Raw genomic sequence first — 72,089 nt, 5'->3', positions numbered from 1 at the left:
AATTTAAAGTGTTTCAGTACTAATTTAAATTGTTTCTAACAATTAGGTTCAATAATTAAATTTATTTAATACTATTACTTTCATTAGTCAACCTATAATGTTGACCTTTGATGCATTCAAGGGGAATAAATTTTAATGTTACCAATATATCACATTTTATAGTCCTTTAGTGTTGGTATATGTTACTAATTTCATTTTCAAGTGTATTGCATTTTATTGCAATTTATCAGATTTTGGTATGTTATTTGGACTTAGTCAGATGACCTAGTTCCCTTAGTTTTTAGGTTCTGCTCAGAATTACAAACTTGTAGGTCTACATCTTATTGAACTTTTGTCACAAATTTTAGGTCATTTGGAGTAGACTAGACCAAGTTATGGTCATTTTACCAATGCTGAACAGGTTGCACTAAAATGGCAAACTTAGGTCATTTTTAGGTCATTTCTGATTCTGGTAGTTTTTATACCCGAATTTGTGCAAGCATTTTGACTTGCTTATGGTCATTTCTGGGTTTGGTGGTCTTAACCAAAAATGTAGCCCTATGTCTAAGCTTTCCAACCATATAAATTTTAGGTCATTTGGACCTATTTTGAGTGAGTTATGACCAAAATACTGACTGTTGTTCAAATGGTCAATTTTCAAGTTTGTAATGTCACCAATCCGAATTTGGTCAATTTTCATGTCACTTTCTGGAAAGAATTTAGGTAGGCTTCCAACATGAAAGTTGGCACATTTTGTGCCTATTTTTACCTCCAATTGGCCTCATACTAATTGGAGTTACACACTTAGGGTTATAGGCTCATTTGCATACTGCCCTTTACATATTTTTCAAACACCAATCCAAATACACATTAACCTTGTTATAAGTCCACTTCTCTACCAATTTCTGAATTGGTACTAACCATAACCACTCAACACATCACATTTAGGTCAACTTGGACAGAATATAACAATTCACAATACATCAATTACAACTCAGAATTTCAAAGTCCAATTTCAACAATACATACACATGAATACTTCTCATTAACATATCTAATTTCACATCAATAATTTCATACAAATTCTGCCATCCTTGGTACCATAATTCACTAAACTATTTCATGAATTTAAACACTCTACCATGCATCACAAGGCTACCCAATTGCTCATATACATCAAGCTTCCCAATTTTAATACATAATCTCACTTTACATTCATAATTCACACATGTACATAAAATACATTGGCTAAAACATCTTATGACATTAATCAACATGATTTCCCATCAATTACATGTAAAAGCAAGCTAAATACTTTGAACTTCCATGGCTGCTGAAAATGGAACACCACCCTAACTCATCAAAACCTCAACATTTCTTCCATAAATCAACTCACCACAACACCCACACAAACTTTAATGAAAAAAGGGAGAGGAAATGAGCACTTACTTAATTTGAAGCTTGTTAAAAACTTAACAAAACTTTTCTTTCTTTCTCCCTAAATGCCGCCCAAGGTGTGGTGATCACTTTTAATGAAGAAACCTTAATAAATGGAAGCTTGGATCATAGATGCATGGAGGTCCTTCAAGTTTGGCCATGAAGGAACTTCTTGGGAGGTTTTCGGCTGGTTTATTTGTGAGGATGAAGATGATAGATTTTTTTGTTATATGTCCACTAATTCCCCTTAGTGGAGCACTAACTTAGTTTTAAGGTTTAATTAATTAAAGTTTCACAATTTTGTAATTTTTCCACCGCATTTTCACTATTTATAATATGTACCACACTTTTAATTTTCATGACATTTTCAAAGTTTACTATCATTTATTTTTAATGGAAATTTAGGTCAAAAGGCAACTCGCTTTTTCAATTGACCAAAATGCCCCTATTCGGGTTGTATTCCCGATTTTTCGATAACACCGATTTTTGTCGGTTTCTCGATTTCTTGTTTTTCTTTGTACTAATTAATTAATTTTTCTTTGACATTTTCAATGTTATTTATACTTCAATAGATGTTTATTTAAGTCTTAAAAATATTTTCCAGGGTTTCCCGCGGTCCAGGACTAGTCAACGGTCTACGCCGCAACTTCCCAGTGCGGTCACCCATCGCTACGGTTTTTTGCTCATTTAACTTAGTCACATTTCATTGCTCTTATTTTTCCTTTGTTCTTCTTGCATTTTCCTCTATTGTATTTTATTATTTTATGTCTCCTCACTAATATTTAAGTGTAGTTCCAGGTATTCTAACTATCCGGATAAACACTGGTTACCGGAACAGTAAAACGCACTGCCGAATATAGGGGTGTTATGTGGCTTTAATTTATAAAAGATTTTTTTTTTAATTTGAGTCTAAGAAAATTATAGTAAGGAAAAATTTTCAGTAATAGCAATAAGATTATGAGAAGAAAGCCACTAAATTTTAAATTGATGAAAAAAAATGACAAAACAAATGTACTAGAATTTCATTTGATAATTTAGATTTAAAAGAAAAGAAATTAGTGATTGCGGTAAAATAAAATTGATGGTAATGAATAAGTCAAGAAATAATTGTCTTAAATTCTATTACAAAAAAATTTGCATTTTGCTATTAATATCATTCAATTAAAATTTAGAGTTTTATTTTTTATAAAATTAGTAATACTCCTAAAATTTTTTAAAATATTGAGACAACAATTTATTTTTTAGAAACTACTACTATATTATAGCCCTAAAAGATTTTAAAATACTTATTAAAATTTTATGAGGCCTAGTACCTGATACACTTATATTATATAAATATTTTTAAGCACATTTATGTACTATTTCATAGCATGTAGGCAAGCAATCTCATGCATAGTCATTAATTTCATTAACTTTTGTGATTTCATTGACAGACTCTAAATTCCATGTTTTCTGCATCATTTTCAGGTGTTTGGATGAAGTTCCAAGGTATAGGAGTACAAAAGAAAACTTGGAAAAACACAAAGAGAAGAGAAGTATTGCTGATACACTTTACATGGGTCATGTAAGCAAATACACACACCCGTGTAACCTGCTGCCAAGGGAAAGCTAAAGAGGACAAGGAAGAAACGTAGTACATGGGCGGTGTACTTAGACCCGTGTAAATCTTAGAAACTCATGTAAGTCTCCGCCTGGCTAGGTTTAAAGAATTCTCTGAAGAACAAAAGTACACGGGTCGTGTACTTGGACCCGAGTAACCAGTTGTGTCCCGTGTAATCTTTTGTGACATCGCGAGATGCAAACCATTAGAACTCCAGTTAGTTACACAGGCCTGGGCCGTGTAGTGATATATGGGTCATGTATTAATCGACAGCCAGTTTCCAGATTTCGCTCCAGCTTCAGTTTTTTACAGAGAGAAAATACTCCTAATGCTTTTGGGGACTCTAAAAAAAAAAAAAGGGAAGAAAACCTAATCCCAGGCCAACTATTATAAATAGAGGCTACAAAAGAGAAAAGAAAAAAGAAAGAAAGGGGAAATCCCAAAGCTGTGTAATCAGTTTCTCACAGCAGTTTAGAGGAGCAGGACATCAGTATCAAAGAGAAGCCTTCAGCCGAAGTTCCACAAGATCAAAGCTGCAGATCCTCTTTGATTCTTTCGTTCTCTTTCTTTTAGAGGATTTTTATTATCCCTTACTTTATTTTTATCATGTTTGCTGAACTCACCATGAGTGAGTAATTTTCATATTTTGGAATTAGGAGAGTAATGCTTGTAATCATTATTATGGACAAACATTAAGTTTTGTTTATTGGATTTGAGATTTGTTCCTTGATTTAATTTCTTGTGATCTTAATGCATGCTATGTGTTGGTACCCACTTAGTATTGATTACAGATATTAATTGAAGGACTGAAAGGTGAAGATTAATATTAGAAAATCAAGATTTTGAACCTAGGAAATTTGACCTAGAGATAGGCTGATGACCTTTGTGGAGTTCCAAAATTAGTCAAAGATCTTAAAGGGTTTTAATTAATTTAATTGTCACGAAAGTAGGGTTTAGGTTAATTAAAATACACCTTAGGTTCCTTGAGAGAGGACTTAGGATATCTTAGGATTAATTTTCATCAAGGCAAATGATTCTCAATCTAGTAAATAGACAAATTACATCTATAGTAAGATTAAAGTGTTAAATCTTAATTCTGGAATTATTTCAAAATAGAGTATTCCATTTTAAGTTTATTACATTTTTATTCTAGCATTTAAAATAGATAAGTTTTATTCTTTCATTTTATTCGATAGCCTAGATAGCTAAAATCACTGTGTAGTTTAGTATTTACTAATTAAATTCCTTGTGGGACGATACTCTACTCACTACTTTATTACTTGTTCGCGATCCGTGCACTTGCGGGGTTGTAAAACTAGCAAAAACAAATTTTTGACGCTATTAGCGAGGAATTTTAATTTTAGTAATATTAGGCGATAAGTAATTTAGCTGATTTAGGCACTTTCATTTATTGTTTAATTTATTATTTAAGGCCATAAGCCCTTACCTTTTTACATTAGTTTTAGATGAATTGATGAAACATATACAAGAAAGTATTCCTTGGTGCATGATGTTTGCAGATGATATTATTCTGATAGATGAGACACGAGAAGGAGTCAATAGAAAGCTAGAGCTTTGGAGAAGTACTCTAGAGTCAAAGAGTTTTAAGTTAAGTAGAACGAAGACAGAATACATGTATTGCAAGTTCAGTGAAGGCCAAACTGGTGATAGGGAAGGAGTTAGTTTGAATGGAGTGGTACTATCACAAAGTAATCACTTTAAATATCTAGGCTCAGTCCTTCAAGTAGATGGGGTATGTGAGGAGGATGTTAGTTATAGGATTAAAGCCGGATGTTTGAAGTGGAGACGTGCCATGGGAGTTTTATGTGATCGTAAGATTCCCAATAAGTTAAAAGGAAAATTTTACCATACAACCATACAACCGGCTATGTTATATAGTAGTAAGTGTTGGGCACTGAAAAAGTCATATGCGTCTAAGATAAGAGTTGCAGAGATGAGAATGTTAAGGTGGATGAGTGGCCATACTAGACTAGATAAATTTCGTAATGAGAGTATTAGAGAAAAGGTAGGAGTGGTGCCAACTGAAGATAAGTTGAGGGAAGGGAGATTGAGGTGGTTTGGTAATGTGAAGCGTAGACATACGGAGGCTCCAGTTAGACAAGTAAAGCACATTAGGTTAGAGGATAGAAAGAAAAAGAGGGGTAGACCTAAATTGACTTGGAGGAGAGTAGTACAACATGACCTAGAAGCATTACACATTTCTGAGGATTTAACCCAAAATCGTTTAGAGTGGAGAAAGCGAATCCGTATAGCCGACCCCAAATTTTTAGGATAAAGGCTTAGTTGAGTTGAGTTGAGTTGAGTTGTTTTATTCTCTTATTCTTTCTCAGGTGATTGGTTTTGTACATGACCAGAACAAGGCCAGAGGAAGAGCTCTTTGATTTAGATCCAAAGATAAACAGAACCCTAAGAACTATCATGAGGGACAGGAAACGTGAAGAACAAGATTGAAGAAATCCAAAAATTCCAAATATGGCCAACAATAACAACAACAGGCTGAGACTTTTAAAGGATTACGAAGCTCCCTCTATACAAGGATTCCAACCTAGTGTTACAAGACCCACAGTGAATGCCAACAAATTTTAAATTAAAATCGGCATGGCTCTAGATGATCCAACAAACCCAGTTTGGGGGTTCACCAACAAAAGTTCTGCACTACCACCTCCAGTGCTTTCTTGCCATTTATGACACATTCAAGATGAATGGAGTCTTTGATCAAGCCATAAGACTCAGAGTATTTCCATTTTCCCTTCAAGATAGAGCAAGGAAGTGGTTACTTTCTCAACCACCTGGGAAGACCTCTCACAAGCTTTTCTAGTAAAGTACTTCCCACCTGCAAAGACTGGAAAGTTAAGAGTTGAACTCAACACCTTTAGGCAAAGGGAAGGTGAATCACTCTATGATGCATGGGAGAGATATAAGGACCTACAGAGAAAATGCCCGCACCATGACATAAAAGATTGGCTCCTGATTTAGAATTTTTATAATGGGCTACTGCCCTCTACAAGGAGCACAGTAGATTCAGCAACAGAAGGTGACCTAATGGAGAAAATAGTGGATCAAGCACTTGAACTTCTGGAAAGGGTCGCATATCACAACTACGAGTGGTCAAATGAAAGGGGGAATACAAGGAAAATGGCAGGGATCCTGGAAGTGGATGCCCTAAGCATGATAAATGCTCAATTTGACCAGTTCACAAAGAGGCTTGATAAAATACAAGCCAATGCTATAGGAATGAATAGTCAACATGATGACAGTTGTGGAGGAGGATATATGGGTTCAGAGTATAACAGCTTCAGTGAAATCCCCACAGAACAGATGAACTATGTGAATAACGGAGGGAACTTCAACCAGAGACAGTCCCACAATCCATATTCAAATACATACAACCCTGTATGGAGGAACCACCCAAATTTCTCATGATCAAATTCACAAAATCAGCCAATGAACAAACAACAAGAATACAGACCACTAGCACCCCCAAGATTTCAGAATAAGGGACAAAACCCTGCACAGCCACCGCCACCCCCTCAGAGCCAACAGCCTGACCCAAGGTTGACTATGAAATCCATGATAGAAAGCTTCCTAGCAGCCTAGCAACAGCAAAATGAAATGATCAAACAGCTAGCTTCCAGAATGGACCAACTTGCCACCCATAACAAGATGCTTGAAAATCAAATTGCTTAGCAAGCAAGCTCTTCAAGCAAAACTGCTGGTAAGCTGCCTAATCAATAGGAGATGAACCCAAGAGAGAATTGTAAGGCAATTACATTGAGGAGAGGAAGAATTTTAAAATAGTCAGAGGAAGAACCAACTGAGAGAACCTCTGATAAATCTGAAAACCAAACAGAAGAGAAAAAGGAAGAAGCTAAAGAGAATCAAGAAGAGGAAGCAAGGAAGAAAAAGAAGCTACCATAACCATATCAGCCTCTTCTACCTTTCCTCAGAGGTTCCAGAAAGCCAAATTTGATAAGCAGTCTGGAAAGTTTCTAATAGTTTTGTAGAAACTCTATATAAACATTCCTTTTACAGAAGCACTCTCTCAAATGCCATTTTATGCCAAATTCCTCAAAGACATTTTATCAAAGAAAAGAAGGCTAGAGGACTATGAGACTGTTGCTCTTATAGAGAAATGCAGTGCCATATAGCAGAACAAGCTGCCACCAAAACTCAAGGATCTAGGAAGCTTCTCCATACCTTGTCTTATAGCTAACATGAATATAAACAAGGCCCTCTGTGATCTAGGTGCAAGTGTGAGTCTGATGCCTTTGTCAATATGTAAGAAGCTTAATGTGGGGGAACTTAAGCTTACAACAATTCCATTATAATTAGCTGATCGATCTCTGAAATACCCTGTGGGCATTCCAGAAAACATCCCTATCAAGGTGAGAAAATTCTTTATCCCAGTTGATTTTGTTGTACTGGAAATGGAGGAGGACATCCAAATCCCTATAATCCTGGGAAGACCTTTTTTAGCAACTGCTGGAGCTGTCATAGACGTTAAGAACAGACAGTTAACTCTCAAGGTAGGAGATAAAGAAGTGGAGTTCAACCTTTTCAGCGTAATGAAACATGAACTTGAACCTGATGAATGCTTCAAGGTTGATATAATTGACAAGCAAGTTGAAAAGGAATTCATTAAAGCACACCCTAAAGATCCTCTAGGAGCATCCATCATGCACAACCACATAGCAGAGAAGGAGAACATGGAAATTGCAGCTTGTGCGCAATCCTTGACAGCTAATCCATCCCTACTATTGGCTCAAGTTTTCGCTATAGAAGAGTTAAAGGAGGAACAACCTAAAGGCAAGCTTCAGGAAAACACCAAACAGGTAGAATTGAAACCTTTTCCCTCTATGCTAAGGTATGCATTCCTAGACTCAAATTCTGAATATCCTATTATTATCAATGCTAGTCTATCTGAAATAGAAGAGGAAAAATTGCTAAGGGTACTTAGGACCCATAGTAAGAGCATAGGGTATAAAATAGAAGACCTGAAATGGATTAATCCTTCCATTTGCATGCATAGGATTCCTATGGAAGAAAACAGTAAACCCACTATTGAACATCAAAGAAGACTTAACCCAAACATGAAAGAAGTAGTAAAAAAGGAAATTTTGAAACTATTAGATGCAGGTATTATATACCCAATCTCTTATAGCAAATGGGTTAGTCCAGTGCATGTAGTGCCTAAGAAAGGTGGGACAACTGTCATTCAAAATGGAAATAATGAACTAATCCCTACTAGGGTAGTTACTGGTTAGCGCATGTACATAGATTATAGAAAACTGAATAGTACCACCAGAAATGACCATTTTCCTCTTCCTTTCATAGAGCAAATTTTAGAAAGATTAGTAAAACATTCCTACTTCTGCTATCTAGATGGGTATTCGAGATTTTTTCAAATTCCTATTCACCTAGAAGACTAAGAAAAAACCACATTTACATGCCATTACGAAACATTTGCATATAGAAGAATGCCCTTTGGTCTTTGTAATGCCCCCGCTACTTTCCAAAGATGCATGATGGCTATTTTTTCTGATTATATTGAAAATATTATGGAGGTTTTTATGGATGATTTTTCTGTCTATGGAATTACTTTTGATAATTGCCTAGCTAACTTATCCAAAGTATTGCAAAGAAATGAAGAATCAAACCTGGTCCTAAATTGGGAAAATGCCACTTCATGGTAAGGGAAGGTATAGTTCTAGGTCATTTGATATCAGAAAGAAGAATTGAAGTTGATAACGCAAAAATTGAAATCATTGAAAAATGCCACCACCAAAATCAGTCAAAAGAGTACGAAGCTTTTTGGGACATGTAGGCTTCTACAGAAGATTCATTAAAGATTTTTCCAAAATAGCTAAGCCACTTACCAACTTATTAAGTCAAAATGTTCCCTTTGATTTTGATAAAAATTTCCTTGTCTCCTTCAACAGGATCAAAGAAGCCCAAATTTCAACACCAATAATACAACCACCAGATTGGGAGCTACCGTTTGAGGTGATGTGCAATGCAAGTGACTATGCAATTGGAGCAGTGCTTGGGCAAAGAAAAGATAAAAAGCTCCATGCCATTTATTACGCCAGCAAGACACTCGATGACGCACAAATCAATTATGCTACCACAGGAAAGGAATTCCTAGTAGTAGTGTTTGCAATTGAAAAATTTAGATCCTACTTAATTGGGTCAAAAGTCATTGTATTTACAGATTATGCTGCCATCCGATACCTTTTGAACAAGGAGGCAAAACCAAGGCTGATTCGATGGATTTTACTCCTATAAGAATTTGACCTTGAAATTAATGATAAAAAGGGATCCGAAAATGTAGTAGCTGACTATCTCTCTAGCTTGAAATTGAAAGACACAGGGGACATCGAGGATTTGCCAATTGATGATTCATTTCCTGATGAGCAATTACTAGCATTCTCCCAAGCTCCATGGTATACTGACTTTGTTAATTTTCTTGTATGCAGGGTATGCCTCCAAGCATGACTTATTAGCAAAAGAAGAAATTTTTGCATGATGTGCGATTCTACACATGGGAAAAACCTCTATTGTACAAGAGATGTAATGATGGGCTAATAAGAATATGCATACCGAAAGAGAAAATAGAGAGCATTCTGCAACACTGCCATTCATCATTATATGGAGGACACTTTGGCACCACAAAAACAGTAGCCAAGGTTTTGCAAGTAGGGTTTTACTGACCACATCTGTTTAAGGATGTAAGGTCCTTTGTGCTAGCTTGTGATCAATGCCAAAGAATGGAAAACATTTCAAGAAGGAATGAGATGCCCCTACACGGTATACTTGAGATCGAACTATTTGATGTGTGGGGAATAGACTTCATGGGCCCATTCCCAACTTCTTTTAGAAATAAGTATATCCTAGTTAGCATCGACTATGTGTCAAAATGGGTAGAAGCAGTAGCCACACCAATAAATGAGCAAGAGTGGTAATGAAATTCCTCAAAAAGAACATCTTCACAAGATTTGGCTCACCAAGAGCGACAATCAATGATGGAAGAAGTCACTTCTATAATCGACATTTGAAAATTTATTGAAGAAATATAGAATAACTCACAAAGTGGCAACTCTTTGCCATCCTCAAACCAATGGCCAAGTAAAAATTTCAAATCGCGAGCTAAAACATATCCTTGAGAAAACAGTCAATCGCTCAAGGAAAAACTGGTCCATGAAACTAGATGATGCAATGTGGGCATACCACACTGCATATAAAAATCCCATTGGAACAATACCCTTCCAATTAGTCTATGGGAAGGCCTGCCACCTACCCATCGAACTTGAACACAAAGCCTATTGGGCCATCCAAACCCTAAACTATGACCTAAAAGCTGCCGGTGAAAAAAAAACTTCTACAGCTCAATGAGCTGAAAGAAATCAGACAAGACACCTATGAAAATGCCAGGATCTTCAAGGACAAAACCAAAAGATAGCACGACTGGCACATCTCGAGGAAGGAAGTCAAAGAAGGAGATATTGTCCTATTGTTCAACTCCAGATTGAAACTCTTTCCAGGGAAGCTGAAATTAAGATGGTCCGGACCTTTTAAGGTAACCCAAGTCTTTCTGCATGGAGTAGTAGAAGTGTAAAGCGAAACCTCAGGCACATTTAAAGTTAATGGGCAGAGGCTGAAGCCTTACTTTCAGGGAGAACCCATAGAGAAATGAGTCAATTGCACATTCAACAACCCTCTGAACAGACTATGAACAATAAAAGCAAAGTCCAGCTAAAGACTATAAATAAGCACTTTTTGGGAGGCAACCCAAATTTTTCTGAATTTTCCTTCTTTCTCTTTCTTATTTTGATTTTTGTTCTATATTTATTCATGTTTTATTTTGTAGGAACCCCAAGATATTAATTCTGGAAAATCAAGGAACTGAAAGCAGGAGAGGAGAGGAATCGTCAAGTCAAAACCACACAAGAGGAAATTGAACAAAATCGGGGAAGTAATCATGCTGTTAATTCTTGCATTCATCTCATTTATGTAAATAGGAATGGTCTGAGCACTTGATCTTAAAAAAAAAATGAAAAGGCAGAAAGTTACACGGGCCGTGTAATAATTTACATGCACCGTTTAACATTCTGGAGCTCAGGAATAAGGCTATAGGAAGTTCCACAGGTCCCTGATGTAATTTGCACGGGCCGTGTAACATATTCAATAAGACAACTTGAGAGACAGGAAGTTACACGGGTCCCCGAGCTAATTTACACGAACCGTGTATCTTAGCAGAAGTAAAAATTTTTGGACAGAAAATTACGCGGGCCTACATGTCAGGACCTGTGTAGTGATACACGACCCGTGTATCATGTCGCAGATTCGACTCCTGAGGCGCGAAACGCACAAAATGAAGGGTCACAATGACCTTTCAAATTCACCTCTCGTCCTTAAATCGTTCCCCATGCCAAAACCCTTCCTCTCCACTTCTCCTAGCCTATAAAAACCTCTATAATCTCCTTTTCCCTCACCAAACCCTAGCTTTCCCTCTCCCAAAGTCACCAATGGCTCCTATAAAGAGACCAGCAAGAAGAATGGACTCTCCCTTAAGACAAGGAAGTATCTCCTCACCCTCACCCCCTCAGCCATCACTACAATGCCCAAGAACAAGGGCAGCACCACCTACACCACCTCCATTGCAACCCTAACAGCAACCACAGTTGGAATTCTCATCACTTGGGTATTCTGCGATGACCCCCACAAAAATCTACGCACTCAGCTTCGCACTCAAAAAATAATCTCCACAAAGTATATGGATTTTGGGCTGCTGGAACAAATAGGGCTGCAAGACAAAATCAACAGACTCCTTGATAGCATTAGGTGGATCAGATTTGCCCAACTCTAATTTCTTGCCTATCGGGACACCACACTAGAGTTTCTGGGGAGCTTCAGCGCCACATTATGGCCCACTGATAGGGAGGACATGGGCAGGATTGAAGTTTGGCTCCTTGGTGTCGACCGGGTAATGAATATGGATAAGTTCAATGCCATCTTCAGATTCGATAACATCGGACACCAAGAGATTCTGCAGAACCGGATGGTCTATAACAGTATTGACTTTTGGCATTCTATAGCCCCGAACACAGAGCCTTACAACTCCAGCAAGTCAAAATTTATAGGTATCACTAGTCTTACTTTGCGTTACATGCACCGGTTAGCCGCACACACTATCATGGCCCACGGTGACAGCTTAGGTGTAGTGAATGCCAACGAACTCTTCTTCCTTTAGTTTATGGTTACTAGGCAGCGTTGCAGCACTAGATTCTTCTTTTGTAACCACCTTCGCCGCCTATCTCACCAGTCTATAGGGCAAATCATGCTTGGTGGCCTTATCACAGCCATCGCACTCCACTTCGGATTCATTCCAGGTTATCACAGGCTGTGCTCTATTGCTGGGACCTCAAAGATCGATCAAACCATCTGCGTATCCATAGGGATATGTAAAAAGGTTGGCAACACCTGCTACCTGATTGACGCCGAAGGGAATGTCATCCCTAGAAGAGACGAAGCACGAGAAGGCCCTGGTGAACCCTCACATACCCAGAAGGAAGCCCAAGAGCCACTCCATCACGAGTCTCTCGCTTAAGTGCCTACATATACACCACCACTTACAGACTCGGTCCTTGCATACCTGTAGTGTATGGAGACCAAGCTCAACAATAAAATGCAGGCACTCGAGGATAGCCTCCAAGAAGCCCATAACAAGCTGGACATGATACTGGAGAGGTTCGATGAAGATGGACCATCATCACCATCAGAGACCTTTTAGAGTTAGGACTATAGGATAGGTTTTTTATTGTATAATTTCATATACCTTAGTCCTAAACTACATTCTTAAGTTTGTTTTACTTGTTTTTTGTTCAAACTTTCAAATTCTTAATACATAACATGCTTTCTCATAATTTCTGTGCTATCTTTTAATTTTGCATATTGTGTTGACATTGAGGATAATGTCTGATTTGAGTTTGGGGGTATAAGGTCATTCCATGCATTGCATAGCATTACATTGCTTAAAGTTATCTATATTATACTTGTGTATCAAAATTCCAGAAAAATTTTGCAAATTTTGAACCTTGAGTTTCTGAAACTTAGAACTATAACTAAAAATTCTAGTGAGCTAATAATTGGACTCCATGGGATAGAGGAATGAACGTATCTGGATAGGCAAAAAGGACTTTAATTTGTTGTCTGTGAAAAACCTAAGCACCTTAATGGAGCTAGACTAATTAAACCCCTTTATAGCAATTAATTTGTCACATTATACTTGTAAAGTTAGGAGAAAATTTTTGAAATACAGACAAACAAAAAAAAATTACCTCACTAGCTCTAGAACATGTCTCTTGGACCTGTCTAGGTGAAATTTTAGCATATGCTTGATGAAAAGATGATTAAGGCATTCTTTGATATAGCCTCATTAAGCCTTGACCACCCTAGTCACAATATATCCCTTGCAACCAATTTGAGCCTATACTTTTACCTATATGATTTTCCTTGTTTACCTTTTACTCGCAAATATTTACCTAGCCCCTAAACTAAACTCTCACCTCACCCTTCTAAGGAAGCCCAGTGTATGAAGGATAGCTATACCATGTGTTAAAAGAAAGTATGAGGAGAAAATACGAAAACTAAAGAAAATACAAGTGTATAATCAAATCAAAGAATGTTTTGCCTTTTCAACCCAATAAAAGCAATGAGTTTGGGAAAGAGGACAAAAGGGACTTGATTTAAAATAAAATAAAATAAAATAAAATAAAAAATAAGAGAGAAGGAAAAGTCCCAAGATAAATATCATGAAAGCATGCTTAACACTATAAAGAATCCTTCTTCTTCTTACAAAATCTGCAAAATAACTTGGTATACTTAAAACTTTGTACATGAAAGCTATTCTCGTGTTTTCATTCTTTAAAACCCTTTATTGGTAGCCAAATCATCACCCCTCAACCCCAATACAACTTATCTAAAGACCTTTTGATCTTTTAGAAGTGTATGCTGCATTAGTAGAGATAGAAAATTGAGGCATGCCTATAGAGTTGGAATTAAATCAAACTCGCCACAATTATCATCAATAGAGGCAATTTGGGGGAGTAAGTATTTCTTAATTCCATTCTGACAAAACAGGTTATTTGTGACTTATTAATAGCCTTACATAGAGGAATAACTACTTGAAACACCATGAAAGGAGAGCAAGTTCTAAGCAGGCAGCTATTGAAACCCCTTATGCCTTGAAAGAGGGTAATTGGTATGAAGGATTGGAGGAGTTCAATTATGTGCTTATCGAATCGTTGGTTATATTCCTAAGTTATCCCCTAAAGTGTATTTTAAAATAGAGTTTTGTTTTGCTTGAGGACAAGCAAAAGTTTGAGTTCGGAGATATTTGATATACTTGTATTATATTGATATTTTTAAGCACATTTGTATACTATTTCATAGCATGTAGGCAAGTAATCTCATGCATAGTCATTAATTTCATTAACTTTTGTGATTTCCATTGATAAACTCTAAATTCCATGTTTTCTACATCATTTCAGGTGTTTGGATGAAGTTTCAAGGTATAGGAGTATAAAAGAAAGCTTGGAAAGACACAAAGGGAAGAGAAGTGTTGCTGATACACTTTACATGGGTTGTGTAAGCAAAGATATAGAACCGTGTAACCTACTGCCAAGGGAAAGGTAAAAGAGACAAGGAAGAAATGTGGTATATGAGCAGTGTACTCAGACCTGTAAAAATCATAGAAACTCGTGTAAGTGTTTGCCTGGCTAGGTTTGAAGAATTCTCTAAAGAATAAAAGTACACGAGTCGTGTACTTGGACCAGCTGCGTCCCATGTAATCTTCTGTGACATCGCGAGATGCAAACCTTCAGAACTCCAGTTAGTTACATAGCCCTGAGCCGTGTAGTGATACATGGGCCGTGTATCAATTGAAAGCCAGTTTCCTGATTTCGCTCCAGCTTCAGTTTTTGACAAAGAGAAGAGACTCTTAATGCTTTTGGGGACTCTAAAAAAAAAAAAAGGAAAGAAAACCTAATCCTAGGCCAATTATTATAAATAGAGGCTACAAAAGAGAAATGAAAAAAGAAAGAGAGGAGAAATCCCAGAGCCGTATAATCACTTTCTCACAGTTGTCTAGAGGAGTAGGACATCAGTATCAAGGAGGAGCCTTCAGCCAAATTTCTACAAGATCAAAGCTGCAGATCCTCTTCGGTTCTTTCATTCTATTTCTTTTAGAGGATTTTTATTGTCCCTTACTTTATTTTTATCATGTTTGTTGAACTCACCATGAGTGAGTAATTTTCATATTCTGGAATTAGGAGAGTAATGCTTGTAATCATGATTATGGACAAACATTAAGTTTTGTTTATCGAATTTGAGATTTGTTCCTTGATTTAATTTCTTGTGATCTTAATGCATGCTATGTGTTGGTACCCACTTAGTATTGATTACAGATATTAATTGAAGGACTGAAAGGTGAAGATTAATATTAGAAAATGAAGATTTTGAACCTAGGAAATCTAACCTAGAGATAGGCTGATGACCTTTGTGGAGTTCCAAAATTAGTCAAAGATCTTAAAGAGTTTTAATTAATTTAATTGCCATGAAAGTAAGGTTTAGGTTAATTAAAATACACCTTAAGTGCCTTGAAAGAGGACTTAGGATATCTTAGGATTAATTTCCATAAAGGCAAATAATTATCAATCTAGTAAATAGACAAGATTACATCCATAGTATGATTAAAGTGTGAATTCTTAATTCCGAAATTATTTCAAAATAGACTATTCCATTTTAAGTTTATTATATTTTTATTCTAGAGTTTAAAATAGACAAGTTTCATTCCCTCATTTTATTTGACAGCCTAGACAGCTAAAATCACTGTTTAGTTTGGTATTTACTAATTAAATTCCTTGTGAGACGATACTCTACTTACTACTTTATTACTTGTTCGCGATCTATGCACTTGCATGGTTGTCAAACCCCCAAAAATAATACCCCATAAAATTTATATAGTAATAATTAAAAAAGATACTAATATTTTAAAAAATTACTATTATACCCTTAAAAATTTTTGAAAACTCGAGGGGCCCAGTGCCCCCTTGGCCCAAGTGTAGCTTCACCTCTTATTTTATGATAACTCCACTGCATACTTCAGCTTCTAAGGGATCTATTGGTTTCTTAGGAACCTCCTCAAGTTCTTCCACCATCACCTTCTGGAAATCAGCAGGTAACAACAGGCACGTAACATCACAATCAACAGGTAGTTTCTTACCTTCCTTTCCTTAGTGTAGTACTTCTTTTAAACTTCCCACTGACTCTAAATCCTCTGTCGACTTTCTATTGAATATGTTTTTTGGAAAAAGGCTTTTCTTTTCCAACTTCTTTTCACATTCTTTCTGCTGCCCACTGCCTCTGAAGCCTCCCCTTTTGTGTTTAGCTCACTGACTATGGGAATTTGGGATGGCGCACTACCTGCCATTTTTTAGTTGGTTATATTGGAGGTGGTGCAATGAACCTAGGTTAGTTCTTTTGAAATTTCATTATAGGTGCAACAGGTGTGGGATTTTTGACCTTCTGAGAAAAGTGGTATGGCTGATAACAAGCTCTCCTGTTGACTTCCCTGCTACCTTGGTATTTGTTGGAACTCAGGTACCTATCACCTCGGTACCTTTCATCTACGTACCTGTCACCTGGCCACTTTTTGGATAGTAATTCAAATTGGAGGCATTTCCTAATTGAGCCCTTAGCAACCGTTGAGAGAGTGCCATAGGCTAAATACTTGTGAAGGGAACCTTTGGATTTTTGGATTACCTCAGTTTGAACCTGCAATCTTCTCAGCTTATTGATAATGCCCTTTAAATTGATAGTGGTTGTGTTGATGGGAGCCATAGGAGGAAATGGGTCTTCATCAATAAGCATTGCTTTTTTCTTCTCAAGGAACTTCAAGACACCCTGATGCGGTCCTGGATCACTCCCCTAAAAGCCTAACAGCTGTTGATGTTGTGATTCTAGGAGTCATGGTACTTACAGTAATCTCTCCCCTTCATCACTTCTCTGGTTGGCAGCTTGCGATTAGGGGAAATATTAATGAACTTCTCCTTTGGCAAGAAGTTGAATATCTTCTCCATTTTGCCCTTATCAAAGGCATACTGAGGGGTATGTTTGACACAGATTGTGTTTTCCTCGTGGAGTTGGCTTGCTCGGAACAATTAAAGCAGGGCACACACAAGCACTAGTAGTCACCAAGTGAGCTACAGTATGTTCATGGTTATTTAACTCCTATTAGTAGGTTCCCAAAGATGTCCTCTTCCAGTATGACTATTCCATCAGTAACTTCTCGCACTCAGCTACTTTGGCAATAAGTTCATAGAAGTCTCTGAACTCCATCCCCTAAAACTTCTTTCTCAACTTGATGTCCAGTCCTCATTGAGCCATCTTCACATACTTGGTCTCTAATAAGAACACCTTACACCTATTTCTCATTTTTTTGAATCGAGTAATAAAAGCATCAACTGATTCTCTCCCTCTTTGTGTCATCCTTAATAGTTCAGTAATACATACTTTTGGCTCAACTCTAAAGAACTGAGTATGAAACAATCTCTCTATCTCCTACTAAGAATACATAGAATTTCTAGGAAGAGTAGGGTACCATGTAAAAGCAATACCAGTGAGAGAGTTTGGGAATAGTCTTAGCTTATAATTGGCAAAATTCTCATAATTTGCTAATTCACCACACTGGACTGTGAACCTTGCTATGTGTTCTAAAGTCAACTGTCTGTCTTCTCCTAAAAAGACACTAAAGTTTAGGATGCGATACCCTCTTGGATACGGGTTCTCCCTATCAATAAAGTCTAGATATGGCTTATGGAACTCTAGTCCTCCAATTTGTCTAAGGCCAAGCCCATATAGTTCTTGCATAGCATCTTTAACATCATCCATAGTCACCTGGGGTGCAGCTGGAATAGTAGGTACCTGGACTACAGGCGTTGGTACCTAAAGTAGAGGTATTGGTACTGGTTGAGGTATTTGTAGAGTAGAAACTATAGTCCCTCTGAAGTTGTTGCCCCACGAGCCAAAAGAGCCAAAGGTTAAATGGGGCATTTGCACTTGCTACTGCTGAAGAGCTAGTACGGCCTAAGGACCTGCAACTGCTTCTGCATCATAAACACTAGGGTAAGTGATCCGATTAGTGTTATTGATGACTTAGGTGGGAATATGTAACACCCCTATGTTCGATAGTGCGTTCTACTGTTCCGGTAACTAGTGTCTGTCCGGACAGCTAGGATGCCTAGAACTACATTTAAATGTTAGTGAGGAGACATAGAATAATGAAATATAAGAAAAAAAAAAATATAAGAAAAACAAAGGAAAAATAATGGCAATGAAATAAAACTAAGTTAAATGAGCCAGCACCGCAGCGATGGGTGACCGCACGGAGAATTTACAGCGCAGGCAATAGCCGACCCCAAGACTACAGGGAACCCTTGGAATTTAGTTTCGAGACATAATTAAAGACTTATTGAAATATAAATGTCATTAGAAATATCAAAGAAAAATTAATAAGTTAGTATAAACAAAAAACGAAAATTAAAGAAATCAGCAGCACAAGAAGTAAATCGGTAGCACCGAAAAAGTCTGAATTTGACCTAAAGAGGGGCATTTTAGTCAATTGACACTTAGAGTTGACTTTTGACCTAAATGTCCATAAAAAATAAATAGTATTAAAATTTGAAAATGCCATAAAAAATTAGAAATCATATATATAGAATAATTAAGGAAAATTAAAGGGGTGTAATTAGAATTTATTAAAGTTAATTATAATAATGTTTAAAGTTAATTAGTGGAGCACTAAGTAGGATTTAATGGGATATAAAAAGGGCCATAGTGGACAAATTTCTCCACTTAAAGTCATCTTCAACCTTCATTTCTTCTTCTTGCCGAATTGTTCCACTCCCATAAAACTCCATTGCCACACCTTGCATGGAGCTTCACTCTACCATGATCAAGCCCTAGTTCCTTCAAAAGTTCTTCACTAAACCTTGTCTACACACCTTGGGCAGAATATTGAGAGCAAAAATAAGAAAGTTTGGTGAGGTTTTAGTCAAGCTCAAAAAAGGTTAGTGCTTAATCTCCCCATTTTCTTTCATTAGATCTTGTTTTGAGCTTTGGGTGAGTTGAATTATGGAAGAAATTTGAGGTTTGATGAATTATTGGTGCTGGAGCATTTTGGCAGCCATGAAACCTCACCATGAACAGCTTCCCCTTACATGTAAATGGTTGTTTGGATATTGATTTAAATGTTTAATTGTATTGAAGTTGAATTCCATGTGTAAAGTTTCATTTGTAAGCTTGAAAAGTGAAAATGGAAGTTGATGGGTATGTGTAAACTTGTGGCAGCCTCATGAAGAAGATTGAAGTGTTTAAGTTCATGAAATATTATTAAATTATGTTACTTATGGTGGCAGCATGTGTATGTGAATAATTATTTGGATTTGGACATGTAAATGGGGTATGTTCATGTGGTTAAATTATTGTAATTGGACTTTGAAAATTCTGAGTTATAATGTGTATATTGAGAGTGGTTACAAGATCCCCAAAATGACCAAAATGTGATGTACAGTATGTTAATGTTATGGTACCAAATCAAAATTGGCATGAAAGGTAAACTTAGTAAGTATTGAATGTGTAATTGGTAAGTGTTGAATAATGTGTAACAGGGCAGTGTACATTTTAGCTTAGAACCTTAAGTGTGTGACTCCAATTGGTATGAGGCCAATTGGAGGTGAAACTAGGCACAAAATGTGCCAACTTTAATGAAGAAAGCCTACCTAAATTCTGTCCAAAAAGTAACTTGAAAAATGACCAAATTCGGATTAGTGACTTAAAAGCCTGAAAATTGACTATTTGGGCAGCAGTTAGTGTTTTGGCCATAACTCACTCAAAACAGGTCCAAAAGACCTGAAATTTTTACCATGAATAGTTTAGACATAGATCTACAATTCTTATGAAGACATCAAAGCCCAGAAATGGCCAAAACCAAACCAAATAGCTTGCATAAGTCCAGGTACCAAAACTGGCCGAACCAAAAGTGACCTAAAAATGACCTAAGCCTACCATTTTAGTGCATTTTGTCCAGCATTGGTAAATTGACCATATCATGGTCTACACAACTTAGAATGACCTGAAATTTTGCCTTGCGTGCAATAAGACATAGACCTACAAGTTTATAGTTTGGACCGAAACCCGAAAACCGAGGGAACTAGGTCGTCCGGCTAGGCCAAAATAGTATACCAAAATCCGATAAATTGCAATAAAATGCAATACACTTGGAAATAAAATTGGTAACATATACCAATACTTAAGGGCTATAAAATGTGACATATTGGTAACATTATAATTGACTCACTTAGAGTGCATCAAGGGTCAACATTATAGGCTGACTAATGAAATGAATTGAAGGGAATAGTACCAAGAAAATTTAAATATTGAATTTTATTGTTAGAAATAAATTTATTGAGTACTGAAACACTTTAAATTATGTGTTTCAGTTGAAAATGATATTGAAAAGCATAAGGAACACTGAGTTAGGGCCAAGAGGCATATATCCGAGGTCTGTGCACAATACTTTTTATATTCATTGCTTTTACCAAAAAATTTATTTGGAGAAATGAGTTATGAATAATTTTTAATTGTTTTGACTTTGGGAATCTTATTTAGAAACTATTGTGTTGCCTACTTTACAAATGGAAATTTTGAGATAAAATGTGATTTGTGGTTTGTATGAAATATTTAAATATTGTGATTTTTTGACTCACACTTGGTATGACAATATTACTATGTTCCTCCTCCATTTATGGGGTGAGTGTGATTATATTCCTCCCTCTTTGACTTGCCAGTCTGAGGTGAGTGTTGATGAGTACTCATTATCTAGCTAGCTTCCTCCCTCATTGATTTTGATTATTGGGGTGAGTGTGCCTTGTCGTGGTGTACAACACGGCATGTTCGAAAAAGTTTGTGTCATGTCCTAAATTATGTTATCGATTGGCAACATTGTGTTATTCAATTGTTTGATCAAATTTGTGTTATATGAGCTTTGAAAAATTGTGAATTGTTTGGATTGTAAATTATCAACAAAAGTTTTACATACCTCATTTTAAATTGTTATTGTGCACCACTTAGTAAATTTTACTTAGCGATAGCTTTTTCATTGCTGTCGCAGGTAGACAAACGGATAGAGCAGCAGAGTAGGCTGCTTGTACCACATTTTGAGATTTCGCCAGGTATATCGAGTATACCGTATTGTGTAGTTTTTGTTGTAATGTATGTGCACTGTATGTATATATTGTACTTGGTCTTGAGCAATTGTAAACTAAAATTATAAATTATTTTGGTTTGTAAAAATATTGTGATATATTTATCTTATCTCAGTTTTTGGAAACACTGAAAAATTGATTATTAAACTGAGTTGATAACATTGAAAATTTTATTATTTGAACAAATTATTGGAGTTTGTGATTGAGGAATTATATATTTGAAGTGCTTTTTACAAGTTTTTGAAGAACTGTTTTATTTAAAATACAGATAGCACTCTGCCAAAATTTTTATAGAAATTATTAATACTTCAAATGTGTTATTTAGTTTCACTTCAGTAAAAAAATTTTTTTAACACCTGTCAATAGTGCTCACCACTGTAAAAAGAAGAAAAGTTTTAAAATTCCTTGTAGTGTATTTAATGGGTTATCAGTAGACGAAATTGGTAATTCATTAGGTATACTACGGGATCATGTTATGCCTTACGGAAGGATAGGGTGTGACAGAATAACAGTTTTGCTGCTGCGGTGGTTGGATTACAATAGTGTTCTTATTTGATTAGTCACCTGTTCTTCTCTACTGTGGGGTGGTTGGTATCTTTTTTCGTTGTTGGCAAGGCTTCCCTCAGCACTACCTAGAGGAGTTTAGAACTGGACTTGCCTCCTAGGCTCCTTAGCACCTTTGGGTACCACATTAGATTCTTCTAGCCTAGAGACCAGGCCATCAGAAAGTAACAAAATGGGCAAATTGAATTTTTTAGCCAATGATTGAATCAGCAAAATAATCCTCTCTGTATTTACATTAATTTTGTCGAGAGTTATATCCATCTGCCTTCCTATTCCTTTATCTAAGACATCAACGATGGTTACTATGAGGTTTCTTTTATTAATAACAAAAACTGAACCACCTTGCTCCTGATTTAGAGTGTCAATCAAGGTATGTATAGTTTCTAACACATCTGAATTCTACACTTCTTCTCCATGAGTAGCTGGTTCTTTCTCAAATCGTTCTACCATGAGAGGAACTTGAAGATTTGGGCCAACTATTGTAGGACTCCCCTTTGTGTCCTAAGACTCAACAGTTTCTTTGTCAAGAGCACTTCTAGTTTTTGGAGGCATGGTGTTGCCTGCAAAAACAGTAAGAAAACAGTGATGTCGAATGAAATGGGATCGTAGTCCCACTGGGCTTGCCAAAAATTATTTGCTAATTTTTTGGAAAGAACAATGGTGATGGTGTAGAATGATATTTTGACATTGTAGGAGATGTGTCTCACTAGGCATTCCAAAAATTATTTCCTTTTCAGGGTGTAATTTGGCTGTCTCACAACTTATAGTTGCCCGGGCGTGTCAGATACTAAGTATATTACCTAGGATTGCGCTCTGACTTCTCAGATTAAATGATTATGGGAATTGACTTTACTGTACGCATCTTCATCAATCTTATGAATAACAAATAATTAAAGGCAAGTGAACTCAAACTGAATGTTTTGATTACTTAAAAAGAAAGTATAAGGCTTGAAATTAAATATAAGAGCTTTGGAAAAATAAAAGAATAATAAAATAAAGATAAAAGACTATTAGAGTTTGGTTGAATTGTTGTTATTTGATTTTATTAGGGTTTTCACATTGCAGTGACTTTTATAATTCTGCCGACAGGTATTTGGAAAACTCTAGAACGCACTTTGTCCTGTAGTTATCTGTAGTCACTTGCCCATTCTTTAGAACTGCTTGGACCTACTTAAAACTACTATTAACTCTTTTCCTTTAGATAACCATCTAGTAACTACCATTAATTTAATTATTAATTATCTAAAGCCACAAATTAATTAAATTAAATTTACAAAAAATTAATTTAATTAATTCTTAGGTTTAAAAATAATTAATAAATAAAATAATTATTTTTGGTGTAAACAACAATATACAAAACTTTAATTATATAATCTCAATGTTACATGTTTGTAAGATATATTTAGGGATAATTAAAAAAAATAAAATAAAATGTGTATCTAATTATTATCATAATAATATTATTTATAAATTGATATTTTATTTAAATAAATATTTTTAAATCATTTATATATTTAAAACAATAATAAAGGATATTTTAGTAATTTTTATATTTATTTTACTATACTATACCATCTAATAAAAAAAGTGAAAGTTATTAAATCATTATATACTATGTCATTTTTTAAAAAATATTAACAATAAAACTCATACCATACAATATAATATGATAAATTAATAAACTATGCTACACTCAATCCAAACAAGGGTAAAGTAAGGGAATTTCAAATTAAAAATTAACTTTTTTGGTTCGGAGTAAGCGTTTACTTTTTAGAAGTGAGAGGTTTTTTTTATTTCACTTCCCAAAAAAAAAAATATTATTTACCCTAAGTTAGGTAACTTTTTAAAAAAGTTGAGGTCTTAGAAAGTGATTTGTTTAAATCAAATAAGGCCTAAATCATTATAAATGGAAGATGATTGGGGTTTTTTTTTTAATAATTTATTGAGAATTAAATTAATTCATAAAATATATTTTTGTTAGCAAAATAATATTTTTATTAAAATTTATTATTAGTGAGCCGAAAACTATAATAATTTAATTCATTATACTTAATTTTTTATAGTATTTTTAATATTTGTAATAATTTAATTTTTTTAGATTTGGATTAACTATATTTTAAGAGAAAATAGCCTTTTTTTAACCATATACGCCTGAATGACTAACTTATTTGTTATAAAAAAAAAAAATAAAATGATTAAATTATAATTTTTACCACAATATAAAGATTAATTTATAAAATACTCTTTTAAAAAATCATTGAGGTTAACTTGATATCTTAGAAGGCAATAAAAATCGCAAGTACTTAAGAAAATCATACACTTTTAAAGAATTTGTGATGAATGATACAATGTTTCATAATTAAGGGTATAATAATGGATAAAAATATTAAGACTACAATTTTTATTTAAAAAATTAGCTATGAAAATTTTGAATTCCTCTTAAAAGTAATTACGTTTGAGCTAACAGTGGATGTATAAAGAAATCCCCAAATCGATCAACCCAATTAATTTAAATAAATATAAATTAAAATTAGTAATTTTATACATTTTTGTTATAATTTGAAAATAATTATAAATTAAATTTTCGATTTAGGTTTCAGGTTAACATAGTAAAAGTTCAACTCAAATCGAATGTATATAGACACATACATGTGAATAACCTTATTTTATTTTTTAGTTTTATTTATTTCTACTAAATAATATATTTTAAATTAATATTTATTTTTCAATTAGTATATGATAATATGTATATAAAAAAGTTTAATAGAAATTAAATTATAAAAGATAAAAAGTATTAAAAGAAGTAAAAATCGCCCAAATCAAATTCAACTTATTTAATGCGAAAAGCAAATATATGTGATTTTAAATTTTGATTTGTTGGTTTCAAGTCGAATACTATTAAAACCGACTTTATTTATTAAATTTGATAAAATAGAATAAATCCATTCTAATTGACTCATGTATAGCTCTAGCTAAAACTTATTCTTTACCAAATTTTTAGAGAGAAAAAAAAATCTTATAGCTATATGTTTGGGAAAAGGGAAAAGAAAAAAGAGGGAGAGAAAGAAAATGGTGTCACAACTTAAGGAAAAAAGTTTTCTTCATCCTCACCTTTAGGTTGATGTGTTCAATCATTGCTACATAGGTTCAAGCCATTATCTTTATATTAGAGATGCAATTCAAGATTTAAGCATATGTGATGGTCTAGCTATTCAAATTTCTCATTGGTTGGTGATATATATATATATATATATATATATATATATATATATATATATATATATATATATATATATTTTTAGTTTAGATTTTTATTCTCTTCCTCCCTTTTTAAAATAACTTTGAGTTTTATTAAAGCCTCAATTCTCAAGCATTTTTTTTTCTACGAAGTGTTTAAGAGATTCAAATTTTATACAAAAAAACATGGTTCAAATTGAGCTAACCTTGTTTTTTTTTTAAATGGAAGTACAATGGGTAAATTATAATTAATAGGTTAAACAATAAAAAATAATTATTTAAGAAATAATTAAATTTGTATTTTAAAATAAAAAAAAAATAAAAAAGAGCAAAGCAAGATTGACATTGTTTAAAGAAAAGCTTATTATGCAAGTTTAGATTTTAGATGGGCATATCCTACCCTTAAGTGATTAGGTGCTACTCTAATACGTGAATGATGTTAAATAAACTCATAAAAATAAGGCATGTTCGACAAAATTAGTTATTTAGTAACTATTAGTTATTTTAATAATTATCAATTGTTTTACTAGTTGTTAACTGTTAGATATTAATTGTTAGTTATTAGTAGTAACTGTTAACGTTACCCTTAAAGTATCATTTAGTGTTTTGACTATATCTGTACTATTTGATGACATGGTGTTTACAGTAGTATTTAGAGGTTGAAAGGGTGATTTATGAAAAGTTACTTTTTTTAATTTTTAGAAATTGAGAGAGCGTTTTGATCAAGGTCAACAAGTTGATACAACTATTTTTATATTTAATAGCTAGCTCAATAACTATTTTTATCGAATACTTCTACTTTAAATTACTATATAAACAGCTAATTATTAATAACTAATATTTATAATAACTAACGGTTAATAATATAGTTAACAGTTATTAAAATAATTAATAACTACTAGAATAACTAATATTAATAAACAATGGATATCCAAAGCAATCGAAGTAAAGGGCATATGCAAACTTGACCGGCATCAAAATGCCGTTACACTCCATGATTAATTACTTAAGGGTGCTGTAAGCGCTGCTTTTATTTATTTAATTTTTTTTAAATCTTTTAATCACGTGTGGAACACTTTTTCCCCAAATAAATAGTTAAACTTTATTTAGAAGTTACATGGAGAGAATTTTCGATCTTAAATGAAATTCAGAATAAAGCATGATAAGACTGATAGATTTTCAAATTGATTAAATAACTATTTAAATCTTTTATACCTAACTTGATAATTCAGGAATTAGTTGTGCGTGAAGAACACAAAGAATTTAAATCACTAATTTTACTTGATGAACAAGTTGCCTAATTAGGCTTTAATGAAAGAAAATTAGGATAATTTTTACTAATTGCTTTTAATTTTGATGAGTGTTTCACTTTTGTCCTCATCTCCATTTTGTTATCACAAAATTTCTTAACTTTCAATACATTATACTAAAATCTATTTCACCATAAGAAATTATGGTAGAGAAGTTGTGATGATAATTTTTTCTTATTTTATTTTATTTTTTAATGGCATGGCACTGCCACATTAGCATTTTAGCAAAAAACTGATCAGATTTTGATGTCAAAAATTTTAGCATAACATTTTTAAAATTTAGGGATTTTATAGTAACAAAATGAAGATAAGGGATGAAAGTGAAACATACTTAAAATTGAGGGATTATCAAACAATTTTTTTAATAACATTTATAATATATATTTTTTTTTCTTAAAAACAATTTCTACATCCAATCCTAATCTCAAACATGAATAGTCCAAATCAGACTACTTAAAAATGAGCTTAATAGGCCAACTAATGGGCCACCCAATGACACAATTATTTGCCAAAAAATAAGACTTACACTCTATACAAATAAGAGGTCCAAACACTTGAAAACATGAAGTCCATTTGGCCCAATGTTAAAATTAACTCATAACACAAAAAATCCATAATGAAAGCAATTGAATTATTTCTTTGTTAATGTATTCTTACAATTTCAATTAGTTATCCTTACAATTGTTGTAAAACAATTTTTGAAATAAAATAAAAATTTCTTTTATATTATCTGTTTTATGTTTTTTTTCCTGCTTTATTATTATTATTTAATATTAAAATATTTTGATTTAAAAATATTTAAGGCATAAAAAAGTATATTGATTATAAATAGTACATAACTTCTTGAATGCATTAATATAAACTTAATTTTATATGAAAATGAGCTTAATAACTGTGAGTAGGAATAGCAACGGTTCGATTTTTTGCTGGTACTTGATTCGATCAAATCTATAATTGAGTTTGGGATAAATTCTTATTTAAAAAGTAATAATCGTGATGAATTTGAGTTAGGTTCAATATGTAACACCCTCCCTATACCAACTCCATACATTCTACTGTTCCGGTGACCAGTGTCGATTCGGACAGCTAGAACGTCTAGAAAAATATTTAAACCGAAGTGAGGAATCATAATTAACTCAAATATTAATAAGAAAAATTTAGGAAAAATTTTAGAAATAAAATACAACCAAGTTAAATGAGTCGGTGCCCTAGCGATGGGTAACCCAGTGGGAAGTTGCGGTTCTCGCAACTAAGAGCCCTAGACCCGGGGGAAAATTCATAAAATAATTTTTGGGACTCCAGAGAAGGGTCATTGAGGTTCCTATGGCATTATAATGATAAGAAAGTGCTTAGGAAAAATTTTTCAATCGGTACAGACAATTTTGGCTCAATAAGCCAAACGGGAGGACATTTTGGTCATTTCGTCTTCAGAGATAATTTTTGACCGACTTGTCTAGTTAAATAAATAATTATTATGACATAAAATGTGAATAAATATTACTAAAAATTGAATTGAAAATGAGTAGAAAAGAAAAGAAAAAAAAATGAATTAAATGGGAATTTATGACATCACATGACATCATTAGTGTGCCTTCACCCAATCACATGGTGACACATGACTGTAACCCATTTAAAATGAATAAATGGGGCAGAAAATGAAAGAAAACAATCAGATTCTCTTCCTCCTCTCTTGTGGCCGAACTCATCTCTCTTCTTCCATAGCTTTTTCTTTCTTTAAGCTTTGATTCCCTTCAATTTCCCTCATAAAACCTAGGGGAGAGCAGTTTTCTGTTTAAACCGAAAAACCGAACCGAACCGAACCGATTAATTCGGTTCAATCGGTTTAGTTTTAAAATTTAATCGGTTCGGTTCGGTTTATAATTTTGATAATTTCGGTTAATCGGTTCGGTTCGGTTATTTTCATAAAAAAATAAAAAAAAAACGAACCGAACCGAAATTATTAATATATATATAAGAAATAAAAAAAAAATCGAATCAAATTGAATCGAACCGAATCAAACCGAATCGAACCTTAAGATTTTTGAGTTTTGATTTCTATTTTTTTTGTTTTTATGTTTTTATTATTTAGATTTAATGTTAAAAATATGAAATTTTATAAATTTCGGTTTGATCGGTTTAAAACCGAACCGAACCGATATTTATCGGTTCGATTCAGTTCGATTTTCTCTTATCAATCGGTTCGGTTCGGTTTTTAAAATTTTTTATTTTCGATTTTCGGTTTTATCAGTTCGGTTCGGTTCAGAACCGAACCGACCGTTTGCACACCCCTAATAAAACCTCTAAAACCTTTCATAAAAAAATTGTCTTTGCACCTTGGGCAAGGTTAAGGCAGCAAAAAGAAGTGACAAAGAAGAGCTTTTACAAGCTTGAAAATTTACTCCATTAAAGGTTAGTGTCCAATCTCCTCCTTTTCTTGCTTAATTCATGTTTAAGGGCATGAGTCAAGTGGAAATTATCATAAAAATATAATATAATTTATGTGTATTTATCTATACAATTTCTGCAGCTTAGGGATGTTAATGGTTTCATGAATTTCCTTGAAACAAAATGGTATGTGAGCTGCTTTGACATGAGATGAGTGTTTAAACATTTAAGTGCAAGTGAAATGTATGTATGGAATTAGAAAACTTGGAGACTTGAACAAAATTAGGTTTTGCTCATATAATGGTATATAAAAATTGTAATGATCAATTAGTGACCATTTGACTATATGTGAGGAGGAATTGAAGTGATTTAGGACAATGGAATTGAGGTTAGGCAAGCTACCCTTGGCTGACCTGCAGGACTGAACATGAGTCTAGCAGGTTTGGGCAGTTATAAATGGAGTTGTAGAGGTTCAATTGGTGCAAGGCCAATTGGACATGAAATTAGACACATAATGGCACAACTTTGGTGTAGAAACCCTGCCCAGAAAACCAAACCAAGTTGACCTAAAAATTGCCCTAATCCGGGTGACCTGCATTCTGCCTGGGCAAAATGACCAAATCAACAGTATTTATTCATTTGGTCATAACTCAGTGTAGAAAGGTCCAATTGACCTGAAATTTTACCAGCAGAAAGCTGAGACATAGACCTACAACTTTTATGAAGAACAAAAATCCAAATTCTAACCATAACCTAGTCAAATTGCCAACCAAACTTAGGTTACCAAATTTGGTAAAAACCAGTTTTGCCCAGAATTTTGGATTCTGTCCAATCCGGCCAGTTATAGTGTTTAGGCCATAACTTGAGCTACAAAACTCCAAATGGAGTGATTCAAAAAAGGAAATGTAACTAGACAAAATAAGGAACAACTTTTATGAAGACAACTTTGTCAAATTCCTACTGTAAAAATGATCAATGGAACAGTAAACACAAGGCTTAAAATTTGAAAATTTTGAACAACTAACATTAAGCTTAGAAATGGTATTGGCAACCAATACCAACAACTTTAGAATGCAAAATGTGGTATGTTGGGAGTATTAAAACTAATGTACCTATTGTCTATGCAAAAGTCAATATTTTAGTTGACTAATGAAATGAATAGTAACACCTAAACTTAAATTTCAAGAATTGTAATGTTTAAAAGTGTAACATGCCCTAGTACACCTAACAAAATTGGTTTGGATAGGTTGACATGCCAATAGGGTTTAGTTAGCAGTACTGCACATGGCATTATGCCATTCTGTGATTTTATGGCTTTTAGCCATTCTGGCATTGTGTTGAGACTTGGCCTTGTGCCTAATGTTATCTGACTTATTAGTCATTACATTGCCTGCCGAGACACATATGTGACCGATGGTGTGACGGCCCGAGGTACTTGATACCCAGTGCCAGTTTACCCGTTTATCCAGTCCAGTCATCCAGTATAGGTTACTTGGGCAACAAAAAATGAAAGTTGATAAATTTAATGAAATAATGAATATAACAAGTACCAAATTAAATAAGACTACCAATAATTATAAAAAATTTGTCTACATGAGACATCAATACACCCACTGCATATTTATTTCATTTTAGTTCTTTTTATTTTATTATTGGCACCACTAAGTATTATTGCTTAGCGCGTCGCTTTTTGCCACGCGTAGGTTCTGGAGAGACAGACAGAGAGCCCAGCAGACCACAGACTGGGTGAGGTCACAGATCTGCCTAAAGTCAGAGTTACCTCTCATTTACAGTGCATCAGTGGTAGGACCTTTAGGTCCCTTTTGAAATTATGTTTTTGAATTTTGTAATAGGTAGTAGTTTGTGATTTGTAAATTATGAACTCATGTAAATAGTAAATTTATGTAATCATATGTTGATGTACATATTTTGAAGAATTTTGTTAATTAATATAATTTGAGAATATCTTCATGAAATTTTAGTTGATTTTGAATTTGAATGAAATTGTGGATTAATGTTGAGAACTTGAAATGATTGCTAATGTTGAGACCATGTTGATGGTTATTGGAGTTTGAGAATGATTGAAAATGATTATTGGAAGTGTTTTTCACAAGTTTCGAAGAACTGTTTTCTCCATTTTTAGCCGGTACTCTGTCGGATTTTTTATAAAATTTTCGAAACCTCAAATAAATTATAATTTCAATAAATGACTTAAATGAATTATATTTCATAAATTGTACTTCATAACTATGAAAAAATAAATTAGGAAGAAAAAAAATAATTGAATTAAAATATGGTGTTCCGGTACACTGCGTGGCATATCTTGCTCAGCTACACTGTAGACGGGTAAGGGGTGTCACACAATATTTGTATGTTGAGCGTTTATATAAATACTTAATTAAATATAAAATATATGTTTAATAATATTTATAAATTTTTATATATTTTATTTTAAATAAATAAATTTTGAATATTTTATGAAATTATTAAAATTTTAAAATATAAATTAATAAAAAAATAATTTTTAATGTAGATTATTAATTAAAATATAAAAAATTAAATAGATTCGAATATTTTTCAGGTAATAATAATGAAATTTAGAACGAATTCGGATAGTTGATAACAAATTTTAATCAAATTTAAAACGGGTTAAAATTTGAGAAATATTAATCAAATCTAAATTTAAGTAAAATAATTTTTTATAAATATTCTATCAATTGCCATTCCTAACCATTAAATTAAATATATAATAAAATTTCTATAAAATTAATTAAAATCTATAATAATAATAATAATAATAATAATATAAATTTAAATATAAATATTTAATTTAATAATTAATAATTATTAAATTTATTAGCTTGAGTTTTTTTTTATAGTTGCACCGTAATTCCTTTATTGAATTCCTACCAAATGAAATATTTATAATGGCAAGAGTATTCGGATGACCAACCAAAACTACTTTGTAAACACAACCACGCATGCATTATGTCACCTAAGATGTTTCACAATGTTGTTGTCTTCATATATATATATATATATATATATATATATATATATATATGAATTTTAATGAAACTAAAATTTTAAAAACTATTCATTAAATTAAAATTTATTAATATTAATAAATAATCTTATTTTTATTATTAGGGATTATGGATCATTTTTTCTTTTAAATAATCCTAGAAGCTAAAATGCTAACATTTGCCAATTAACCTAAACACCTATTTTACATTTAGCTAACTCAATTAATGCTAAAGAGAAATATCTTATATAAAATTAAGGGATGAGATGCTTAAATTTAATATTATATAAAATGTTTATGAATTTTATACTTTAAATATAAATCTAATCCATGTCTTACGTGAGCTTATCTTTTATTTGGATAAAAATTTTAAAATATGAAATTTAAATTTAATAAAATTATAAGTTTTTTTTTTAATTAATTACAGTTATAAATATGAATTTGAAATAATTTGTAAAATTATGTTATTTGAAATTCATTTTAAAATTTTTTAATAAATAAAATAATGTTGTTTGAAATTTACAATTTATTATTCATTTATATTAAAATTAATTTTTTTTTATTTTGACTTAATTTTTAATTTTATAATAAAAAATAATGAAGAGGGGTAATATGGTAATTTCACTAGGGCGCCAAAACCAACGTCACTGAAAGCTCTTTCCACCTGTTTGTCTCGGCGATTCCAAAGCTTTCCAACTGCTAGAAAAAAAAACCTACTTTGGTTTCATCGAATCACAGATCACATATTTAACTCATACTTTATATTCACATTTATGTATGTATACATATATCTAACCCATTTATTTCCTCCTCTCAAAACGCCCATCTTCCCTAGTTCAAATCTTGGCACAGCACAGGTGGGCTTCTGTGCCTCCTCTGTGTTTCCAGTTCAGTGAGTTTGTTTTTTTGTAAGGAAAATGTGGTTTTAATCATTGATATCTTCTCATTTCATTACATTTTGTGTTAAATGTTTCTATGGTTCAGTGATCTTCTACTTCCCTTTTGCATATGAAAATGTATTCTGTGATCACGAAGTAAAATGCTGTTGCTTCTTCTTCTTCTTCTTCTTCCTCTTCTTCTCTATGTGGTCAAATCCGTTTCCCCTTTAGTAGGTTTAAATAAGATCTTTCAATTTTGGCATGCTGAAGTGGTGAAAATGTTAGTTGGGTTTCATATATTTTGTGATATTGCTGCCATTAGGTTAGTATTTCTGCACTGTTGTTCCTTTATTGTTCATAGATGGGTGTTTTTTACATTGCCAATGGAGGCCTTCGCTAGTTTTGGCATAAAATGTTTTCTATATAAATTGTTCTTCTCAAAATGGGGAATGATCCTCGTGTTTTTCCTGGTTTATGGCCAACTTCTGCTTGTTATTGTAAATAATTTCAGCTGATCAGCTCAGAAAAATCATTGACACCATTTCTACTCTTGTGCATATTTAAAATTTGGGCTTGTAATTTAAATTTTGTTACTTGTTTAAATTATTTATTTTGGTTACTTTTAAGTAATTTTAGGACAGTAATTTAGTGGTGAAATTGCATTTTTCTTTTTAACCAAATAGATTTGGTTTGTGATTCTGTTGGCGTTTTTTTGATCTTTAACTTACTGTACATTGTATTGGGGGTGCCTTAGGTGATACAATTATATCTAACAGGTTGCTTCATTTTTGCTCTTTTTTCCCCCTTCATGAAAAGGCACCTAATTTTGTGTTAAATATATAACAGGTTAATGAATCAGCGTTGCCATGCTTCTGTGTTGATTATTTATCATTTTGTTAATCTTGCAGGCCATTGTAAAATTTTGGTAATTTGGAAGTGTAAAATATGGCTGTGGCTGTGACTCCTAGCACACATATGGCAACAATCAATCCTTCCCTATCTTCTTCTAACAAAGTATTTATGTCAACCGTAGCTAGTTTCAGTGCTGAGACTAAAGAGACATCTTGGACTAGGCTTAGAAGCTCCTCTCACATGACATCCAGGCAGCCATTCTTACAGAGCCTTACTTCCGTGCCTGTAAAATGTAAAAGAGTTCTCACTAGAGCAATGTCTGCACCAAATGAGAACAAGCCTCTGCCAGGATTGCCTGTTGATTTAAGAGGTTATGCATCTTTGTTTATTCTTGACATTTTTAAACAATTAAAATATCTGTATTTTACTCCTTCAGAAGTTTGATTTTTTATTCAGAATAAATGTTGCAGAATAAATATAAAAAACATGAAATTGATAAACAGGTTCATACATTATTCTTATATTTTGCTATTGCTGTTTGCTGTAAGCTTAGGCTGGTCTCACAAGTGAATGCAGTAAAGGAAGATTCACTGTAGGAATTATTTTTTATTTAATTTTTAATTGTAAAATTAAGATCTTTAATATATATATATTTTTTTAGTATTAGGAAGTACAACATGACCTAGAAGCATTACACATTTCCAAGGATTTAAAGAGAATCCATATAGCCGACCCCAAATTCTTGGGATAAAGGCTTAGTTGAGTTGAGTTGAGTTTAGTTTTTAGTATTAAGAAGTTTAAGAATTCTATTATTTTTTAGAAAGTAGCATTTTATTTTATCTAGGAAGTATGAGTTGGTTGGGGATTCCTAAATATTATTTAGTAGTAGGATTAACAATTCTACCATAAATACCTATGTCCTTTAGGTATTTACATCACAAGTGCTTAGGTTTGTATTGGAACTTTTCTTGTCTTGATTCTAATGATTATATTCCTTAGAGAAATTAAATTTGAATATGCTTCTTTCTTTACCATGTGCATGTAGCTTGGAAGTTGGAAAGATTGTTACTTAGACACAGTTCCGCTAAGTTCTATATCCATGGGACCAGCATGCATCTGAAAAAGATGTGGATTTGGTGCTGCTGAATAAATATGTTTGAAATTAGATTTGTTTGCTGAATAAATATCTTTAAAGAATGTTGGAAACAAGTGATTACTGATTTACTGTTCAAACATTGCGTATTGATTTTTATAATCACTTTCATGGTCAGTTCATTCTTGATACAGCTGACAATGGGAACAATTGTTAGCAGGTAAGAGAGCATTTATTGCTGGTGTAGCTGATGACAATGGGTATGGTTGGGCAATTGCAAAGTCTCTTGCTGCTGCAGGTGCTGAGATTGTTGTTGGTACATGGGTGCCTGTATGTAAATTGATCTAACTTATTTCCCTTTTGGTGGTTGAGATTCTCAACTTCAGATAAAGCTGTGCAGTTTTTTTGAAAAGTTCCATTTGTGCAGGCACTGAACATATTTGAAAGCAGTTTACGGCGTGGGAAATTTGATGAATCACGCGTGTAAGAACATATTTGGCACTTCCTCAATCATGTCCAGATCATTAAATGTTTAAAAATCTGTTACTGACTCCATGCTAATTGATATTTGAATTGATTGTTCAGATTGCCAGATGGTTCATTAATGGAAATTACCAAAGTTTATCCAATGGATGCAGTTTTTGACAGTCCTGAGGATGTTCCTGAAGATGTAATAATAATATTTCATCTAATTTGTGGCATGGACAGCATAAAATTACATTAGATTTTTCTTTTATACTCTTATTTGTGGGTTTTCAGGTAAAAACAAACAAACGGTATTCAGGGGCCTCTAAATGGACTGTTCAGGTATCATTTTAGTTATAGATCTATATTGTTGGGTGAAATCATTACATTTTGCTTTATCTGATCCATCATTTAGTTGATTAGATGGACATGATGTGCCTCAGAAATAATATCTTATTCTTGTGACGTGATAAATCTTTCTTTACATTGTTCATTTATGAATTAGCATGCACATACAAGATGGTCAAAGGAAGATTTGGAATAATAATTTGTCAATATTATGTTTGAATGTTCTGAATCCTAATTTACTTCAGCCGTTTTGTGTACTAACAACAATACTAGTCACAATTTCTTTATTTTCTTCTTTTTCTTATGTCTATGATGCAACAATTTACATTAATTGGAAGTTCAGCACTCTGCACTGAAGACTAGAGTTTGTGAAACATAACTTCTCTGTATGCATATTGGGGTTCAATATGTTTTCAATACCATATAGAAATGAAGTCACTTCCTACTCAATGTATCATGGTCCACTTCCTACCTTAAAATTCATCAATATTTTCCTGTTATTTTACTGAGTAGGTCAAGGTTTAAGTGTATTTTGTGCCAATGCTATACATTTGAGTTAAAAACTGGACTATAGTTACTGATTGATATGTGTAATAATGTCTTGCAGGAGCTAGTTGAATCCGTGAAGCAGGATTTTGGCAGCATTGACATCCTTGTGCACTCACTTGCAAATGGGCCAGAGGTATAGTGCCATTGGCATTTTCTTTTGTTATTCTGCTCTCTGTGGATTGTTGTGGTGCTTAGGTATTCAACTTGCTCAGGTTACCAAACCTCTTCTGGAGACATCAAGGTATGGATACCTTGCCGCCATCTCTGCATCAAGTTACTCATTTATTTCCTTGCTGAAGCATTTTGTTCCAATAATGAATCCAGGTACACTTATTGCCCAATTTCCTTTCCTTTTTAATGTGATTTTTATTCCTCTCTCTATTTATCTCACTTCATCCTACTCCTTTGAAAGCCCAAATGGTGTTTAAGAAAATAATCTTGGCGATGCCAGAGAGTGTTGTTAGAACTTGAGTTTTGGTGTTGATATTACAGGTGGTTCTTCAATTTCTCTCACCTACATTGCCTCTGAAAGGATCATTCCAGGGTATGGCACATTTGGGATTGCCTCTCTATCTCTCACAAATGACCCTTTTTTTTTGAAAAGATAAACCATTTCAAGCTGTTTTACATGCACAGGTATGGTGGAGGCATGAGTTCAGCAAAGGCTGCTTTAGAAAGTGACACACAGGTGAGTTTTTTGTTTCTTTATGTAAACTGTATCTCACTTGCTGACCATATTTTGGCATCCATTTCAAATTTCCAACTTTTTCTGGTACTGATTCAGGTGCTAGCTTTCGAGGCGGGAAGAAAGCATAAAATCAGAGTCAACACTATTTCTGCAGGTAAAGTAGTTCGTATTCACAAGGGGTCTAATTACCCAAAACTAGTTGCTATTTTTGTCATGCTGGCCTGTGCTTTTGAATTACTGAGAATTCCTGATTTCAAAATTAAAATTTAGAAGCAGGATGTAACTATAGTCCACTGCATGTATTTCATTCAAATATTATTATCACTTTTTCCTGACTATTCTTTAGAAGATCTCTGGTTGAAATGCATAAATTCTTGTGATCCCCTCACCTCCTAGTGATGCACATGTGCTTCCCCTGGACTTGGTACAATTTGCTAGCTTCTGTTTGATTCATCATTCTACTAGTTATAGCACATCCATTCCATTTGGGGAAATAATTTCACCATCTTGCCAAAATATAGTTCGTACATATAACTAAAGCATCCTGGCATTGGCCATATTGATGGAAGCAAGTATCTACATGGAAAATGGTTGTGATAGTTGGCTTTTTGGAGACTATCACTGAGGATGAGTTGTGAATCTGCCCTTGAGTTATGTTATTGGAACTGGAACTTAACTTGCTTTCTCTTAATTTCTGGAAATATGGATGGCCTGTGGTATCTGTAAGACTGAAAGTATGGATGGGCCCTCCAAAGTCCAGAGCAGAGAACCACCTAAATTGATTTTCCATAAGTTGATAATTTAGATAATATTAGTTGTGGTTTTGTTGGTAATCATCCTTAAAATAATTTGCTATAAATGCCGTATTAAGAGGCAAATGGAATTATTAGTAAGATTTCCAAACGGTGTTACTATCTTGGCTTGAAAGCACATGCAATTAAGTTTGTTCCAACCTTCCCTCTCTCTTTTTTCCTCCACTGGATTAAATGGTAGACAATTCAAAAATCTACACAACCTGCTCTGAATCTGTCTAAGCTATTTTCATTTAATGTGTTTTGTTGCAACTTATACATGTATATGTTTTCACATTTTCGTGCTTTCTGAAATTGCCAGGTCCATTAAGAAGTCGTGCTGCAAAAGCAATCGGTTTTATTGATATGATGATTGATTACTCATTGGCCAATGCACCTCTACAGAAGGAACTATCTGCAGGTGAGTATGAACTGCCGTACAGCTGAGTTTGCATTTGATTGTACTGCCAGAATAATAAAACAAAAAAACTGGGGGAGGGGCGAAGTAATTAGCCAGTATCTGTAGAATATGAAGTTTTCTTTTTAATCAATTTCCCAAAGTTAAAATTTTATCTTTATTTAGAATAATCTTTTCTTTTGCATGTAATTTTTCTATCCCCAACTGACTAGATTAAAAAATGGTCAACAATTTTATGACCAAAAACAGCCATTCAGTTACATGCATTGCTTCCCACTTTGTTCTTCCATTTAACTTTTGTAAACTTATGTTTATTGAAACAGAGGAGGTGGGTAATACCGCTGCCTTCCTGGCTTCACCATTGGCTTCAGCAATCACTGGCGCAGTTGTGTACGTTGACAATGGTCTAAATGCAATGGGAGTAGGAGTTGACAGCCCGATCTTTGCGAACCTTGACATCCCAAAGGATAATTGAAAATTAGGTCGAAATTCCAAAATTTCTTCCTTAAGGAACTTCCAAAAATTTTCAAAATAAATGTTGTAACCTTTTTTTTTTTTTTTTGATCTATCATGGGGAATAGCTGACTTAATCCCCCTTTTGCTGAGAGGATAATTTATGTTCTTTTAATAGGAATTATTTCTTTCTTCATTGTCTGCACCGGTATGCTTGCTTGCTAGGTATTGAATATTGGTTTCATATTCACTAGTTGCTTCTGATAAACTTAGGCTGGCACAAAGTTAGGCTAGTTTACATTATCATTATTCTACAATTTTATTTGCCAATCTATGAAAAGGATTAGTTGTTCACCATTTCCTACCTTACCTGTAAGTATCTCTAGCAAGATAGATTACTACCAACAATAGTTAAACGCTTGACGCCACTAAACGCAATGGCCTCCATGGCTTGTCACCTAGAAGGAAGAATTGCGGATTCAAGTAGTATTTCTCTATATTTTTCTACTTCAGAGAGGCTATTATGATTCCATGGGGAATAATGGTGGGATTATGAAATATGAACTCAGGAAACACATGAATATGCAGATAAACAAAATTGATGGTACATGGGTGAATCCTGAATGACTAGGAAACAAGCAGAAGCAGTTTCAGGATTCAACTGAAAATGTGCAGCTTGTTTGAAACAAACCTCTTCAGGCTCTCAGCCTTTCTTGCCTCTTCAGTATTCAACAATTAAGTCTTCAAGACGCAAAATAAATCGGAAATTATTTTGGACCTCTTCAAAAATACTTCATAAAACTTTGTTGAACTCTTGGTTTTTAGAATGAATGCTTCAGTAGTGCAAAAATTGGCAAATCTCATTCTTTCTTCTTGTATTCTTCTACCCAGGGGCAGTACTTAGCCTTGAGATATATTACTTCTCTAAGCCTTTTTTTAGCTTTGATTCATATTCTACTTGAAGATGCTTCAATTTTTGAACCCTTCCATCAAAGTCTTTCAATCAATTGACCTACAAATATTGATACTTGAAGATTAAAGTTAGGTGGATTTCCTTAAATTTTTTTTAGTATCATCACAATCAAGCTCTTTGTAGTTCATGGGGCTAACAACATGGATATTAGATTGGAAAAAAATAATAATTTTCAATTTCTAAAACTTTGTTAAAATTAGGAAATAACTTCATATTATTTTTTACTTTTTTTTCCTAATAAGAAATTTTTATTTGTTAACAATAATTTTTCTATAATTGATATTATATTATAAGTTTTCTATAATTAAAATTGAAAAATTATTTAAAAAATTAATTATATCATTATAAAATAAATAACAACACATTAAATTTTTTTCAAATAAAATAAGTTTCGAAATATATTTTATAATGATTATTTTTTAATTAAGATATGAATAATTTTTTAAAAATTTTTTAAAATTAAAAATTATTTTCTATTATTAATAAATAAATATATTTTCTATAATTTTTTCTTATTTTTTATAAAAATAAAAAATTTCTTCTAAAATAAATTATCCTTCCACAAAATAACTACTTAAAATTAATAAGATATTTTTAGGTATTAGAATGTATCAAACCCTATTAGAATAGATTTAGTACTACATAATTGAGTTTAGAATGAGTTCAAATTTGAAAAATAATACCCATGTCAAGTTTGGATTAAGTTTAAGTTTTATATTTGAGTACCTATTATCTGAATCTATTTATATAAATATTAATTAAATATAAAATATATTTTTTATAATAATATTTATAAAGTTTTAGATAGTATATTTTAAATAAATGCTATTTAAATATTTATAGAATTATAAATTTTTTAGCATATAAATTATTAATAAAAATATATTTTATATAAATTATTAATTAAAATATATAAAGTTAAAATGGCTCAAGTATCATTCAGCTAATAATAATCGAATCTGTTGGTATTAAAATTTCGTAAGTGTTCTATTTATTGTCATTCTACTTGCCTCCTATTAAAAATTATAATCATATTTTATATATAACTCAGTTGTAAACATTATTTAAAATTTATTTTTCTTTTCTAAAAAATAAAATAAAATAAAATAAATTTCATTCCTAATAATTTAAATAAATAAATTCTATATGTGGGAATGAAGTTGAGTGTCCAAAAGGGCTTTTAGTTTGTTTCCCCATGAATATAAGCGTTTTCCTTTTTTTAAGACCCTTAAAGAGTATCCTTGTCAAAATGGTTTGGCATAAACTCCACTAATCAAAAAACAGCTAATGGGAACTGCCCATGTCCTAAAATAGAATTTTCTTGGTTATCCTCCTTCTGCAAACCTGGACAACAGCCTCAATCTCTGCTAGCCTTAAACACCAATCCCTCTTAAAATCTCTTAAATTTTGATTATTACAACATTGAGTGTTTATTGATTAATTGCTGAGTTTAATTAATTTCTTTGTTAATCTTGCTCCTTGTTTCTTATATGGCGACAAGGAAAGCAATGGAATCATGCATCGTCTCAACCACAGATGGGGTGTGTCTCCAAGCAAGAATTTTCAAGCCACCGCAAGAAACCACCCAATATGGCAGCTTAGGCACTGCAATTGTGCTGGTGCATCCATACTCGAAGCTGGGTGGATGCCAAGGTCTAATGCAAGGAATTGCATTGAGATTAGCCATCAAAGGCTTCATTACCGTCACCTTTGATATGAGAGGTGTTGGAAGGTCTACGGGCAGGTGTTCGCTCACTGGCTTCGCTGAAACCCAAGATGTTATTGCTGTTTGCAGATGGGTCTCCCAGAACTTGCCAGATAAAAAGATTATGTTGGTGGGTTCCTCCGCAGGTATGGTTCTTGTTTTCGTTTTCAATGTGGGTATAAATCACATTAACACTGGCAAGGCAAACAATTTGGATTCTGCATGTGTAAATTCACAATTTTTCCCCCCTTTCTCACTGAGAAGGTTCGTCTTTGTTTGCTTTAGGAGCTCCAATTGCTGGTTCTGCAGTTGATCAGGTAGAGGAAGTGATTGGGTATACAAGTATTGGTTACCCTTTTGGATTGGCTGCCTCTGTTCTGTTTGGGAGACACCATAAGGCAATTTTACGGTCCAGAAAACCAAAATTCTTCATAATGGGCACAAAGGATGAGTTCACAAGTGTGGCACAGTTGGAGAACAAGCTAAAGTCTGCTGCTGGCCGTGTTCAAGCCCATCTTATTTTAGGCGTTAGCCACTTTGAAGTCGAGGGTCCTGCCTATGATGCTCGGATGGCAGACCTAATTGTGGGTTTCGCTGCATCATTGACGCTATGAGCAGCCTGATTTCCCTGCATTTTTTGTAATGCTAAAGATTAGCATTCCTGACTGTGCAACATACTCATATGAACCAATCCAGCCGATTACACAATAGCTAGGTGAAAGCCAGGCAGTCAACAATCCCTGTTAACAATTGCTGAAGATGTAGATAAAAGCTTGATGCTTTTTCTTAATCTGCAACGCTTAATGGAAGTGGAAAGATGGCCTTACGGTCTTCGGTTAGACATGGATTAAGAAAAACCATTTAGCGTACTGTTTTGCAGGATTTGATGAGAGCTTTATCCCAAAGGATGAAACCCAAACGAATAAGCAACCATTGTATCATCAAAAATCAAATCTTTACGACTCTTGCATTTCATTAGAAACAACTAGCTCAATTAAATTTGAAGATATCACTATCTACGAAGTTTTTGCGTCTCCCATAAAGGTAAAAAGCAAGTGGCTATTTTCTAAGTGTGTGCATATTTGTGTTACAAGTATGGAAATCTCTAATGAATAGATAAGAGGCACAAATCCAACCAGGTAAAAGGAATGAGAAAAATCGAAAAACAATGTCACACAATCTTGCCTGGTTGATGAAATTTGATCACTAAATTAACAGTTCAACAACCATGTCCCCGCCCTTTGAACATCATTGAAGTTTTCTGCCAAATTCTTTTTCTCAGCTTCTATCCCTGGTCCATTGCTTGGCCATGCAAGAATTGGTGTTCACCTGATTAGGAGTGGAAAGAGATGAAAAAGGAATTTAAAGAGATTCACATAACCAAATCATCAAACAATAAAAAGTTGATTGGATATGCGAGTATCTTTCTGACAGCCAATACAATTATTCTCTACAATCTGGAAATTTGCTCCTTAATTGGTCTATTACCTATGACCCTAAACTTGTTTTCCAAGCACCTGGATGCTGACAAAGTTGAAAAATATTCCACTCAAATTTCCCTTAAAATAATTAAAAAGTACTGCTCCGAAAATTCAAAGGCCAAGTTAAAAGCATAAACAAAACTTCAGTTAATAAACAGAATAACAAACTATTTTTTCAGCACAGGTTGAGTACAACAGGCAATTGTCATCTCCAAGACAACCAGAATCAGATCTATGTCATGCATGCATGTTTTCATTACCACTTTCACCATCAGATGCATCTGCAAGCCTTGCAATTGCCTCGACAAGTGCCTGTTCATGCTCCTGCATCATGCAAAAAAGTAAAGCATTTAGTCACAACTCACAAGCAGTTAGAAGAGACACGTAGACACACAACACAATGTACCAATGGCCTTACTTTCAGCATCCTTTTTGCCTTCTCAAGTTCATGGGAATCAGGATGACTCAAAGCAAAAACCTTCTCCACCTGTTACATGAATGTTGCAGTGAGAAAAATGAAGAAGATGACATGTCACATGAAACAGATTCCATGCTATCATACATACCTCCTGAACTAACGTCTCTGTGTTGAATAATTCAATGTCATTAGAAACTTTCTTTGTAAAACCATTCTGTGTTGGCAGAAATTCTCTCCTGGATTCACCCTTTATGGATCCCCTCCCTCTTCCACCACTAGGATAACTGACATGTCTCATGGATTTCTTGATTCCATGGCCTGGCCCACCATGGGCACCAAGAAGAGAAATTCCTGGATCCACACCTTCCCATTGGATATCCTCTGGAGATATCTGTACAGAGAATAATACAAAAATTTTCCTCCTTAAAAGATTTCACCTGGGAAAGAAAGAAACAGTCGGGGGTCTTGTACAGACAATGCAAGCTAACAGAAGCAACACAGCTCAAAGTTATTACTCAAACTAGCTGTAATACATGGAGTAAACAGGTAAGAGAACATGGGGGACTAAAACAAAGAGTATCTTGCCCATACAACAATTTTTATGCCCAGAAAATCTAATCCGCTAACTTGAGGCCAATTTGCTTCCAAAAGCCTACTGTTAATAAAGAATGGCTCTGTATCATGATAATATAATTTAAGCATTTCCTTCCTCCCCTCCCTCCATCTCACAAAGTTAGACGGGCACAGGGAAAAGGCCACTTTCTTGCACGCCAAAAGAGTGAATTTTTGGAAGTAACAAATCATGCTTGTATAGCTACTTACTGCTTATCTTTAGCAATGATAACCTCTACTGTCTATCAATTCACCCACCTAAAACCTATCACTGGGCCATACTTTCATTCGTCAGCCACCTCAATTCCACAATGTATTCTAACCTAAATATTTAAGGTTGTTATGGAAAGTCAATCATTATATTATTTCTCTATATATTTTGTATTCTGTATTCCTATTTAGGAATTCTTATTTAGGAGTTCTTCCTAATTAGTAGAACACAATTATAGGAATCAATTGTATATATATACCCATGTACAGATTAATTGAAATCAAGGAGAATCATCTCTTTCTACATGGTATCAGAGCAGGTCATCTATCTAGGGTGACTATTTGTTCTCACCACCCAGCTCAGGAGAGACCTTGGCCGCCGACTGGCCTTTTCGACTCCGATCAACATCGCCAGCGTCGCCTCAATCCCCTTATTCCACCACTGTGTGCTGTTGCCTGATCCAGTACACCATTAAAGGACTTCTGAGGTTTGGCTTTCAGATCCTATTTCGGTATTTGTTTGGTTTGTGATTTTGGGTTATTTTGCTACTGTAGCACTTTGGATTATCGTTTCGGTTAGTTTTCTGTCTCAACAAATGGCAGACAATAAGAATGTTATTTCTGATGTGATTCCGGTGATGACTAAGATCACGGAACACAAACTTAATGGTTCGAATTACCTGGAGTGGAGTAAGACTGTTAGGGTCTATTTGCATAGCATTGATAAGGATGATCACCTTACTAAAGATCCACCTACTGATGATACACAACAAACTTGGCTAAGGGAGGATGCTCGGTTGTTTTTGCAGCTTCGGAACTCGATTCACAGTGAGGTAATTAGTTTAATTAATCACTGTGAATTTGTTAAGGAATTGATGGATTACTTAGATTTTCTGTATTCTGGTAAAGGGAATATCTCCCGTATTTATGATGTTTGTAAGGCATTCTACCGTGCTGAGAAAGAGAATAAGTCTCTCACGGCTTATTTTATGGATTTTAAACGGGTATATGAGGAACTTAATATATTGTTGCCTTTTAGTTCTGATGTGAAAGTTCAGCAGGTCCAACGGGAGCAACTAGCTGTTATGAGTTTTCCTGCAGGCCTTCCTTCAGAGTATGAGACTGCTAAATCTCAGATTCTCTCCAGTTCTGAGATTTCCTCTTTGCATGAAACGTTCACACGGGTCCTTCGTACAGAAAGTACCCAATCGTCACAGCTTGCCAGTAGTGCTCTTATTAGCCGTAATCCAAATGGACAACAGGGTAATAGAAGAGGAAGTAGAGGAGGAATTACAGGCAACAGAAATAATCAGCGTAATGGAGAGGCTAGTTCTAATCAGGACTCAAGAAGAGTCATTTGTTATTATTGCCATGAGCCTGGCCATACAAAATATAATTGTCCTCAACTTCAAAGAAAAAATCAGCGATCACAGATGGCAAATATGGCAGCAGAGGATTCTACAGTATCTTCCTTTGAGAAAACTGTTTTGGTATCTGCAGAGGATTTTGCACGCTTTTTCGATGTCGTGCATCTCTAAAGCCTACGGTTCCTCACATCGCGATCACGAGTCGAGTAAATCCACTACATGCCTTGTGTCTTCCACAACCAAATGGGTTATTGATTACAGTGCGGAGATCACATGACAGTAATTCTAGTCTTCTATCCGCTTTTCAGTCTAATCTCACTTCCTCTCTCATTACTTTAGTGATGGTTCTACTTCTTGTGTCATGGGTTAGGCTGCGAATCCGACTTCGTCAATTTCTTTGTCATCTGTTTTGTGTCTACCAAATTTCTCTTTTAATCTACTTTCTGTTAGTAAACTTACTCGTACCTTAAATTGTTCTGTTTCCTTTTTTTCCTGACCAGTGTTTATTTCAGGATCTTACGACGAAGCAGATTATTGGTAGAGGACGTGAGTCAGGTGGTCTCTACATTCTGGAAAATCATGTACCGCAGTCGCTTGTTTGCTCCAGTACCTTAACACCTATTGAAGCTCATTGTAGATTGGGTCATCCTTCTTTGTCTACCATGAAGAAGTTGTGTCCTCAGTTTCAGTCTTTATCAGTACTAGAATGTGAGTCGTGTCAGTTTGCAAAACATCATCGTTTGCCTTCTGTGTCTAGAGTCAATAAACGGGCTTCATCCCCTTTTAAGTTAGTTCATTCTGATGTTTGGGGTCCTTGTTCTGTTACCTCTAAAGCTGGATTTCGTTATTTTGTTACTTTTGTTGATGATTACTCTCGTGTTACCTGGTTATATTTAATGAAGAATCGTTCTGAGTTATTTTCTATCTTTTGTGCCTTTTGCAATGAAATCAAAACTCAATTTAATACTTCTGTGCGCATATTAAGAAGTGACAATGCCAAAGAATACTTTTCAGCACAATTTCAGTCTTATATGACACAAAATGGCATTCTTCATCAATCTTCCTGTGTGGATACCCCATCCCAAAATGGCGTGGCCGAAAGAAAAAAATCGGCATCTTCTTGAGGTAACTCGTGCTCTTCTTTTTCAGATGAAAGTTCCTAAACACTTTTGGGCGGATGCAGTTTCTACGGCATGTTTTTTGATCAATTGTATGCCGTCTTCTGTCCTTAATGGGGATATTCCTTATACTGCTTTGTTCCCTACAAAATCTTTGTTCCCTGTTGAACCCCGTATTTTTTGTTGTACCTATTTTGTGCGTGATGTTCGTCCGCAAGTTACTAAATTGGATCCAAAGTCTCTCAAATGTGTCTTCCTTGGGTACTCCCGGATCCAAAAAGGGTACCGTTGTTTCTCTCCTACTCTTAATCGTTATCTTGTTTCTGCAGATGTCACATTTTTTGAGTCCACTCCATTTTTTCCTCAATCATCTGTGTATGAGAGTCAGGGGGAGGAGGATGATCTCTTAATATATACTGTCCAACCAATGTCTAGTCCTCTCTCACAGCCTGTTTCTTCTGTCTCTAGACCTACTCGACCTCCTGTTGTTCATGTTTATTCCAGGAGATTGGAGATTCCTGACTCAGATCCTCCACCAGCTACTTCGTTGGGAGATCCTGTACCTCATACTGATCATGATTCTGATCTAGACTTACCCATTGCTCTTCGTAAAGGTAAACGTTCATGTACTTACCCTATCTCTTCTTTTGTTTCTTATAATCAATTGTCTTCTTGTTCTCGGTGTTTTGTTACTTCTTTAGACTCTGTTCCTATTCCTAATACTGTTGGTGAGGCACTGTCTCATCCTGGCTGGTGTGCTGCTATGAAAGAGGAAATGGAGGCTTTAGATGCTAATGGTACATGGGAATTGTTACTTTTGCCCACTGGTAAGAAAGCTATTGGTTGCAAATGGGTATTTACAGTAAAGGTAAATCCTGATGGTTCTGTGGCTAGGTTAAAAGCACGCCTTGTAGCAAAAGGATATGCTCAGACATATGGGATTGATTATTCTGACACTTTTTCTCCTGTAGCTAAACTTACTTCTGTTTGCTTGTTTATCTCTTTAGCAGCTACATATGATTGGCCCCTGCACCAATTGGATATCAAGAATGCTTTCCTTCATGGTGATCTTCAGGAGGAGGTATATATGGAGCAACCACCTGGGTTTGTTGCTCAGGGGGAGTTGGGTAAAGTTTGTAGGCTTCGGAAGTCTCTTTATGGCTTGAAACAAAGTCCTAGGGCCTGGTTTGGGAGATTCAAAGAAGCAAAGACAGGAATTTGGTATGCAAAAGAGTAAGTGTGATCACTCAGTATTTTATAGGCAATCTGAGGCTGGTTTAATTCTCCTAGTAGTCTATGTGGATGACATTATCATCACTGGGAGTGACTCTGCAGGTATTTCATCTCTTAAAACCTTCCTCCAAACCCAGTTTCAGACCAAAGACTTGGGATTATTAAAGTATTTCTTGGGTATTGAAGTTATGAAAAGTAAGAAGGGTATTTTCTTGTCTCAAAGAAAATATGTCCTCGATCTATTGACAGAAACAGGAAAATTAGGTGCTAAGCCTTGTAGTGCACCAATGACTCCAAATTTACAACTGTTAGCAGGGGATAGTGAGTTGTTTGAAGATCCAGAGAGATACAGGAGATTGGTAGGAAAATTGAACTACCTTACAGTCACTCGTCCTGACATTGCTTATGCCGTTAGTGTGGTAAGTCAGTTTATGTCTTCCCCAACTGTTGCTCATTGGGAAGCCTTGGGACAAATCTTGTGTTATCTAAAGGGAGCTCCAGGAAGAGGTTTGTTATGTGGTAATCATGGGCATTTGAATGTTGAATGTTTTTCAAATGCCGACTGGGCTGGATCTAAGGTTGACAGGAGATCAACTACTGGATATTGCGTTTTTGTTGGAGGAAATTTGGTGTCTTGGAGAAGCAAGAAGCAGAGTGTAGTTTCTCGATCTAGTGCTGAATCCGAATATAGAGCCATGGCACAATCAGTATGTGAGGTAATGTGGATACTTCAATTACTAGATGAGACAGGTTTTAAGACCCCCTGCCTGCGAAATTATGGTGTGATAATCAAGCTGCTCTCCATATTGCTTCTAATCCGGTATTTCATGAGCGGACTAAACATATTGAGATTGATTGTCACTTTATTCGTGAAAAAATTCAACAACAGATCATCTCAACAAGATATATCAAAACTGGAGAGCAATTAGGAGATATTTTCACAAAAGCTCTGAATAGAGCTAGGATTGACTACATTTGTAACAAGTTGGGCATGATTAACATCTATGCTCCAACTTGAGGGGGAGTGTTATGGAAAGTCAATCATTATATTATTTCTCTGTATATTTTGTATTCTGTATTCCTATTTAGGAATTTTTATTTAGGATTTCTTCCTAATTAGTAGAACACAATTATAGGAATCAATTGTATATATATACCCATGTACAGATTAATTGAAATCAAGGAGAATCATCTCTTTCTACAAAGGTTTTCAATTTTTTTTTAATTGAGTAGTTTCTTTTGTCATCCCAATATCATGCAATTATTTTGTCATTCACATCAGATCAGCCATATTTACTTCACCATAGCAGCTGACTTCCAACAATCCTTCCCCAAACCAAATATCGATCTAAGTTGTTCATGATCAATGTCCCAACTGGATCTGTGCACAGCATATCAGCATATTGCAAATTTAATGCCACAATCATTAAAATTAAATGCAAATTTCAAAAGAAATGCCCATTATCTCCTCTTATACAGAAAATAATATCCTGCTACATTACTGGGTTGTCCATTTCATTGATTGATATGAACAATAATGATCAATTGTGCTCATCGTCCCCTATTATTATAAATTAGACTAGGCATAATCCAAAGGATGATTAAACGATTAAAATTTTCCCTTTTCATTCCATAATCATTAGTAGATTTAGTTTTCTTCTATTAATCCCTTCCACATCTTCCCATCAAGTTTTGTTTCTTTTATTCCCCTACTGGCTTTGTTGTTCTTGTTCAGTTTCTTTTTCTTTTATTATTTGTCCTTTCAGAGCAAAGCTCAACATTGGAGTCATGATTTTGCTGTTAGAAGAGATTATTTGAATCAGAACATCACATTTTGCAACAGACTGCACTTTTGCTGATGCATGCTGTCATGGAATCAGAATATCAGTGCATAATAGCTGTGCCTTTAGCAATTGCTTCACTTAAATAAAAATAAAGTAATGCACATTTAGATTAAAACAGTCCTCTTGATGTGGCCTATAGCAAGATTACTAAAACCAATATTCATGCTTCATTAGATCCTAATGGTGAGATAATGAATCTGAAAAACAAATTTAAGCATCTTGTCTCTTAAACTGATAACAAAAGATAAAGTCAACATTCCTTCAAATGGCATGCAGTTGTAACAGTCCAATTTGTTTAATCACAAGACTACATGGGGCCCTAACCAATGCCTCCCTGCATGGCCAACCTCACAGCTCTCAAGTTCTAATGGTACAAGGAAAATTAAGTTTTTGGACATTTTGTATGCATATGAAAATATCCTTTCCACCTAGATAAGATTGGTTTCTATCCTTTGCGCCTACGAACAAGCTTTTCAAATGGTGCAGCATTAAAGAAACAGCTACAGAAATGGGAAACACAAAATGAGGTTTAGCTCATGCCAAATACCATAAAGTTACCTCTTTGAGATTAACCCATTCCCATGTCTCGTTAACTGTATTCATATCATAGACTAGAGCATGTCGGCCCTGTAAATTAATACAATCAGGTGACCAAGACCAAATTATAATCTGATTATTCAAGCAAGAGAATAGATTGAACATGGGGTTAAGCAGTCAACAATACCAGGAACAATAACAGGGAGGGATAGAGTGACAAAGATAGAAACAGATAAAATATATAATCAGGTAGAGCCTTACATGAATAAACAATGACCCAATGACAACAAAGATACTAGTAATTAACAGTAGAACTGTAGGAAAACCCATATCTAAGTTCTTGAACATTTTACTTTCTGAGGTACCAGAAAATAAAGCACTGGAACTTTTCAGATTTTGGCATCTGAATCCTCCAATTTAAGTGTGTTTGCGTTAAGGCTTTGTACTTTATGATTTGAGAGTATTAGGCACCAATTTAACATCAATGATCAAAAATGAAAAAAAAAAAAGGTTAACCAAGATTAAAGATGTTAAAAATACATAATTTCTATTCATTCAGAAATTGAAATAACAAAGTTCTGGAAGTCCCTCGGAAACTCTCCCTCCTCCTCTATGTTTCTCACTGTCACTCCATTTCTTCTCTTCTATCTTCTTCCATTCATCTCATGTATCTCCACAAAGATAAAGACAATCTCTTCCAAAATCATTACCATGATATAGTCCTACCTCTCCAGATACCCCAACTGTCTATGCAAGACATTGACTCCCTCCATCCATGAGATCATCACACTCCTCTAAAATCCCCTTAGTGACAAAGGTGGGTTTTTTTTTTTTTTTTTTTAGGTAGAATCCCTTAGTGACAAGGTTGATATTTCTTTGACAACATGCTTCCAACTCTGATTCCCTCCTCTACTCCTACACCACCACATTTCATGGCTTCATTGCATTTATTGACACTGAACAGGCCAACTCCCTTAAAAGAGCTAGGTGTGGTTTATGGCAATTACAAACAAATAGTCAAAGTATGATTTTCTCCTGACATTTACACCTCCTCTATAGTTCAGAAATCAGGTGTGGATGTTCTGGGATTGAACATTAGGCATCATGCTCACAAGATGATTGTCAAAAATGGGTCACATACATTAGCTTATGCCGTGGCACCGGCTGCAGAATATTTCAACCATCCGATAACACTTGTCTTACATGTTTTAAAGTCTGTCAAGTCAGTACCTGATACTCTCAAATTGATTAGTATAGGGGCTTGATTTAACACACTTTAAGCCGGTGGACTCAATGGCCAAAAGTAAAAAATTTCAGGGATAAAATGTTAAAATATTGAACAGTCACAAGAACTGTTGCCTCACAAGTGGAGACCTTCATAGATCCAAAAGAAAGACCTCAGCCATGCCACGTTCTCATCAAGCACATGCCAAATTATCTTTCATACATTAGAATACCTTAAATATAGATGCCTCATTCTCAGATGGGACTAGCAAATAACTATGATGCATGCCTCTTAAATCCTTAAACATACCTCAGCAGGGTTGTAATCAGTTATGACAGCCTCGTAAAAGCTGTTGTCCTCTGGCCATCTTGTCCACACTTTCCTTCCAATTAATGGATCAGAACTTGCTGGTTCAGCATGTTCATTTGCAGCAAGGGCTCCAGAAGAACTATGGCTAACATAATGATGATTTCCAGCAGGACCTGTAGAAGGGTTCTGCATATACTTCATAAAGGACAAACCAGGCATTGGTTGACCCTGCTAAAGAAAGTGGAAGAAAGAGTAAACCCAAATGGAGGTCAAGCTAAAACTTAATTTTATACTTCTATTAAAAATAATCAACATGCTGTACTAGGCTTTCAGTTGCTCTTCAATTCTCAGCTCCATGTAATAGTTGCATGGACAGAGCTGCTGGTAGAGATTGTAAAGCCAGTGTCACCAAAACAGAAAAGGCTAGAGAAGATACCAATGGATAGATCTACTTATATAAAGATCTTAAAGCGTATGACACTGCATAAATAATAGAAAATATACCATTTGGGATGTCTTCTGTTTTTTATGGGAGCCTGAAACACTGGGACTGTGTACAACATCATGAACTGGTTGTGATGCACTGCTCCTAGCAATTTGGTGGCCACCTGCCTGTCTCCACTGCCTGTTAGTGTTTCCAAAACATTAGCCATTTCACACTAACTACTGATTCTCAAATTTCAGCTGCTTCACAAAGCATTCAAACCTGATCCTTCTGATGATCTCATCCCCATTAACTTTGGTTAGAAGCTCTCTGTGTTGATCATCTGATACTCTGAGCTCTTTCCTAAGTTCTGTAATTAAACCCTCCTTCTCCTGAATAAAAGACATGAAAGAGCATTAAAATAGGAACAGAAACGCGCAAAATTCAAGTACACAAAGATGTGCAAAAATAGAGAAAGTTGATACCCAAGAAATGGCATCAGACTGAGCCTTAAAAGCACGCAATACAGCACTGTAAGCTTCTTGCTCAAGGTGATGAATTTGAGCCTCCATGTCAGTATGCATTCTAGAATATGCAGCAGAACCAACAACAGATCTTCCGTTTCCTACAACTCTTTCTCCCTTTGGAATTGTATTTTGATGTGGAGGTAAATCATCATCAGTACCTGCAGTGTGCGGACATCATGGCAAGTAGCAATGTAAACAAAAGACATATCTCTGCCCTATCATGAATCTGTAACTATTACCTTCTTTTTTCATAAAGAAAATTTTCCTTTACTGAAAAAGAAATAAATGAATATATAAAGGATTTTATATAACAATTACACCAATAGTACACTTCCAAAATTGAATTTTTTGACTTTCAAATCTGTAATCAAACTGATACAGTTGAATCTAACCTTTCACTTGTTTTGACAACAACAGTTCAAGTTTTCTAACTTCCAAGTCAATTTGCCCTCATGCTTACTTTCTCTTCCTACGCAAAACTAGATTCTTCCAAATTCTATGCACATTAATTTACTCTGCAACAATTTGTTTCTCATTTGTTCTTATTTCCATGTTCCCACCCAACTTTTACCATTAACAACAAATCCTGGCAACATAACGAGCTTGCAAAGCTTGAAAGAAGACAATCCATTTGGATAGAGAAGTCAAAACAATGTACACCTAAAAGGGACTTCAATTCCTCTTACTCTTTATTCCTCTTACTCTTTTTCTTGGTCCAACATTAACATGTTTAAAACCAATTGGATAAAAAAATTGAAAAAGTGCAGCAGCTTCATGCCATATAAGATAACAAGAACAACTGAATTAACACCTTAAAAAAATAATAACAAATTAACACTCAAATTTTCTAAAACAAGATAATTAAGAACTTCAATCCAAAGCTAACCTTTTTCTTTTCCTCTTTCATAAACTAGTGTCTATGTGCATAAAAAAACATGATAGCGATTCAAAACATTTCAAATTGCAGCACTAAGTAGCATAATCAAAACATTAACCAAGTATAAAAAGTAGCTAGTGAAACAAACCTTGAAGGAAAGAAAAAAGAAGTTATACGCTAATTGCATTTCACAAATCAATCTCACTCAATATCCAAACTTAAAACTCCAAATGACAGTTTTATATTTGCCCATTCAAAAACCAGAACCCTATTATCTTCCAAGAAAATTCATTGAAAACAGAAACTCCCAGTCCAATCACCAACTCCCCAAAAACGACAATGCCGAATTAAATCCAATCCAACAATACCCTAAGCCTCAAGGCCAATTCCCACTATCACAACAATTCAATAAAACAGATATCTTTTATGGCGTCCACAATGTAAAAATGAACAAAGAGATGAAAGAGGGAAAAAAATACAAGAAAACAATAAAATATACCACTACTATCTGAAAGTTCATAGCCCATAACAAGGACCACCAGAAGGCTGCACTGTTTCTAAAGCATTGCAATTGGCAATAATGGAGCTACAGAGATACAGCGGAGATATGGAGATAGGGAAAGAGAGAAGAGGAGGGGGGGGGGGGGTGTGGGGTGTGCGGCTGGAGAAGATATTTATGGAATCTCTGTATTGGTGAAGTGTAGAAAGGGAGATGGGTTTCGCAGACAAAGGAAGATGAGTATGTTGGAGCGAGGGAGGAGCCAAGGAGGGACTTTGGACTTGAAAGCTTCTTTCGAAGGGAGAGAGGGGCCTTAACTTTTGATTTTCGGATTCTATTTTAAGTTGGGGCCTGAATGGAACTTTCCAACATGGAAACCTCGTACGTAAAGAGAAACAGCGGTTTGGTCGACTCTATGTGGGATGATGCCTCTAATCGGCTAGATTCGTCATTCTTGCGACTGAAACCTAGTAGAACATAATTAAATTTTGGGGTTTGATTCCATTTAGACGCTCCGCTTAAATTCAATTTGATTGTACCAATTTTTACAAACTTATAATTTAATATGAATTCAATTATGTACATAGCCACTGAATATAAATAAATTATATTATATATTTTCTAGTTATTATATAATCATATAATTTTTAACTGAAAATTAAATGTATAATTAAAGGTTAGAAAATATATTATATGAGATATTAACATATAAAATTAAAGATTATAAGTTAATTTAATACATTTATAATTAAAATTATTAAAAAAATTAAAAAAATAAAAGATAAATTATGTAATATATTTTCTAGTTATTATTTAATCTATTTCATAGTTAATATGGGGGAGATATAGTTTGGCTCAATTTAATTATTGAAAGAACTAAAATCAAATCAATATGAAATTAATCAAAGTTCAGTTTTTTTTTTCTTGGAATTAAATTAAAGTAACTTATTCAAACTGATAGAATCAAGAATTTTGATTTAATTCAATTCTTTGATACTTCGATTTTAATTCTTAATTCTTTGTTTTAGTTTGAGTCTATATTTCTTATAAAAAAATGTATTATTTCAGATGTGTAGAGTTAAACTTGAATCATAAAAAAAAAAGGTTATTTAAAATGATTTAGTCATATACAATACAAAAACTTAAATGTCTCAATATGAAATTGTTATAAATTAATAGGTGGAAGGTGTTAAAAAATGAAATGAATGCATAAAATGATGTGAAAGGAAATATATATATATATATATATATATATGATAATCAATCAGATTAATTATCTCATAAGTCCCTGCAATAGCTTAAAAATCACAAGAGCCAAATAGTGAATTGTAAGATTCTAGACTCGAAATGTAAAAGGAAATAGTATAAAAGGATTTACGAGTTTTATATATTAACGCGGACGTAGTATTTCATAGAGTTAAATAGTAAAAAAATGATCTACATAGCTATTTTAATTTAATTTTTATTACATTTATTCTATTATTTTAAATATAAAATATATCAAAAGTATTTCTTTTATATTATATTGATATAAAATAATTAATAACTATTAATTGAATCTTCTACTTGCATTGAGAGTTGAGCTTATGACAATTATTTAAAAAAAAACAATGTTTTCTGCTTAGTCAACTTGTTTATTAGTGTGTGAACTTGAAATATTTAATTATTTTTATATTTTATTATTTTATTATGAGGTGTGACGAATTTTTCACGTTAATTGTCATCTATAACAACCTTCCTCCATTATTCAGATTTGGGATCAGCTAAGCACAAACTATTTAGACAGAGTTATATTTTATTATTTTATATTACGCAAAAATTATTAAAAAAAATTTTAATTGTCCTATAAAATTCTAATATTTCAAAATTTATTTTTCATTTATAAAGATATATTTATTATTAATTTTAAAAAAACTATTATTACAAAAAAAATTATTCTGAATATTTCTTCTATTGCAAAATATTATTATTAAAAGCTTAATGACAAAAAAAATCTAAATATTTGTAAACCTTTTCAGTTTTAGGTAAAACCTTTCAATTTTACCAGTTTTACATCAAACTTTTACATTAATTCAATTTTAACAATTAGTTTAATTAGATAGTTTAATTGACAAAAATAATTCAAATATTTTCTTATATTTTCAATATTAGCTAATTCTTTTAATTTTTTTTATCACCTTGAACAACTATTCTTAAATTGGAAAAAATATCATTATACTAAATTTTATATATATATATATATATATATATATATATATATATATATATATATATTTTAAACTTATTTTATATTTAAATTGTTTATTTTTTTATGTCTTAAATTTGGGATAAAATAGCAAGAAAGATTTAAATTAGAAATAAAAATAAAAAGAGAGAAATTTTAAAAATTAAGATAACAATATTAAATATATTATTTAATTATTAAATTGTGCGGACTCTCATGTAAATTTTTCTCATCCTACACTATTATGAAAAAATGAAAAGTTCTTTATCAAACTTCCCTTTAAAATAAAATTTCTTCATGGAGCGAATCTTTTTGGAGGTTTAGACAAAAGGTGGTAAGGAATGGGCCATCAAGCAGAAACATAGAGTGTGTCGAGTGATCCAGTCATTCGAGCAACAAATTCTAGAAGGATTGTCGATAATTGAGCATGAGGCTTGGTTAGCTGTGGATCAATCTAGGCTATTTGGAAAAGATGAGTTGTCTATGATGATCAAAAAGTAGTGCCCTATGAGATGGAATTCAAATTTTTTTGATTCCATTTTTTATTGCTAAACCAATTCTACGAATGGATGATCTATTCGAAAATTATTAGGATAGGACAAAGCCTTACACTGCGAAAAGAAATTACTCTGTGAAATTAACAACTATAAGCCCAAGGCCCAGGTGATGACTTCCACTTTTATCGGAACAAAGGCCCAACCAAAAAAAGTTTCAAATTATCTTCCTGATTATACTAATCCAATTTGGCAAGATTCTTAGGATCCCACTGAGGCAGAAAAGGAAGAAACCAACAAGAGTGCATCTGTTCCTGAACAGAAAAACAGTTTATGTCCCTGGTATAAGAGCTTGTATGACAAGGAATATGATTCTGAATACTCAGACGATTATAATTATAATTTGAGTCCAAGTGAGAACTCTATGTGAATTGACAGCAGAATGTCTCACTAAAGCCGGAGAAATATATCATCTGTATAGTTAATATTAGGTAGATAAGTTATTTGTCTTTATGTATGACCTAGTTAGATATGAATCATGTGCTTACCAAACTATTCCTTATCTTGTTAGGTGTGCTCACCTAACTATTAGGTAGACATGTATTTGTGTAAAAAGTGATTGTAATAGTCCCAGCTCTCCTCCTATATAAAGAGAGCTTTGGTTCCATTTGGAATAAGACTTGCCAAGAAATAATATTCCAACTTCTTTGCCTTATAGCTTTCTAAATTCTTCTCCCTCTCCTGAAGTAAAAAATTCTAGCTTATTCACATCATTCTCCACTAAGGCATGAGTATGCTCTACACTTGCTACTCTTAAGTGGATCCTGTTGTCTTTGTGGGATTAATATCTTCATTAAGCTTAAAGGGAAGTTTGATAAAGTACTTTTCAAATTTTCCATAATGGTGTAGGATGAGAAAAATCTGTATGAGAGTTTGCATAAGAAGGCATTAAAAGATCATTCCAGTCATGTCTTGTGTGACACCCCAACTTGCTTCAACTTTAGTATATGAGCTTTCTCTTTCTGCTAGTTTAGTTAATCTAACCTGTTCTCTATAATTATCCCCTTCTTATAGAAAAACTCTATCCTTCAAAATAGATAATCTTGTTGAAATCTGTCACATCTCTGAAGGTGCTCAAGTGGAGGAATCTCTCCTTTTCCTTTTAAGCCCTTATAATATATACAAAAGATCTAGTTCTCTTACCAGAAATATCCAGTCTCTTATCTCTTCAAGAAGATCTGTCACTAAATAATACATATAGACTTCAACATCTGTCACTAAAGAATACGTACAAACTTCTCGTCTTGGCCGTTGTGCCCTCAAATCCACCACCACTGAACAGTATGTCACTCTAAAGATTCCTTCTCCTTTTATCCCTCAGTGGAAAAGATAAGGGTATACTCACCTGTACTTTGGAGTAGTCAGAATAGTCCTCAGTCTACATGCATGAAGAGAACTACTAGTTACTGCCAGGCTCTCTTTACTGGATATCAGATTCCTCAAATATGAACACGCTGTAATTGGTGCTTGCATTTCCACTCTCTATGCTAGGACCATGGTATTTACCTTTTTCCACAACTACAATGTGTCTCTATAAGATTTAAATCTTCCCACAGCCCTAAAAGTTCAAGTTCTGCTAGTTAGAGCTGAACAGACGGTATCCTCTATGGTAGCAACTCTTCACCATGAAATTATTTATCGCCTCCAAGATCATGCTGTTGATTTGTCTCAACCAGGAGTCTCTTCGGATGCTTTGTATATCCTTTCAGATATAAAGTCAACTCTTACAATTGTTTAAATACCGTGGTAGTTATCTAGAGATGAGTTAGTAAAACTGATTCCCATGGAATAGCTGATCAACTATGAGAAACTTCATAACAATTCCCATCCTATACAGGCCACAGAATTGTTGTTCCATAGATAATTTGATGGAACTATTAAAACAATGTTCAAAGCTCCAGAAATCTCTTTTGAATCTTTATTAGCAGTTTTTCACACTATGATGGTCTCTCCTATCACAAAAAAGAGAGACAAGATTCCTGTGTATGCATTTATGAAAAATGGAACACCTATTTATACTTATAAAATTAATTGACATTTCATTTGGGATGTCCCTAGATTAGAAATGTGTGATGACATCCATAAAATTGAAGAATATGATGAGTGCTACCACAAAAGATAAATAGTGCAAAAAAAATTCTCTTCATGTAAAACTTATAAATCACGAAGAGATTCTTCTCCAGATTTTAGTCCATGGATCAGCATCAGCATCAGCAAAGAAATACTATGGCATAATCCTTTGCCAATTTATGAAATGGCATTGGAAATTTTGAGGACAGAAAGAGAAAAGGGAAATAAATAGAAAATTGTTCCACCTCCTGCACTTTCTTTAGTCTCTCCTTGCATGATGTTCTCTCAAGAAGACTTTAAAGAAAATTTTCCTCGTTTACGCTATAACATTGATCCTATTCAGAAGTTGGCTTTTCGTCCTTTTATTCAATTATCCACTATTGACCTAGAAGGCCAATCAAAGCCCTTGTCCCAAGCAGAAGAAATATTGAATTGGCAGACTTTGAATGCCAAGGCTCAAAATAATTTCCTTGAGAAGATTGATTCAAAGATTGACTTGGTTGTTAGTTAAACTCAACTAATAGAAACCAAGGTTGATACTCTGTCAACCCAAGTTCATCAATTGTATGTGAACCTCCAATCCCAGATTAGTTAGCTTGATAAAAAATCTCACAACAATGATCCATCGAAAAAGATTCGAATAAGATTTCATGCAAAAGGAGTCAGAAATCAAAAGATTAAAATCTTAGATTGCTCAAATAGAAGCAGACTTAGCCTACCATAAACAAACCCACACACCTGTTGATAATCCATTTTCATCCTACAAACTACCTTTTTATCAGTCTAAAGCATCAATATCTTTTGGATCTTATATTTTTGATACACCTCCTAAATTATCCAACGAGACTCCCACACCTAAATAACCACCTTTTCATCCCTTTCAGTCACAATCCCAACAATTAAAAAGCATTTCTTCTTCTGAATCAATGGAAGAAGAAAAGTCTTTACCAAAAGACCGTAAAAATAAAAAGCCTATGTATCCTCAAGACCCATCTCCTCAAATGACCATCCAAATGCCACAATCTGAGACAGAAAAATCTTCTGAATCTTCGAAGGAAGAATATTTTCATTCTGACCCTGAAGCAAACTTGACAAATATTACCAATATTCTCATGGCTACTTCCACTGGGTGTAAAGCAAATGAGATCCCTCAAGAAACTATGGAAGAAGAAACATATCCTGGCCAAACTTCATAAATAGGATCTTATACTCGTCCAACTGGTGGACCTTGGTTTACACTTGATTATGTTCCTCCATCAAAATGGAGAGAAAGGATGCTTGAATTTGGAGCCTGGATTGGTCTACAGCTAACCAAGCCCAATGCTCAATTATTGATAATCCTTCGAGAGTTTGCTGCTCGAATGACTAGATCACTTTGAGATTAGTTCTCTTCTTTGGGACAATACAGACAGCTTCAATTTTACCAAATGCTAGATACTCAAACTTTTCTAAGAACTATCCATTCAGAGTTTCTTGTTAATATAGACTTGGCAGAACAACAGAAGAGGCAAGATTTTTTTGAAATGAAGTGTTATTCCTTGAAAAGGAAAGATCTTGATTTCCACTATCAACACATATCCCAGCTCTTTTATAGGCTCGGTGGACTGGATGATGTTAATCTCAAAAGCACATATATTGCCTCTCTCCATGAGCAGATACAGTCTGATTTGTATCGAATAATCTCTATTAGAGAAATTCACCAAATGACCCTGTCCACTCTTGACAAACTATGTGAGCATAGAAAGTTGTTCAAAGAAATCATAAACAAGACTAAGCCTTTGCAAAAAGCTTGTAACAAGTCCCATCTTCAGATTAAATGCAAAGAAAAAGCCTGTAACTACATGAACAAAAAGAAATTTCATCAGAATAAGTATATGCACAAGCCAGAGAAAGGCCCCAAAAAGAAAGCTTTTTGATCTTCAAGAAGAAATATGTTCGAGGTAAAACAAAATCAAACATATATTTTATCTATGGAAAAAAAGGCCATTTTTCTAAAGAATATCCTCAAAATCCAAAGAAGGCAATAAAAATGATTCAACAAATCCATCAGTGCACTCATTTGGATTTGAAAGATGCAGATATTGAATCCCTATTCTCAGAGCAAGATGAAGCTAACAAAGAAACTATCTTTGCTCTTGAGATTGCTGAATCGGAATTTACATCAGCTGATGATACTGATATAGATGTCTCTTATATAAAATTTCTAAGCATTCTTACTACTTCTTTATGCTCTTCAGCCCAATCGGCTATTCCAACTCCTTTGGTCTGGATTCATATTCTTAAATCAAAGTATGAACAACCTGTTTCTATCATTGGATTTATTAATATTGGTGTTCATAAGAGCATGATGAATCTTACAGTGCTTCCTAAGGACGCTTGGATCCCTCATTCTGAATACTTTCATGCAACAGATGGAAAGATATTCAAAACTGATCTTATTACCGAAAAACCATTAGAATATAGTTTTTCCCTAACTGTATTATCTAGACAAAGGTAATCAGTACAAGTCTCCCTAACAAAGACTTACTAATTAGTTTTGATATATATCAACAAGCTCAAAAGCTTCAGATTCTACCCACTAGAATAAAATATAAAAGGTTTTTTTAAACCTTTTACCACAATTCGAAAGATGTTCTCACTCTCTGAAGCTCCTCCAGACTTTCAAAAATATAGAGATCTTTTAATGCCTTCTTGTATGGACTCTCATGCAAATTTTTCTCATCTTACACCACTATGGAAAAATGAAAAGTTTTTTTTTTTATCAAGCTTCCCTTTAAGCTTAATGAAGACATTAATCCCATAAAGGTAACACATCCTAGAATGACTTCTTCAGATCTCTCTTTAGATCAACAGGAATGCTAGCAGCTCCCCCAACAAGGCCTCGTTGAACCTACAGACTTAGCATGGGCCTGTTAGGCCTGCTATGTAAAAAAAAAGATCAGAAAAAATTAGAGGAAAGAAAAGACTTGTGATTGATTGTAAACTATTGAATCATTTTTTAAGAGATGACAAATTTTCTCTGCCCAAAATCAACTCTATGTTCACTCATGTCTAGAAGGCTCACATATTTTCTAAGTTTGATCTTAAAGCAGGATTTTGGTGATTGGGTATTAATCCAGATGATAAGTACAAAATGGCTTTTTGCATTCTAAATGCCTAGTACCAATGGACTATTATGCCATTTGGGCTTAAGGCAGCTCCTTCCCTATTTCAAAAGGCCATGATTCAGATTTTTGAATATATCTTACATAGTGCCTTGATCTATATTGATGACATCCTACTATTCTCAAGAAGTGTCTTGGCCATCATGAAACTTCTAGCCCAATTTTAACTTCTAGCCCAATTTTAAGCTCTAATCCAGGAGTATGGCATCATGTTATCTGAAAAAAAGAGTTACTTGGCCCAAGCCAACATTGAATTTTTAGGAATGCAATTTGAATTCCATCTCATAAACTTAATAAAAATATTAAAAATTATATATTTATCATCATGGGCAACTCATCTTTTCCCAGAGTACTAGACTTTAACAACAAGAGTCTTCCCGAACCATATCTTTTGAGATTAAAAAAATGGTTTTCCAAATATGAGTTTACTATTCAGCATATAAAAGGAGACCTCAACCTGGTTCCAGATCTCCTCACCAGGCCATCTTCTATCCGACTCCTTACTTCTCTTCACTCAATTCCTCTCATCTTTATGGCTAGCTCCTCCAAGCCCTCAAGCTCTAAAACTCCTTTATTTTTAATCCCTGCACTAGAAAGTTGCCCACCAGGATGCAATGCATCAATGACACTCAGCCAAATCACTGAATTTGAAAAAACCACATTTTCCATTTCCAAAACCTTGCCAATGTTCTCAGACAAAAATAAGAGGCACGCTCTATATTTCAGCCTGATGCCCCATTCCTTGCCACCTTTTGTCTAAACCTCCAAGAAGATTTGCTCCATGAAGAAATTTGGTTTTTATGGTGCATGGTCACCTTGTACGCCATCGCTTTTAAAGTTCCTACCCTAGGGCTCTGTAATTTCCTTGGAGATATGAAAAATCAATAGAGCCTGATATAGTGCTTCCTTAAATGGTTTGCCCCTGCTTCATCATGGCGTAGAAGATTAAAAATAGCCGTCATTTGTGTAGTGCTCCAAGGAGGGGCTTATTTTTTTAGCATTTTTGATAAAAAGGAAGTGTATTTGAAAAAATAATTTAGATTATGACCGCCAAATTTTTATGTAATCTATCAATTCAAACTAAACTCACACATTTAAAAGGATTTATAATTTATTTAAATTTATATTTAATCTAAATTAATTATAAATTAAATTATCCATAAAATTGAGATAATCCAATAACTTGGTATGAGTATGATGTACCTGAATTTGAATAAAAAAATATATGAATAATTTTTTTAATAAAATAATGTTTCAATTTAAAATGACATATGATTCGTAAATAAATTCAAAATCATTTTAACAATAACATAGTTTTAATCTCAAATTAAATGGGGTTAGTTAGAAATATCTTTTTTCACCATTCAACTTTATTTGAAATTGATTCTGCATCAATATCCACAAATTGTAAATCTTTTGATACTAATTCCCTTCACGTCAATTTTAAATCTCTACTTTTTCCATCTCACTATTTTCACTATCAAGTTATCACACTTTCATATCAAGGCCTTTATAGCTCTACGCATGACCAACCATCTTAATAGGCATTCACTCATTTTCTCTCCAATGTGTGTTGCATACTCTTTCTAGCAAATGTGGTCATTATTAATATTATCCATTATTGTAATATAGACATTCATCTTAACATTTGTATTTCTGCCATTTATCTTATTGGTATGTTATAACTTAGATGCCCAACATTTACTCCATGTAACATAGCTGATTAGATCATGGTTCTATAAAACTTACATTTCACTTTGTTAGGCATCCTACTGTCGTATAGCACAACTGTAGCATTCTTTCATTTCATCCATTATGTTTTGATCCTATAAGTTACATCCTCATCTATTACATTGTTCTTTTGAATAACAGAACTTAAATACTTGAATTGGTTGCATTTTGGCACTAAACCTTTATCCAATCGTACATCTCCTCTATTCATTTTATGAGAGCTAAATTTGCAATTTGTATATTCTGTCTTACTTCTTCTTAGCCTAAAACCCTTATTCTCAAGAGTCATTCTCCATAACTCTAATATTTTATTAACTTCTTTATTAGTTTCATCCACTAAGACAATATCATTTACTAAATAAACCGTATATACCTATTTTTTAACCCCATTGAATGCGTGCTTTGTAGAGGTAGTGAGGAGCCCTAAGATTAAAATACCATTTAATGGTAAAGAATCCTGAAATACTTTGAAGACTTATGGAATTATTAGAAAATTAATAAAATAAATTAAGTTTTCATTTGAGAAAAATTCATTTTAGGAAATTGAAAATGCATTTAAGAAATTAGGAATTAATTTTAGGAAATTAAAAGGTTTTAGTTCGAATTTGGACCTGAACAGGCCCAGAGCCTAAATCACTTGACTAGACTTAAGCATATGCTCTCTAAGGTCTCAAGTGGGTCCAGGAGAACCACTAGTTCTAACCAATTGACTTGACACACTAGGCCCAGTTTCAAGGTCAAGATAGGTGAACTGGGTGTGAAGGCTTTAATGGGCCTTATAAATTAAAAAAGCCTTTTAATTGATAATTAAATAATAAAATAAAAATAAAAAAAACAACAAAAATAATTAGGGATAGTACCCCATCATAACTGATAATTTGAAGAGATATCATCCCAAAAATTATTTTATTTTATTTATTATTACCTTCATCTTTTAGTTAGATTAGGATTAGCTTAGTCTTATCATCTTTTCTCTATAAATACCTAGGCTCCTATAGTGTTTGGTGCATTTGATAATTAAGAATACTTATGCTATTTTTTGCTCAAATTGGTGTGCGGTAGAGCTTCTCTACAAAAGTTTTCTTCCTTCTTCAATTGTACATGCAAATCTTCCTCCACTTTTACATAATCACATATATTTTTCATCTAGATTTAAGGTAGTTAATTAAATTAACCACCAAATTAATTTAGTTCATTGAATTTCTATCATTTCTGAGTTTCCAAGGAGCCAAGGAGATCCTCCAATTCCAAAGAGTTCCTAAGTTTCTAAGGAGTTAAGGTATCCTCAAATTCCAAAGAGATCAATCTTAAATAAGAAGAGATCAATCTTAAACAAGTTATGTTTTAATTTGGGCACCTATAACTCTAATAGTGCATTTTCATCACTTCTATTATTTCAATGTTTTAATTATGTAATTGTCAGATTTTGTATTTGAAAATAATTTTAATGGAATCATTAGGCCTCTTCCACATGGAATAGCCTTTTGAATCACCTAAAAAACATTTTTCTAACCTTAGATATTAAATTATGAAGTTATGACCTGATTATGAATGATTTTGTGTTATATGAATTTGTGAAATTTAACTAGAGGTCAAATCTTCCTTGTTTTGAGTCCTCCTTTTTTTTGTTGTGCAAATTTAGTAGTTTAATTTATGCCCATATTTTTATATTCGCAAAATCTTTGATAGATTGGTGTGAGTAATTTTTGCAAAATTATTGTGCAACTCTGTCCAGATTTTGGTTTTGGTCTATTCAATTAATTTTACATATTCCATCTTGAATAGAATAAGTAGTTTCTTTTTACCATGTTTTAGTTTGATACGTTAGATAACTTTTAGTAATTTTTTAAGGTTTTTCATGATGTTTTAATATTTTTCCTTGATTTTACAAAGTTGTTGCCCAATTTTAAATTTTCTACACATAGGTCAGGTTTGGTCAATGTTGCGTGCTTTTGGATATCAAACTTGAGTGTTTTCATTTTTCCATTTTAAAGTTTAGTATGTTTAGGACTTTATATTTCTGCTTTTTTTTTTATATAAATTTTGAAATTTTTATGAATTTTACAAAATATTTGTAGAAATATGAAATTTTTTAGATTTAAGTTATTTTAGTTACAATTAAACTCTTCTTTTATTTTTCTTATTTAATTTCCACTTTTTATTGGTTAATTGGTGATAATTATGCATTTTTATATTTGTTGGAAGTATGATTAAATAATCAACTTAGGTTAGGAGACCTTGGTTGGTTAAAATTAGTTCTAATCCTATTTTGACTTGGTTTAATTAATTAGGTTGATCTTATCTTTGACTTTCTTTCTTTATTTTCTATTTATTTAATGTAATTAATTTCTTTTTGATTTTAAATTAAATATTTAATTTATTTATTTTTTATTTATTTTTTATATGTAAATTAACTAAATAAGTCAAACAAACCCCATTAAGCCAAATATGGCTATCATATGCACATAAGTGAAGCCCAATGGACTTTGAAGGACTTTTAGTCAATCAAATAGAGGATCCAAGCCCAGTGAAGCCCAAGATAGAACTCCAAGGCTTCTTGCATGGAGTTAATGGGCCATATAATCATTGTAAGATTTTTTCATGAGTTGCAAAGGCCATTATATTTTGAATCTCTTTTCTCCCCACTTTTTTTTAGTTTAGAATTTTTAATTTTTTATTTGAACCTCTTTTATTTAGGCTATTTTAAAATGAACCTTTGACATGGAAATGGATCTAGTAAGGATGCATATAGGGCAACTTGATAAATAAAAAGCCTAAGTATACAACATAGAAATCAAGGCATGCTTAGGAATCCCTCTTCCAGTGTGTTTGGATGGAGTGAGAAAATATTTTATAAAGTAAGCTAAGATAAGGTAATGGAAGGTAAGATAGCAAAACCTCCTTAACTCACCAATTTAATGGGTTGAAAAAGTAAGAGTTTTGGAGATTTTGAAACCTTTGAAAATCTTACCTCCTTTAAAAAACCTTCCTCCCAAACAAGGATAGTACTTTTAAAACTCATCCCTTACCTTCAAAAACTTCCTCCCAAACAAGCTGTTACACGCATGGTATGACTAAAATACCCTATTAAATCTTTATATGTGCTTTATGTGCTTTAGCATGTTTAACTTAGTTAAATATGCATGTAGGTCAAGATGGTAAAAAGAGTAGCATCATTAATATTAGCTAGCAACTTAACATGATTAGGAATTATGTGTGTGATTTTGCTTGCTTGTATGAAAAAGATGTGTGTAATAACTTAGCTTACATAAGTTTGTGTTAGGTAATTTAATAAAAGAAACAATAAAATAAACTTTAGGAATCATTAACAGAGATTAACATTTGTTCCAATGTAAGTCTAAGCAGAGAGGTTACTTAACATCTTCCCCCCTTATAACCATTATCCCAAACTTAGGCCATTAGCCTAATGATAAAAGAAGGGTAGTGAACCTTTGCATGGAGTAAGTTGCCACCCATATTCCTTTTTATGAATTTCTCCTAGTTATTACTTAGGTGGTGTGTGACATCCTCACTTTAAATAGTCCATACGTTCTACTGTTCTGGTGACCAATGTCTGTCTAGACAGCCAAAATGTCTGGAACTATATTTAAATTAGAGTGAGGAGTCATAAATAACCCAAATAATGACAAGAAAAATTAAGGAAAAATTTAGGAAATGAAATGCAAAGAAGTTAAACGAGCCGTACCTACGGCGATGGGTGACCTAACGGGAAGCGACTGTGAAGACAGTTAGCAACTCTAAACCCATGAGAAACCCTGTAAAATAATTTTTGGGACTCCAATGAAAAATTATTGAGGCTCAGATGACAATAGAATGCTAAGAAAATACTAAGAAAATTTTGTCAATCGATACAAATAATTTTAGCTCATTAAGCACTTGAATAATAAATGGCACATGAGAGGGAACAATGTGAATTGTAAACACTTATTCTCATCATGAAAGAAAAGAAGAATGTTTAAGTATAATGGTACATGAAAACAATTGATATGAATTGTGATCAATATGGATGATATAATGAATGTATAAATTATGTAGAAATGTGATTTGGAAAATTTTACTTTCATCATAACTAGAACTAAAATACTGTAAAATATAAATAGAACTTATAATGAAATAATGAAACATAAGAATACTTAATGGTACTATTGTGCCCATGTATTGCCCAGACACGCATGTCAGATTGGATAGAGTGGCATGCCAATAGGGGATTATTTGAGCAGTACTTCGTAAGGCTTTATGCCTGTATTTATGGCTTTATGCCTGTATTTATGGCTTGTATGCCCGATTATTTGTTACCATGGCTTTTTATCCATATTGATTGCATACGTGATTGACGTTCTGTATTTCACGTCCCATGGTATGACGGGCCAAGGCACCATGGTGTCCAGTGCCAAGGATCCGCTTATCCAGTTTAGTCAGCCTGTCATAGGTTACTTGGGCAGTGAAATAAATTAAAAATATTAGAAATTAAATAAACGAGTTAGAAAGGCCTGAAATAAATTAGATTAGCTATAAGAAATTATTTATTTGAAAGACCTAAAATGAACTAGATTAATATTAAAATTTATCTATTATAAAATAACTCTAAGAATTTTAATTATTATGAAATGATCTAAGACAACCTAGAAAGTATTGAGAAAGTGATAAAAAGATTAGCCAATGAATTATAACATAAATAACTATTGCAAATGTGTCTTACATAATAATATAAGCATAAATTTAGCATTTTTAAATTATTTTTATATTGTATATTATTATTGTAAATTTATGAACTAAGCACCTCCAATGAGGAATAAACAAATTAAGATAAAAGATAGTTAATATTAGAAATTTTATACGAGATTAAATTAATTCTTGATTACCCAAATCATGTTTTATTTCTATCTTTACTTGTATATTATTTCTTTGTTATATTATTGCACCACTAAGCAGAAATGCTTAGCGCGATGGATTGTTTTCTCGCGCAGGTACTGAAGATAAAGCCCAGTGGACATTAGACTGGGGTTTTGGAGTCCGGATCGGCAAAGTGTCCAAGGTTGTCACTTCCTCAGCAATGCATGTAGATAGGGCCCATATAAGTCATATTATGTATTTTGCATATTATAATTAGTTATTATGTTGTAATGTAAATTATGAATTGTATGTTGTAATGTAAATTATAGAATTGTAATTAATTTGTATATCTTGTAAATTATGAATTTATGTAACTAGTTTGTAAACCATATAAATTAATAAAATTTGAGAATTTTGATATATAAATTGAGCATGAATGGATACGTATGAATGCTAGTTGCAAGAATTGCATGACGAATGATGATGATGATGATGAGATTATGTATTATTTTATTAAAAATTTATATGAAATTTTTATACAGGTAAATAGCAAGACACGCCAAACGGTAATAAAATAGGGAAAACTCCATTAGTTTTTCCTTAAAATATAATTTATTTCAAAATATAACGCGTTCAAAATTTTTAAAGGAATAAAGTAAGATAAGAAAGGGTGCTCTGACACCGAATGTAGCACGCATTGCTCGGCTACACTATAGACCGGTTAGGGGTGTCACATTTATTGGTATCAAAGCACTGTTTAGGCATTCCTAGGTATAAATAGGTAGAAAGAAAAAATGTGCATAACATGCATTGCATTCATAAGAGTCGAGGTGACACTAATGCAGATTTATTTTCACTTGCTATTTTAGGTTAAGGTATGGACCCTGAGTTGCAAAAGGCAGTAGAAGAAGAAGTAGAAAATCATCCCTCGGCTGAGAGTGATGTTGGAGACATGAGAGGTCTTACTGTGCCAGTGTTAGAGGGACTTGCACAACCACAACAAGTTTTATGGGAGTAGATGACCGAGTACTTTAGACAGATTACTTAGGTAGTTCCGCAACCCCAATCGTAGCAGAAGTCACCTTTGGGAAAAATTAGAAAGTATGGGGCTATAGATTTCAAAGGCAGAAAGGAAGATGATTCTACAGCTACGGAGTATTGGTTAGAAAGGACTGAAAGAGTCATGCAGCAACTCCATTGTACCCCAGAATAGAGTTTGAAGTGTGCAGTTTCACTGCTACAAGAAGTTGCATATCATTGGTGGGATACTGTAACCAAGGTAGTGCCGCCAGCCAAGTTGACTAGGGAATTCTTTCTGATGGAATTTAGAAAGAAATATATTAGCTGCATATAAGAAGAATAACATAATAGAATGGATGCTCAACAGAGAAGAGATTTTGGCCAGTCCAGTAACAAGAGACCTAGAGAACCATTAAGTCAAACACCTGATCAAAGCAAGAGACATAGGCCTAGACCCATATCCAGAAGAGACCAACCAGAGACACCAGTAATGAGTACATCAGGGTTAACAGTGAGAAGTTCTACCCCAAGAAAATGTGGCCATTATAAAAAGTGGCATAAAGGTGAATGTAGGGGATTGACAAAAGCTTGTTATAGATGTGGGGCCATGCACCATTTTCTGAAGGATTACCCTCAGAGGAGGCTATATGCTATGGTGGCTCGAGAGGAGTCAGATCCAGACAATGAAGAGGCAACATGAAAAAGTGGAGAAGCAAGGAGGTAGCAGTTCCTCGACTACTTACGTCAGATAAATTTTGAGGATGAAATTTTTGTTAGAGGGGAAGAATTGTGACATCCTCAACTTAGATAGTCCATACGTTCTATTGTTCCTGTGACCAATGTCTATCCGGACAGTCAAAATGTCTAAAACTATATTTAAATTAGAGTGAGGAGTCATAAATAACCCAAATAATGACAAGAAAAATTATAAAAAAAATATAGGAAATGAAATGTAAAGAAGTTAAATGAGCCGTACCTATAGCGATGGGTGACCAAACGGGAAGCAACTGTGAAGACAGTTAGCAATCCTAGACCCATTGAAAACCCTGTGTGTCACATCTTACCCCTCTGTAAGGCATAACATGATCCCGTAGCATACCTAATGAATTACCAACTCCATCTACCAATAACCCATTAAATACACTACAAGGATTTTAAAACAATTTTCTTACTTTTTGAAAATGGTGAGCTTTTCTAGCAGGTATTAAAAAAATTTACTTAAAGTTTAAAGATTTGATAAAATTTTTATCCATTTTTATTTTTTCACAAATTTTAAAAAAATTTCTACTTAGTGCCGGCTCTATTTGAGAAAACCGAAAATTTTACCTGTAGAAAATACTTCTAAATATATCACTTTAACCAATCTCAACCACCATTACAACTCAAGTCAACACAATTTTCCCCAAACTCCCCAATTTAAATAAATTTCCATAGTTCATAATTTTCAATTCAATTATTCTCAAAAATAATAATAATTCATCTTATTTGCATTTCATTGAAGAAAAGTTTATTTACATTTATCAGTCTAAATTTACATTAGAAAACCCAAAATAATATTAATACAAAATCTGTAAAACTGCTCATGACCACTTTATAAATGTACATACAGTCAATTACATCAAAATAAACATGTACAATCAGGGTATAAAATTATACCAGACAAAAGGTCGAGAAGTAGCTCTGAAATTCTTAGTAGCTCACTCTGCTGCTCTACTAGTCTCTCTATCTGCAACAGCAATAAACAGCCATCGCTGAGTACTATGACTCAGTGGTTCACAACATATGAAAATAAAATCTTATGCATAAATCAAATCACATTTATTCCAATATGGTACTGAAACTGAAAACAAATACAAAACATAATTTATAATTTTAGTCAAAACAGTCTCATTTCGGAAGTCCTAAAACAAATTTCATAAAAACACACAGTTATATCATGCCATCAGTACAATGTTCATCTCAATAGCCGGAGGCTTATGAGGAATCTCAAGGCTAGCTAGCTCAAACTATGGGTATCCATTCAATTTCTTCCTCTACAGGCACACACCTCAACACTTCAGCCAGAGAAGGAATTCAAAATTCAAAACTATTTCCTCCCATTAGGCATGTTAGTGAGGCATTCAGATATATGGTCATGACACTGTGGTTTCAAAACTATCTTAACATTTTACTAAACATTTATTGACAATTAAAACACATACAATTAAATTTTCAACAATTTAAGTCAAAAACACAATATTCATTTCATTCACAAATTTACAATAAAAGTAAATCACAATTTATTCATCAAAACAAATTTTCAAGAGAATTTACAGAAAAATTTTATGTTGTGCACAAACCCTGTGCGAGTTACCTCTAGGCCTTGACTCGATGTCTCGGGTTCTTTTCCGGTATTCTTTTCAACTGAAACATAAAATTTTATAGTGTTTCAGTATCATAACATATAATAAATTTACAATTACTTATGTCTAGCTCTAATATGCTTAATTTAACGTTCTTTGAATTTTGCATTTTTTGGTTACTATTCACGATACTATTCAAGTCAAATTGTTGACTTTCTTATGCTTAATAGGTATGGGAATTTCAATTTCACCCACATACCACATTTTGGTTGCTTAATTTATTAATTTTGGTTGCCCCTTCAATTTTTAGGTCTCCTAGGCAAAATTTTAAATTTTCAGTTTTGATGTCCTGTAT

The 72,089-nt window shown here is 33.6% G+C and overlaps 3 protein-coding genes and 1 non-coding gene across 9 annotated transcripts; 2 read left to right on the top strand and 2 right to left on the bottom strand.

Annotated features, from left to right (window-relative positions):
• Positions 1–5,884: 5,884 nt before the first annotated feature.
• Positions 5,885–5,991, bottom strand: LOC131180364 (small nucleolar RNA R71). The gene has a single exon (XR_009149140.1). It is a non-coding gene; the product is annotated as a small nucleolar RNA R71 (small nucleolar RNA).
• A 26,589-nt stretch (positions 5,992–32,580) lies between these two features.
• On the top strand, positions 32,581–38,612 carry LOC110652921 (enoyl-[acyl-carrier-protein] reductase [NADH], chloroplastic-like). 4 transcript variants are annotated; one of them, XM_058147309.1, is made up of 13 exons: positions 32,581–32,738; positions 33,668–33,981; positions 34,925–35,034; positions 35,132–35,187; positions 35,290–35,374; positions 35,464–35,511; positions 36,125–36,199; positions 36,279–36,390; positions 36,559–36,610; positions 36,703–36,754; positions 36,851–36,908; positions 37,868–37,966; positions 38,287–38,612. In XM_058147309.1, the coding sequence occupies exons 2-13, from the start codon at positions 33,705–33,707 to the stop codon at positions 38,436–38,438; spliced, it is 1,176 nt and encodes a 391-aa protein (XP_058003292.1). In that variant the 5' UTR covers positions 32,581–32,738; positions 33,668–33,704; the 3' UTR covers positions 38,439–38,612. The 4 variants fall into 4 exon arrangements, with proteins under 4 accessions (XP_058003292.1, XP_058003293.1, XP_058003295.1 ...); XM_058147310.1 differs by having other exon boundaries at positions 32,615–32,768; XM_058147312.1 differs by having other exon boundaries at positions 32,639–32,773.
• Positions 38,613–40,600: 1,988 nt separating this feature from the next.
• Positions 40,601–41,952, top strand: LOC110647940 (uncharacterized). Its single transcript, XM_021801993.2, has 2 exons — positions 40,601–41,240; positions 41,380–41,952. The coding sequence occupies exons 1-2, from the start codon at positions 40,880–40,882 to the stop codon at positions 41,706–41,708; spliced, it is 690 nt and encodes a 229-aa protein (XP_021657685.1). The 5' UTR covers positions 40,601–40,879; the 3' UTR covers positions 41,709–41,952.
• An 83-nt stretch (positions 41,953–42,035) lies between these two features.
• Positions 42,036–54,278, bottom strand: LOC110647939 (protein EMSY-LIKE 1). 3 transcript variants are annotated; one of them, XM_021801990.2, is made up of 11 exons: positions 53,776–54,278; positions 52,358–52,557; positions 52,155–52,264; positions 51,953–52,073; positions 51,449–51,679; positions 49,936–50,004; positions 43,142–43,384; positions 42,994–43,062; positions 42,836–42,899; positions 42,583–42,618; positions 42,036–42,423 (listed from the first exon to the last, which is right to left on the bottom strand). In XM_021801990.2, the coding sequence occupies exons 1-11, from the start codon at positions 53,801–53,803 to the stop codon at positions 42,380–42,382; spliced, it is 1,215 nt and encodes a 404-aa protein (XP_021657682.2). In that variant the 5' UTR covers positions 53,804–54,278; the 3' UTR covers positions 42,036–42,379. The 3 variants fall into 3 exon arrangements, with proteins under 3 accessions (XP_021657682.2, XP_058003291.1, XP_021657684.2); XM_058147308.1 differs by having other exon boundaries at positions 51,449–51,676; positions 53,776–54,277; XM_021801992.2 differs by lacking the exon at positions 42,583–42,618 and having other exon boundaries at positions 53,776–54,274.
• Positions 54,279–72,089: the final 17,811 nt, after the last annotated feature.

This window comes from Hevea brasiliensis, chromosome 5 (assembly GCF_030052815.1).
Source record: "Hevea brasiliensis isolate MT/VB/25A 57/8 chromosome 5, ASM3005281v1, whole genome shotgun sequence".
In the NCBI taxonomy this organism is placed as follows: Eukaryota; Viridiplantae; Streptophyta; class Magnoliopsida; order Malpighiales; family Euphorbiaceae; genus Hevea; species Hevea brasiliensis.
This window is presented reverse-complemented; position numbering and strand designations above follow the sequence as displayed.

What these genes read in the sequence shown, in the direction of transcription:
- LOC110652921 (XM_058147309.1), top strand. Translation starts at nt 33,705, where the DNA reads ATGGCTGTGGCTGTGACTCCTAGCACACATATGGCAACAATCAATCCT. An exon ending in CCTCTAAATGGACTGTTCAG is followed by an intron (nt 35,512 to 36,124) that starts GTATCATTTTAG and finishes AATGTCTTGCAG; the next exon opens with GAGCTAGTTGAATCCGTGAA. An exon ending in TGTTCCAATAATGAATCCAG is followed by an intron (nt 36,391 to 36,558) that starts GTACACTTATTG and finishes TTGATATTACAG; the next exon opens with GTGGTTCTTCAATTTCTCTC.
- LOC110647940 (XM_021801993.2), top strand. Translation starts at nt 40,880, where the DNA reads ATGGCGACAAGGAAAGCAATGGAATCATGCATCGTCTCAACCACAGAT. An exon ending in GTTGGTGGGTTCCTCCGCAG is followed by an intron (nt 41,241 to 41,379) that starts GTATGGTTCTTG and finishes TGTTTGCTTTAG; the next exon opens with GAGCTCCAATTGCTGGTTCT.
- LOC110647939 (XM_021801990.2), bottom strand. Translation starts at nt 53,803, where the DNA reads ATGGGCTATGAACTTTCAGATAGTAGTG. An exon ending in AGTCTGATGCCATTTCTTGG is followed by an intron (nt 52,265 to 52,357) that starts GTATCAACTTTC and finishes TCTTTTATTCAG; the next exon opens with GAGAAGGAGGGTTTAATTAC. An exon ending in CTGATTACAACCCTGCTGAG is followed by an intron (nt 50,005 to 51,448) that starts GTATGTTTAAGG and finishes ATTAATTTACAG; the next exon opens with GGCCGACATGCTCTAGTCTA.